Below are 51,631 nucleotides of genomic sequence, written 5' to 3'. Positions count from 1 at the left end.
GCTTTCCTGGTTCCCCATCTGCCCCACTTCCCCGAGGCGCCCCGTGCCGTATCCTGCTGAGCATCAGCGTCCCAGTCCGTAAAACACGTGTGAGCTCTGCCTCCTCCCCTGAGGTCTCCCACGAGCAGTCTCAGCAGGCAGCGCAGGCGCGATGGAGAGGTCTCCCTTCTGCGCAGGAAGGCGCTGGCCGGGCCCAGCACAGCTGGGAAAAGCCATTTCCTTAAGTAGCAACACTAAAGAGCGAGGGAGGCCATTCCGAGCTGGAAGCAGCACCCGAGGGCAAGACGCTGACCCCGACCCTCCCAGGCCTCGGCGTCCCAGTCGGTACCTAACTCCCCCAGCAGCCCCCCAGCGCCCCTGCACCAGGAAGGGGATTCCTAGCCAAGGCGGAGGCCACATCAAAACAGCACAAAAGAAAGACCAAAAACAACAACAACAAAAATCACACCTTTATGGTTTGATTAATGAATTGGATTGGAGGGACAAGAAGGGGGCACATGGAGAGACACCCAGCTCTGATTAATCAGTCAGAAACGACTGTTAACGCCGTACAAACATTGAGTGTTACAAAAATCACATAAAAAACAGGGCCAGCAAAATAGTGGTCCGGGGCGGGGGGTGGGGTGGGGGGTGGTGGGCACTCAAGGCACCTGGGAGCTGAGAAAGGGGAAAGGGGCCCGACCTGGCTTTGGAGCATGGCCAAGGAGCCGGAGGGCTGCACCCGGCCCACCTGCCCCAGAAGGTCACAAGTGCTTCCTTCTCCCCATTTACAAATTCCCCCAAAACTGTCCTCAGAGGGGCATAAATACCACCGGCCAAGGCACTGCCAGGAATTAGCCCTGAGCTGAACCCTGAGCCCCCCAACCCCACCCCAGGCCACCCAGGCCTGGAGAAGAGGTGCCTTTGTTCCCCAAGCCCTGCAGTGTGGGTGCCACTCTGGGCAGGAGCAGGATCCAGGAGGGGCCCCAAGAAGCCTTGAAGGGGAAGGGGCTCAGGCTTGGCCGGCAGTGGCCGTGGGACGCCAGCACGGGCAGCCCACCCACCGGCCAGACATGGCCTGGGCTTTGGTCAGTGCCGAGAGCGGGGCTTGGGGCTGCACTATTGGCCAGCCCCTGGCGTGGGCTGGGAGGTGCCGCCCTGGCCTGGTCCAGCCGGGGCCCTAACCAGGGTAGCACATGCAGCAGCCGGTGCCTGCGGCCTCCACGCTGGGCTTGGCACCAGGCCCCAGGAGCCCGTCGGTGACAGAGTGCTCCGTGATGATGTCCTCCACCCGGGTGATGTACAGCAGCGTTAGCAGCACCCCTAGGAACTGAGGAGACGCCGCAGGGCTGGTGAGGGCCTGGGGGGGTCTAGGCGGCCTCTGGACAGTGCCCGACCCTCAGAAACCCAAGCAGCGGGTCACGAGCCCTCATGGCACCAGCGGCCTGGAATCCCGCCCCCCCCCCACCCCCAGAATAGACATCTCCTGGTACCCCCAATGTCCCAGCAGTCCCAGCCTAGGCTCTCTGCTGCCCCTCCCAGGGAATCCCAGAGACCCTCCCTGTCCCCCATCAGCAGAGGCTTCTCCACTCAGGGATCCCTGACTCCCCCGGCTCTACCACTCACTACTGGGGACCTTGGGCGAGTCACTTAATCTTGTTGAGCCTCAGTTTCCTCCGCTGTAAAATGGGCATAACTATCTACTCACAAAGAGAACTGAAGGACACAGTGCCCATGAAGCACGTTGAGAGCTCAGGAGTGATGCCACTGCCAGCTGCCCTCTCCTTCCAGCCCCAGGCTTCCCAGCATGTGCTCTGACTGCCCCTACCAGGGCCTCCTCCACCTGCCCCTTTGCACGGCATCTTGTAACCACCAGGCCCACCTGGGGGAGCAGGATGCCCAGCAGGATGCCCGCCATGATGGTGTAGTTGTCCATGAACCAGATGAGCACGGCGTTGGTGCAGCCCCGCACGTAGATGATGTCCTGCACGCTGAGGCGCTGCGCGGAGGGAGAGGGGGAGCCTGGTCAGCCTGGCCGAGCCTCCTGCCTGCCCAGGACGGGGAGGTCCCTCAACCTCTTCGTGACGGGGTGGCTGCAGGGAATGCTCCCGACATGTGCAGGGGCACGTTTGATTCTCACGAACTTTGGGGCTCTGGGCTGAGGGGCTGCAAAACTCAAGGCGATCCCACCCCACTAACAGGGTCCTGCTTGCAGGCCTCTCCAATGCCCACCAGGCATGCCTGCGGGTGGAATCCTATTTATAGGTACATTTTTTAAAAAGTCAAAGTGCTTTCTGTATAATGCACACTGAATTTTCCAGAAATTCTGCTATGCAAATTAATTATTGTACTTCATTTTGTTCAGAACTTTATCAAGAGTTATTCACCATTTAAAAGAAAATTGTCAAAGGCAAAAATGATGCCCACGGAGGTAAGCTGCCAACACAGCCCCCGCGCATCAGCTGCCTCCGTGGCTGTCCCAGTCTCGGGGATTCTCCCTATCAGTGCAAACAGGCCGACTGCAAATAGGATGACTTGTTTGTGTCCTGCTGTATCTATCTAGTGCCTGAGCAGTGACGTATTGAAATACGTTGTCATGGAACTGTGAATTGTTTTATTTCTTTTATCTCAGGTGTGTAGGTAGCTTATATTGGTGAATTCTGTTTCAGGATAATAAATAGGGCATTACCAAGTATTTATTATAAAAATGGCCATTGGGTCTGATAGGTTGAAAACCATTGCTTGTGGTTCTCAAACTTCACCATGTCAGAACCACCTGCTGGGCCCCATCCCAAGAGGTTCTGATTCAGCAGGTCTTGGGTAAAGCAGAATTAGCATCTCTAACAAGTTCCCAAGTGACGCTGATGCTGCTGGCTCAGGGGCCCCCTTTGAGAACCACAGCCCCAGCTCACTTCGAAGGCATCGCTAGGTCATTATTTTCAGTCCCTTTCCAGCACCGCCCCAGCTTCTCTCCTAGTCCATGGGGATTGCCCAGGAAGCTGGCCCGGGGTTGGGGAGACAAGAGGCAAGAGGGCTCACTGTCCTCCAGGGGCCCCCAGGTCCTGGCTGAGGGACCCAGCTTGAGCGGTTTGCAGGCTGGGGGGTTTGAGGCTGGTGCTGAGCCCACTGGGCACACGGGCATCACTGGGCTCTGCGGTACCAGCAGGGGCCAGGTGTGCCTCACACGGGAAAGCCCACAGCAGGTGCTCAGCAAACCTGGGCAGGCGGCGGCTCCCAGCCTGCGGGAGCCCTTCTGTGTCTGGGTGAGGGTAGAAACCCCTGGCAGTCCCCGGCTGCTGCTCAGAGCTGGGAAGGCTGGGAAACCCCGACAGTCAAGAGCCCCACCTCTAGGGTCCATTCAACCATCCTGGGGGTGGGACAGAAAGAACAACCTTCGGGGAGAGGGGCAGATTTTAAAGACATTACCTCCTTGTCGATGGTTCGGTAGCCACACATGGTGTTGACGACCTCTGTCTGAAATAGAAATAGTACAATAGCTAACACTTACATGCTTACTTCACAAGACACCACTCTCTCCCCATTTTACAGATGGAAGTACTGAGGTGCAGAGAGGGGCTCTGTCCAAAGTCACAGAGTTGATTCCAACCCAGGCAGTCTGGCTGAGTCTGCATCTCATCCTCCCCCAAGGAACATCCAGTGAGGACAGGAGGGAAGGCTAGGTGGGAGGCCCAACCCCCACCAGCAGCCCCCCAGGGCCCCCCAGAGGAGGGTGCCACCCCAGCCTTTTCCACTACAGCCCCCCAGGGCTGCTTTCACAGAGGTCAGGGCTGGGTGGTCCGCTGGCTGGGAGGGTGAGAAGCCTGCCGTGACCCCTGGCTACACTTTCCCACCCTCGGAGATCATCACCCACCCAGAGGGCCAGCAGAGGGTGCAGCCACAGCTTCCTTCCTGGGAGGGGAGCTACTTTCAGGGACTCCCAGGAACAAGTCAACCTAAGCTCGGGGAGTTAGGTCCTAGGGAATCGAGACCCTAACCCAGTTAAACCCCTCCTGTGCTGGTTAGTTTTATGAGTCAACTTGGCTAGACCACAGTGCCAGGTTGACTGGTCAAATATTAGCATAGATGTTAACATCTATAATCAGTTGGCCCTAAATAAAGGAGATTCCCCTCATTTATTTAGAATGATGTGGTTGGTCCTCACCCAATCAATTGTAGGCCTTAAGAGCAAAACAGGTTTCCCAGAGAAGAAGAAATTCTGCCTCAAGACTGCAGTGTCAACACCTGCTGGGTTTCCAGCCCGCGGACCTTCCCCACAGACTCACCAGCCCCTACAATCACGTGAGCAAATTCCTTAAAATAAATCTCTTTATACACACATATGCACATGCACATATATTCACATGTATATACATATACACACCTATTGTGTGTGTGTTTATATCCTATTAGTTCTGTTTCTCTGAAGAACCCCGAGTGACACATCTCCCAGGCAGGCTCTAAGTCCCAGAGCTGGCAGAGCACTTCCTGTCACATTTCCTGGGTCCACACCCTGCTCTGCCACTTATTAGCTCTGAAAGGAAGGGACCAGCATGTGGGGGGCACTCAACAATCTTTGTTGAGTGAGTGAGTGAAGGAGTCCCTCGGGCTCCCCCATCAGCAGGTAGGATCAGTGAGCCCACCTCAAGCTGCTGTTTAGAACATAAAGTGAGACACACGTGTCAGTGCTTGTCCCAGCCAGCTCATAGCACAGCTCAGCAGTGCTGCCTAGCGAGCTCGGCCTTGGCAGAGCAAGGACAGCTGTGTGCTCCCCTCCAAGACAGTGGTTGGCCTCAGACGTCATCAGATCATTCTAAACGGCAGGCCTTGGTGTGTGGGGAAATGTATCTCCCTTGGTCCAGATGTCACCAGGGTGCCCCCAGCCCAGCCACGCCCAGCACCCACTGGGCCTGGGCAGTCAGCGTTTGTGCCCTGACCTCCAGGTCCCTCCAGGCTGCAAACATGAGTCCCATGGAGAGTCAGGCCTGGGGAGAGCGGGCTTGAGGGCATGACGGGAGTGGGCACTTTCCATGCCATTTATTCATCCATTCATTCATTTAAGAAATAGTAATTGAGCACCTATTATGTGCAAATCACAATTAGGTCACTTAGAATATAAAACAAAACAAAGCCTCTAAACTGTGTGCCTGTGTGTGTGTGTGGGGGGGGGGTAGATATATGGGAACCCTGTACTTTCAGCATGATTTTTCTGTAAACCTACAACTGCTCTAATAAAAAAGATTTTTAATTAAATAATTTTTTTAAAAGTCCCTGCCTTCATGGAACTTATATTATACCAAGGAAGACAGACAATGAACAATAACCATAATAAGTAAGTGAACTATAAGGCATATAAGAAGGTGATGAGAAGCAGTACAGTAACTCCCTGCACCAGACCTGGATACTGACGTGTGGCCTCTGCCCCACATCCCAGCAGACACGCAGCTGGCAGAGGTGCCTTCCCTTACACCTGCGTGTAGAGCCCAGAACGCTTCTCTGTCCCCAGGGCAGGTCTTGTCTCCCTGTCCCCACAGTCCCTCCCCCAGGGGTGCGTAAACGCACCCATGGTCTTTCCAAAGGCAAAGCCTGCCTGGGTTGGACCAGAGAATCCATATTCTACCGAAGGTTCTGCTGGAGATTCAGGGCTCCTGAGATCGGCTGTCCGGTGGCCTCCTCCATCTGGCACAGGCCACAAGACAGGCAGCAAAGGGGGCCTCTGAGCAGCCAAATAATCAATACACCAGCATTCACAAGGGTATTCATGTGTGCTTCCTCTTACCCGAAAATTCAGCTCAGGGTGGGTTATCAGGGCCTGAGCTGCCCATGGGAAAGGGGGAGTTCAGTTACAGTCCCCAAAGGGCAGCCAACAGCAAAGGAGCAGTGTATTAGTTTCCCACCTACTCAAATCCCACACAATGGATGGGCTTAACAACAGGAATTTACTGGCTCGCGGTTTCAGAGGCTAGAGGGCTTGCTTCCCCCCCGGGGTCAGTGTCTTCTGGCTGACCCTCAGTCTTTGGGGTTCCTTGGCTATTCCGAAACAATGGCAATGCATATGGCAGCATCTTCTCCTTTCTCTTCCAGGTTCTGTTGGTTTCCAGCTTCTGGCTGCTCCCCGTGGCTTCTTTTTTGTGTCCAATTTCCTTTGCTCATAAGGGCTTCAGCCATATTGGATTAAGGCCCATCCTTGTTCAGCTTGGGCACCCCTTAACATCCTTAAAGGTCCTGTTTACAAATGGGCTCACACCCACAGGACCAGGGGTTGGGACCTGAACATGCTTTCTACGGGGGACATGATTCAATCCCCAACAAGGGGATAGCTACAAAAACTGGACATGAGCACTCTCCAGGTACAGCAGTCCGGGCCATTGAATAGAGAAGCAGGCTGCCCTCAGCACCAACAGGTCTCTGGGGCATCCCTATCACATCTTAGAGTAACCAAATTGTACAAGCATAAATGGAGCTCTGTTGCTCCAAAGCCTCTATATAAAGCCACCTATGACACGTTTCTTTTAAAGCTGAGAGATAGGAAACAAAGTTACCTTCCCTGAAGAACTGGCAGGTTTTCTTCTGTTTAACAATGAGAATGATGTAACAGGCCATTTCTCCCTTTTTCCTTTGGCTGCCAGGAAGCTCTAAGCCACCGAACGCAAGTCTCATTTCCAATGATTCCAAAGGCCCTAAAGACCTACATTTCAGTGTTTTATTGTTTCTCTTCATCTATGCCTCCAATTTTAAAATACATTTTCCATGGTCCTAATTTTAAATAATTTTAGTTTCTGTTCTATGTATTTCCTGTGTCTTCATTCAAATCCTTTGTCAAATGAGATCATGTAAAATGGATAAAGAAAGAAAGAAATGGGTTTATACACAAATAAAATTGGTTCTACTGAGGAAAGAAACAACCTCTTTTGTATTTAGAGAAAATCAGGCAGGTGTGGGTTGACACAGAAGAGCTAATGGCAGTTTTGTAACATGGGACCAGGGACAACTTCAGCCCACTGAAGGTCGTTGCCCCTTCGACTCGGTGCTCTTGAGCTTCCATCTCTGTGTGTCTAGCATCTGTGTTTACGTCCCCAGCATGGACCTCTCCAGAAACTCCCAGCTCCGACATCCAAGTCCTCATGGCCATGCTGAGCTCCTGCTTCCCCAGCCTGCTCTCCGGCAGTCTCCTCTCTCAGGCAATGGTGCTCCCTCTTTCCTGGCGCTCAGGCCAAAACCTAGAACCCTCCTTGATTTCTCTCTGTCACCCATCCCCTACATCTGATCTGTCAGCAAACCCTTCCCGGCTTCCTTTCACAACAGCCAGAACCCTACCACTTTCACCACCTCCAGCGCCTCCTGGCTTGGAGCCTCTGTCTTCTGCCTGGTGTGATGGATGCCAGCAGGCACTGCCCACCACCCCTGTGGCTGCTGGCAGAAGCCTTTAGCTGTCAGCCTCCTACCCTCACTGCTTTGACTGGTGAACGTGGGGTGTAAAGGCTGAGGCCAGGAGCCCCAACACGGGACAGCACTGATGATCATTTTGGCTAATCCTCAGACTGAGGCCCCCGTGAGTCTGTGAGGGGGTCCAGCTTCTCCGTCTGTTGGACCCTGCCTCCGCCTCCTCCCTTCTGTGGGTGCTGATCCCCAGAGCCTCCCGTAGGAGCCTCCTGCACACCAGCCAGCATCTCAGTCTGCTTCCCGGAGAACTGGCCACACTGGATGGCTGCAAGAGCCTCCTGACCCAACTCCCAGCATCCTCTCCTGCCCCCTACAGTCCATTCTCAGCACAGCAGCCAGCATGATCCTGATAAAACCTCCACTCGAAGCCCTGCATGGCCCCCCATCATGCAAGTGACACCGAAGTCTGTACCGTGGCTGTCAGGGCACCCAGGAACTGCTCTGCCCCCTGCACTCACTCTGCTCCAGCCTCACCGGTATCGGTCTGTTTCTCAAATGCACCTGGGCTCTCCCACCTCAGGGCCTTTGCACCTGCTGGTCTCTCTGCCAGGAATATCCCTCCCCCAGGCACCTTCCAGGCTCACTGTCTCACTTCCCTCAGGTGTTTACTCTGAGACCACCTCAGTATCTAAAAGTGCAATCCTCCCTGTCCCTGCTCTATTTTTCTTCTTAGCATCACCTTCTAACATACTCTGTCTTTAACTCACTTATTTTGTTTGTCAGTTTTCCCCTCTAGAATGTCAGCTCCAAGCGGGCCGTGGTTTCCGGGCATCTGATGTATCCCTACAGCCTAGAATGGTGTCTGGCATGTGGTGGGTCCTCAATCAAGATTTATTGGCTGAGTGAATGAAGGAATGAATGAATGAATGAATACAAGTTCAGCTTCCACACCTTGACTTGGATTTTCGGGCATCACTGCCCTGCTGCTCAGGACCCCTCCCCCAGGGGTCTCTGAATACCCTGGATGACTCCTCCCCAGCTCTACCCCTGCCCAGAGAGCTCCCCTAACATGGCAGCTACAATTTCCCAACTCCACCCCCCCCACCCCACCCCAGTCCAGCCTTTTTTAGGATATGTGCACTTAGCGCTGGCTCTCACACTCACGGCGAGGCCTCCACCCCCACCAGCAGCTGCTCGGTTTACTGAATCCAGCAGTAGGCACAGAACGGTGGAAATGTCAGAAGAGAAATTTTCCATGACTATTCGGGGCATGAGTAATCGCAAAGCTCCCCCACCTCATTCCGATCCAGAAACGAGGCAACTTCTGGATACAGTGGTCAAGCACAGAGGATTGATGAAGCCTCTCGCTCTTAAGTGGTGACGGCTCGGTACAGGGCTGGGAAGATCATGCTGGGCAGGCACCCACGACAGCAGACCCCCTTCTCAGCTGCCTGTTGCTGACGGTCACCAGGACTTCATGCCCACGTCCCCCCGAGACCCCAGGGTGCAGGACCTGCTCTGACTCCCCGGCTGACGCTCAGAGCCGGCCAGCCCTGCCCAGCTCCCCGGCCTGGAGCCTGCTCCTGTTCCTTGATGCTTTTTCAAGAGTCTCAAGCACAGCTCTGGCGATAGCCACCTGCGTTTCATCCCAGCCCTATCAGCCTCGGGCACTGGTGCTTCCATTCCCTCATCTGTAAATCGGCTAAAATAATGGTACCTGCCCCACAGGGCCGTTGTGAAGACCGAGTGAGCTGGTCCCCCTAAGCACCTAGGACAGCGAGCATGCAGTGAGTGCTCCATAGCCGTGGCCCGATGACACAGACAGGGCCTCCACTCCACCCAGATCTGCCCCTCTCGGTAGCCCGAGGCTCAGGAAGCCTTGGCTCTGACCACACTCACCCCACCCCCTCTGTCTTCAACTTGTGCAGAAAGACGAGAGAGGTGTCCGAGCAGCTGGGGTGGTCCCCAACGTGCCCCCCGCCCCGCCCCGAGCGGCAGATACCGTGTTTCTGAAGCAGCAGGTGTAGGGCACCCCGCAGGCCAGGGGGCCGGGGGCGTTGCAGTCGTGGTACTGGTTTTTGCTCCAATCTCGGTAGTCTTCCCCGCCACAGCACTTAAACTGAGGAAGGAAACAAGCAGGAAAGAGGAGCTGCCATCATCGCCGAGGCCCCGTCAGACAGGGGGAAGGGGCCCTGCCAGGAGACAGATGTGATTTATTATGAAGTCCTCATGGGAGGGGGTGGCTACAAGGGAGCACATAGGACTACACTCTGTCAGGCCAGAGCTGTCTGAAAGCGACACAGGCTGCCCAGTAGGTAGTGAGCACCCCATCACCAAAGAGCAAGCAAGCCAAAGCTGGCAGCCCCCTGGAGGGTTATGGTAGTGGCCATAACACTGGAAGAAGTGCTCCCCTGACAACTGGACTCCACCCCCTTCATCTCTGTGTCCCCAGGGCCAGTGTGGACTGGAGAAGATGGCCGCTAAGGCCCAAAAGACTGGGCCCCAGGGGCCCCACAACTGGCCTTTTCCTCCCCCCACCCTGAGAGGCTGGGTCCACCCCAGGGGAGATCTGCCTGTCCTGCCCTCAGCAAAGGAGGCATGCACACCTCATTTCCCACCTTGGGCTCAGGACTGAAATAATGGGAGGGCGGGCATCATTTTTCCCCTTCGCTTAGCCCCTGCTTACATCTCCTCCACTGGCAAGTACTTGGCGACTCTGCAGAGTTGCTGGTGTGTGACAGGCATCATTCAGGGCACCGGAGATACAAAACCAACCCAGCCCCTGTGCTTGTGGAACACAGTCCAGTAGAGGGAGGGAGGCCGAGAGGAAACCACTAAATGAAAAGATCACTTAGGCAGTGCTGTGTCCACTGAGATGACAAAACAGGGGAAAGAAGGGAGACAGGGGCAACTTTAGGTTGGCAGGTCAGCAGAGCTACTCTGAGATGGTACTAACAGGAAACCTGACCAAGAAGAAGTTGGTCAGCATGAGCAAAGGTCCTGTGCAGACACAGGCTTGTATTTTGAGAGTAGATTTTGAGAGTAGAGGCCTTTGTGTCTGGAGCCAAGCAATTGAGAGGGGAGGGGATGAAGTTCAGAGGTCAGCACTGGCTGGACTGTGCAGAGACTTGTCCACCAGAATAAGTAGGTATTCTTATCCAGAATGGGATGGTATTCTAAGAGAGAGACAGGACGTCACTGGAGGGTTTAGCCAGGGGAGGGATGTGGTCAGAGGTCCTGGTGGACATACACACCAAACACCCTTCTGGGGTCCCCACAGTGCCCCTTAGTCCATCAGGTTTGGGGACCTGGAAGCACCTCTCTGATGCGGTTCAAAGGGCATGTGCTTTGCAATCAGATAGACCCAAGTTCAAATCCTCACACCACCACACCTAGCTGTGTGACCTCGAGCAAGTCAATCAGCCTCTCTGGGCTTCATATCCTTGTCTGTAAAGCAGGAGGAACATGCCAGCTTTGCATGACTGAGCTGAGGACCACAAGGAGAGGCCAAGTGTGCAGCACTCAGCCCAGGGCCTGGCACCAAGCAGGGGCACGATGAGCATTCATCACCCCTACCCTGGGAGAATGAAATCCCCAGGCCAGTCGATGGCTGGTTCCAATAAAAACATTATCCTCCACCCAGGGCAGGGCTTAGTGCCCTGGCCAGAGCTGACAGGTGCATCTCTGGCAGAGAAGCCCCTGCAGCTGCATCCTCAATGAGCCATCCACTGCCAGCCCTTGCAGCCCGACTTACCCAGCCACCCACTTTGGGAATGGAGAAGCCACCTGACACCCCAGTCCCACCCTCTTGAGCAGGGCCCCAAATGGGGTGCAAAGGGCACAGCAGGCACATCTCTGACCCCAGAGTGCCTGGCTCACCTGCTTCTGAACAAAGTCCATGATGTTTTTGAAGTCCAGATCGTCATAGTAGTTCTCAATGCCTCTTCGGATGTTGTCGTTCAGGAAGTCAATGGTCTATTTAGAAGGAGAAGTTACAAAGGAAAAGAAGCACACACACCAGGAGTCCAACCCGAGTTTTCCTAGAAGTCTGCATCGGCCCCCACAACCCCACCCATGCCTGCGCCAAGTACCCTCCATCCCAGCCTCCAACACCCTTAGCCTCACTGCCACTCACCTCCCCCTGGTGCTGCAGTCCCTCTGCCGCCTCCCTGCAGGAGTGAGTCACCCCATCTCCCTACAGAGCAGACCACCCAGGCCCTGGGGCGGGGGGCCTGCCTAGGGGCACACAGCTCTGAAGCAGCACTGCCGGCTGGGCTCAGCTCTCCTGATTCCCGGCCTCCTACTCTTCTACCACCCAGAGACACACCCAAGCTGGCATCTGCCCTGTGCCCCTCCAGATGCCCTCTCCACCATTCTGTACCACCAGCCTCCTGTCTACAGATGAGGAAATGGAGACCTGGTGTGCCAGTTTAGATATATTATGCCCCCCACAAAAGACATGTTCTTTTTAATCCAATCTTGTGGGATATTTGGATTAGGTTATCTCCATGGAGATGTGACTCACCCAACTGTGGGTGAAACCTTTTGATTAGATCCATGGAGGTGTGGGCCCCACCCACTCAGAGTGGGTCTTGATTAGTTCACTGGAGTACTTAAGAGAGCTCAAGAGCTGACACAGATGCTGACACTTGGAGATGCTTATAGATGCAGACAGAAGGATGTTTGGAGATGCTAAGCTAAGAGATGAAGCCCAGAGTTTGCCCCAGAGAAGCTGAGAGGACCCCAGATGCTTAGAGAGAAACACCCTGGGAGAAAGAAGCAAGGACATACAGAAGCTGAGAGAGGAGCGAAGACAGAAGTCCAGAGACATTTGGGGAAAGCCATTTTGAAACACAACCCAGGAGCCAAGGACCAGCAGACGCCAGCCACGTGCCTTCCCCGCTGACAGAGGTGTTCCGGACGCCATCACCATGCTTCAGTGAAGGCACCTCTTGTTGATGCCCTAGTTTGGACACTTAGAACTGTAAACTTGTAACTTAATAACCCCCCTTTAAAAAAGCCAATCTATTTCTGGTATTTTGCATAACAGCAGCTCTAGCAAACTGGAACAGCCAGAAAGGGGGGCGCAGAGCAGGCTGGTGAGGGGCCCAGCTGGGATGAGAATTCAAGAACTCAGACCTTCCGGCCTCTTGGCAGGCCTCTCTCACATCACTGCAGCACCCGCACCACCCACCCGGGGCTGGGTCAGCTCCCACTGGGAGGGACACTGGCACGCCGCCCGCTCCCAGTCACGCTGGGCCTTGGGGGGAAGAGCCTGGCTGTTGTGCTGAGGTCCGGGGCACAAAGGGCCCCACAGCAGGGAGGGCTGGGGCGGGAGTGTGGGTGTCGCAGCCCCGCACTCGCGGTGACAATCAGGGCTTTCAGAAGCGGAGGCCTGCATATCAGCAGAGGCAGCGCTGCACAAAGGGGGCATTCTCAGCTCCGGGGCTGGGGCCGCAGCCAGGAGGGCCAACCGAGCCAGGGAGGCGCCCACGGGGACCACGGGGCCCTGGGTTCCGGGACCGGTTCTGCTGCTGCAGGCCCCTTCCAGCTCACTTCCCCTCTCTGGACCTCAGTGTCCCCATTTGCAAACCAGAACTGTGGGCCTATCTTTAAGGGAACTTCCAGCTCCAAGGATCAAAGACTAATCCGGGAGGAGCCGTAAAGCCTCGGGGCAAGAGCACACAGTCCCTGCAGCTACCCTAGCCCAAGGCCCATCAATGAACTCATGAGGCTCCACTTCCCTCCCTGCAAAATGGGCACGAAAATACTCTCTGCCCCAGAGGGATGTTGTGAGATAGTACAACATAGCAGGGCACCGGGTGCACGGTTATCACAGAGATTATAGACTTCTCTTTCTCACACCCATCATGTCATCAGTGGAAAAGAGCTAACCCCTAGGGAAACCGAGGCCCCCAGCCCTTGTCTAGAAGACCTACTGCAATGGAGGCACCATCCAGGGCAAGAGTTCTAGAGCTGCCAGGACAAGGCAGCACGTGGCTTAGGATCACACACAAGTCCCCTGCAACTCTGAGGCAACGGGACTTGTCCATGGTCATTCAGCTGGTCAGTGGCAGAGAGATGCTGGGACCCAGGTGGCAAAACTCCCAGCCTGTTACACTTTGAAAAGCCAAGATAAGGACCCGAAGTTCAGTTTTAGGGTCATCTCCCCAAACCAGTGTCAGAAGAACAAAGGACACGATGGCCGGCTCCTTCCTGAGACATAGACTGCTTGGCGCCAAGGTAATGAACGGGACTAGAGAGGGAAGCCTGGTCTCTGTGGCCAGAAGGAAAACCCTCTGCTAGTGATAGATGGCAGCTCCAAAGGGGAGACCTCGTGGCTCAGTAGATCAGACAGAGGCCCTGGCAGGTGCTGGCACTGGATCTGGGAGAGGTGGGAGCTGCCTGGACTTGGGCCCCCTGCCCAGAGGCCCCATGAAGCCTTTTCACCCTGGGGTGCCTGCTCCTCTGGGCGATGAAGTAACAGGTCAGCTGGCTGGGGCGTAGGTGGGGGTGCTGGGAAACAGGACACCAGGGCAGGGCCAGTCTGCCACCCAGGGTGGGGCAGGGGAATGAGCTCACAGCGCTGAATGGCATGCTGCAGGGGCCCCTGGCTGAGATGAGGTGCAGAGGGTCGGGGTATGCGTGGCTCTTCCACTCTTGAGACACTGCAGACAGTCCTAGTCCATCGCGACCCTCCTCCTTCCCTCGGCCACTTCTCGGGTCCTCCCAGGCCCCCTGCACTCCCCCCACCCCACTAACCACCTCCTCCCCCATCTCCCACTGGGCAACTTCACTGTTTAGAATCCCCAGGAACTGGAGATCTGGAGATGGGGTGGGAAGAGGGCAGGAAGTCCGGGCAGGGAACAAAAGTAGAATGAGTGAGTGAGTGAGTGTGTGTGTGTGTGTGTGTGTGTGTGTGGTGTGCCCTCAGTGTGGGGGAAGGGGGACAGCAGGGAGAGGTCCTCCCGCCCTCCCTCTCTGATGAGCAGCCCTGGCCTCTCCCCTCAAATCATCACTCGGAGCACTTTCCAAAGACACGCTGGCTCCGAGAGGAGCCTCTTTGGAATGAAAATCAGGCCTTCCATCTGGCAAGCCGAGCAGGGCCCTGCAGAGAAGAGAGCCCGGTCGGGGGCCTCCCGGAATTGGCAGGAGGAACAGATGGCCCCAGGCAGCGGCACTGGGCTCCACGGGGCAGCAGCTGCCCCCGTTCCCACCGGGACGTCTTTGGGTCAGCGCTGGCTCTCGGGAGCGTGTGCTGCCTTTGGGTGCATGTGAGAGCGTGTACTGGAGAGACATGTCCTGTACATCTAGGAGGTTCCTGTGCTGTAATGGGGGAAAGTGGGGGTGGGTAAGGGATCCTGAACCATCATGGGAGAGAAGTGTGTGTGTGGGGGGGACGGTGGGAAACTCCAGTGAGACAAGCAAGCTGTGCGGTTTGCTAACTGTGACGTGCGGTGCCAGCACAGGCCAGTAAAGGTAAAATGCTCCAGAGGCCTCAGGGGAGCTGCTAAGAAGATGTGCCCTGTGGGAACACAGTGGCAGAAGAGGGAATTCTGGCTTCGTCTGCTGCTCCCAGGGGACCGGGCACACCTGAGTGCCACCCCCACCCTGCTCTGAACCAGGTCACTCCAGCGGGGCCAGTTCCCAGTGTGGATGGAAAACCACCTCTCATGAATCACTGACACGATCTCAGAGGCCACGTGGCACAGGCTAAATTAAGCAGAGAGTAAGCAAACCTTAAAGCCCGCAGGATGTTCAGGGAGCATATTGTTTAAGCCACCAGACTCAAAACGCTAAAGAATTGCCATTTCTAGTTCTTCCTTTTAAATCTCGAGTTAGGGATTTCCCAGGCTTCTGCATGACCCCTCCCTGCAGAGGTGCTCAGAGCATTTTTAAATGAATGAGTCACGGAAGTGGGTGCACATGTGGCGGTGGCATCCGCCAGCTGGGAGGCCAGAGGATAGGACAAGGAGGGGGCAGTGGAAAGGACTACAGATGAGTCTCCACCAGGCCCCCACAATCAGCCCAGGGACCCCACCTCCCTCTGGGGGTGTCCTGGGCTCCTGGATTGCCTGGAGCTTCAGTCCCAGGACCTAACTGGCTCCTGCAGGCTTCCCTTCGGGCTCCCACTGCTTCTCTATCAGCTGCTGAAACTCAGGGCTGGGGAGGCCCGGCTGCTGGCCCAGCTCCCATAACTTGCTGAGGGGGGACGGGACAGTGCTCAGCCCAGGGCTTCCTTCCTATCTTTGTCATGGACTCAGCCAACATCTCCAGCACCCCTAGAAGGCAGCAACATGTCCTCTTTGCCTCCAGACCGGAGCTGGGCCCAATCTGGCAACCAGGGGTAAAAGGAAACCTGGGAGAGTCAGAATGAAAGACGGTAGAACGCTGAAGGGCTCTTTTGGAATATTTGCCAGACCCTTCCTCAGATCTGGTCTGAAGTCACAGGCTTGATCCTGGAGTGTGTGTGTGTGTGTGTGTGTGTGTGTGTGTGTGTGTGTGTGTGGTTGAGAGAGAGAGAGAGAGAGAGAGAGAGAGAGGCGGGGGGGAGAGGGAGAGAGAGGAAGGGGTATGCCTCAGCTTCCAAGGTATTTAGGGCTCTAGCCCTCACTCCAAATGGCCTTCCACAGTGGGGTTCACCGGCTGTGGGAGTCTGGCCAGATCCATGCAGAGCTGTCTCTACTCTGAAGCCACCAGCAGCTCCGGTCTGCATGGGACAGACGTGCATTCAGGTGCTCTGCCAGCAGGCTACTGTGCCCAGAGCCAGCCAGCGCCAATGCTATGGCAAACAAACAGCTGGGTCCCCCCACCCATCCCTGGCCTGGCACTGGGTGTGATGATGCCACGCCCTCATCATGGCCTGGAAAGAGGGCACCCCCCACCTTAGTCACAGAGTTGGGGTGTGGGTACAGATGTACCAGCTACAGGTACTTTTGCTCAGCTCTGCCTCGCCCCACAACTTGGCATGCTGGGAATACAGGGCAGGGGCTGCCCACCTGTGATGCCCTCACAAAAGGCCCCAGAACAAGCCAGAGATGGCAGGTGGCAAGAGGGAGGTGAGAACCCAGACAGCTGCAGAGGTCACTGGGTCCTCCCCCCACATCGGGCTGAGGTCAGGGCCCACCTGTCTCTGAGCCTGGCTCCCCAGTGCATGGCCACTCGCCCTGCTCAGCTGGAGAAGCAGCTGTGGTCTGACCATCAGGAGAAACCTCTCCCAGCTCAGGGGCCAACTGATAGTTTCTCCCTTGTACCCACCCAGGAGTGTGTCTTCCGCTGCCTGGCTGTTATGGTGCACGTTGCCACAGTCCATGCACCTTCCTGAGAACCCGGGATGAAGTCGTCAGCCTGACAGATTTGTTTCCATTGTCACCCCAAGTGGATCCTTGGGGTTAACGAGGGGGTAGCCTGTGGAGCTGGAGACTGAACTGGTTATATTGCGGCTCAGAGAAATCTCCTCTTGGTGAGGAGAAAGTGGAATTGGGAACTCACCTCCTCCTAGAAGCCAACCTTGGTTCTTACATTCCTCCCCTTCCCACCACCACCATCGGCAGCCAGCCTGCCCCTTCCCAACACACCATTGGCCCATCTCCCTATTTTACAAAATCACATTGCAATGGCATTGGAAGAGACCTTATTTTTCTTTAAATGGTATTTTTTCCTCCTTGATTTAAAAAAGAAAAGAAAATTTGGAAGCTTGGGAAAAATATAAGGGAGAGAATAAAAATCACTTCAGTTCCACCTCCCAAAAGAAGTAAGAGTTAGTATTTCTATTTCCTTCCAGTCTTTTTCCAGACCTGTTTTTTTCACTGTTGGGCTCTTACTGTCTTTATAAGTTTATGTCCCATTTTTAAATTTCTTAAAATGTTTATCAAGGGCATATGATACCATGGCACACCCTGAGCTTCCAAACAGCTGAGAGCCCCAGATGGGGAGACCCTTGCTAGGCTGCCCATGGAGACACCTCCTCCCCACCAAAAAAGGGCTATAGCAGGGGCGGCAGTGCCCAGCCTTGCCCCATAAGGGAACACGGGGTAGGTGCAGCCCTTCACCATCTAAGGGGAAGGACACACTTCCAAGGCTGTGGAGCCCAAGGGGCTTGGGGATAACTGAAAACTCCTCGCCCTGACCCCAGGCCATAGCACCCTAAGATGTGAGGACTAAAGGGCCCCTGAAGGTTCCGAAGGCCAGTGCCTTTGTCTTAGCTTCCTCACCTGAAAAAGGGGGGGTTGTGATGGTGTCACAAGTTCATGTGTCAACTGAGCCAAGTTATGGTATCCAGTTGATTGGTCAAGCCAGCACTGGCCTGACTGTTACTGTGAGGACATTCTGTGGATTTAAGTCATGTTAGTTGATCCCATCTATGGCTGATTACATCTATAATCAACAAAGGAGCTTGCCTTCAGCAGTGAGAGAAGTCTCATCCAATCAGCTGAAGACCTTAAATGGAGAACTGATGATTTCGGCAGTCAGAAGAAAGAATTTCTGTCTCTACTTCAGCCAGCCAGCCTCTCCCAGGGAATTCATCCAAACCCTCATCGGAATTCTCAGCTTGCAGCCTGCCCCAAGGAATTCAGATTTGCCAGTCCCCACGATCACAAGAGCCAATTCTAATAATAAACCTCTTAATACTTACTTAATTCTTACTTATTTACATATATATATCTCCTGTCGGTTCTGTTTCCCCGGAGAACCCTGACCAAGGTGCCTCTTGCTGACCCATGGGGTATTGGAAAATGACAAATAAGATTGCTTTTGTGAAAAGACTGTGAAAACGGGAAGCGTTGCTCATTTGGGGGACTGTTTATTAAAACCACCGAGGCTGCTGCCGTGAAGGGGGCCTGGGCTCGAGCCAGGGAGCACTACCCTGTGACCACTGCAAAGCCACGGGCTGTGGGACCTGCCTGGCCGTGGGGAGCACATCTCCATGGGCCAAGTGAAGAAACGTCACCCTCCCTGGAGGCTGCTGCCAAGTGCCCCATGGTCCTGCCTGCTCAGAGCAGATGCTATGAGAAGTAGGAAAGAGGAAAAGGGAGGGGGCACAGCACTACTGGATGGGGAGGCATCCTTGCCGTGCCTCTGCCTTGCCGTGTGCTCTTGGGAGGGTTCTGTAACCTCTCTGTCTCGAGGACTCCATCAATATGACGGGAGTCCCCCCTCCTCCATCCCAGGGCTCATAAAACGGGGATTCCAGGACACCCACGGGGGGGGGGGCAGGCAGAACAGGTGTGGTCCCTGCTCCCACCGGGGCTGAATGCCAACTTGCCCAGGAAGAGCTTGGCAGGACCAGACGCTGGGTCTTCTGGGGGTTCCGGCAAAACCCAGGGTCTGGGATAGCAACTGCTGCCTTGGGCTCTACTTCTACAAGGAAGACAATTTGGCTGCAGCCCAACTGCACCCTCCTCTCAGCAACTGCCCAGGGACGCCAGGGACCCAGATGCTTGGGGTTGGGGAGAAGTGGAGGCAGGGGAATGGACAGAGAGAACCAAGAATGGAGCTTCTGCTCCCCAAGTCCCACCTACGCCAGCAAAGATGACGAAGGAAGGAGATGATGGAAGGAGGAGGGAGCTCTGGGATGGGAGTCAGCCCCGTCCTGCTGCTCGCTCCCCAGGGGCCTTGGGCAAGTCCCGGGTCTTCCCCAGGCCTTGGGGTGGAGGAGCTGAAATGCCACGAAGGCCCCCTGTGTGCCGGCACCATGCTGGGTTCTGCACACGCATTATTTCATCAGCTCCTCCCCGAAACCCCACAAGCGAGGACCGTGGTCCCCATTTTATAGCTAAGGAGACTGAGGGTCTGAGGGTCTGAGGGGCTAAGTGACTGCCCACAGCCACCCAGCGAGTGGGCAGCACACTCGGGCACCTCGCCTGCAATGAAGTCCCTGCCTGCCTTCATTCGCCTGCCCCGCACTCCTGCCACGCTTGCAGCGGCTTCGGGGCCTTTGCTTCTGCCGTTCCCCTGCCCCGGCCTTCGCTCCATCCAAGCTCCCCTGGTTGACTCCTTTTCACTATTAAGGCCTCAAATTAGATGCCATCTCCTCCTCAGTCGTGTTGCCACCCTCTCAGATGCTGTCTTCCCCACCTCTGCCCCGTTTTCTCATTATCTGCTAACTCGTTCACTGCCTGCCTCCCCCAGCTGAATGGGAGCTCCATGGGGGGGGGGTCAACCCTGCTCAGTACTGCACCCCAAGACCACAGCCCAGAGCACACATGGCCCAGCAAACGTGAGAGCAATGAACGAATCCACAGGCTCACCTGGTTCCGGAAGATCAGGGCCACCACGCCGCCAATGAGCTCGATGATGAGGCAGATCCCAAGGATGTACATAAACTGAAAAACAGAATTCCGAGACTCACCCACAGGAGGCAGAGGACATGTGCGGGGTGGAGGGGAAGCGTCACCTGCTCTGAGATCAGGGGCACATTAGCCACAGGGAACCACCTCCAGGTCAGCTCGCATCAGCGACTGGCCCTCTGCCCCCTTCCTCCTGCGAGAACACAGGACATGGACAAACATTCCCTGGGAAAGCCCGTCTTTGGAGTCAGTGGTCAGGAAGAGTGACTCAGATGTCTCAGCTGCATTGTTATCAACGTTTGTCCCATGTGTCCTCGGTGGGATCCAGGTGGAAACCACCCCCTACCCCACCCCTAACCAGGAGAGCCTGCCCTCTCTTCTCCTTGCCAGAGGTCAGGATCTGCCTGTTCCGTGATGGGGGTGCTGGGGCAGCCATTCCAGCCCCACCGTGCAGGGGCTTCCCAAACCCCCACAGTGGGTGAGGGGGGTGCCCGAGGCTTAAAAGAAGCACACCCCACCCCTGCCCTTCATCAAAGAGCAGGCATTGTCCAAACTGATTCCAGCAGCTTCCAGCCTCAGGCAGCAGCAAGTCCCTGCTCAGAGGGGCTTAGAGGGGCTGCCCTTTTGAGGGGAACAATGATGCCAAGACCCACCCCATGGGGGAGAGGGAACAGGCCCCCCTGCAGGCTCCCCTGGCTTTGGAGGGCCTCCCTCACCCCAGGGAAAGGAGCACAGGTAGAGCTGACTCCAACCCTTGGCCCAAGGCAGACACAGCCCAGGCCAGGCTGTCCACGTCCTGGGTCTTTGGCCGGAGCTACCAGGAAAGATTCCCTGCGACCAAGAACTTTGGGGACTCTGCTTGTGACCGGCTCAAAGACAGCCCGAGGATGATGCCAGGTGGGAGCAGGTTGCCGGCCTCCCGGGAGCAGGACACCAGGCGGGAGAAGCCCCAGCCGGGAGGTGGTGAGAGAGCCCAGCGGTGCTGCCTGAACCTCTGCACCCAGCCGTGCAAACTGAGGAGCTCACCATCACCCGCCTTTTTTTGTTTTCCCTTGCTCTCATTTGAATTTGGTCCTCCCACTTGCAACTGAGGGTCCAGATGAACACAGGGTTTTAAAAAAATGAGCAAAACAGCATTCAAAGACAGCAGCTTTTCCACCCAGGAGGGGAGGTGGCCTGGGCCCTCTTGGGCCAAGGTGGACAGATGGGCTCTTCCAGGAGACCCTCTGGAGGAGTTTCTTAGAGGCCTGAAGAAGCTGAGCTGCCCGCAGGCCCAGGGGCCATCTCCCTGCCCCCCGCCCCGGGACTGCAAGGGCTAGCCGAGGGGTGGGGCCGCCTCACCGCCTGCAGAAGGCACAGGTTGTCACGGAGGGAAGCCAGCACACCAACGAAGGAGACGATGAACATGATGACCCCCAGGAGGATGAGGATGATGGCCGGGGCCAGGAAGGCACTCTCGAGGGTCTTGTATTTCTGCCGCTCAACCTCGGCGTAGATCCCCACAGACAGGACCAGGCCCCCGATCAGCTGCAGCAGAAAGCAGGGGGTGAGAGAGAAGGGCTGGTGCCACTGGATTTGCCTACAAAATGTTCTTCTGGGGCTGTGGAGCCTGCCGTTGGGGTCCCCCGTGACAGCATGTGAGGGGACCTATTTGGAGATGCCCTCTGCCCCCAGGGTCCTGGGGGATCAGGGAAACGCCACTGGTTGGAAAGTCAGAGCCTGGGGGTTTGACTCACTGAGTTTTCTCAGCTGAAAAATGGGTACGAAGACACTCGTCTCTGCCCTGTTCACCAGACAGGATTTTGGCAAGGCTTTAGTGAGAAAATGATGGTGGAGACACGGCACACTTGAAAGCGCGGGGCTGCTGGAATGAGCATTAAACAGGCGGGACATTCAAGGACAGGGGGACAGGCCTTTCACCCAGCACCCTAAAAATCAAATTTGCTTTCAGGATAACCATCCAAAGGCTGGAGGTTGCAGTGGGAGGGATTTGAGGGAATTTTTAAGTAGAATTCCCTCATTAGCAGTTTTTCTGACCATGGAAAGATGATGGCTTTAATATTCCATCAGGAAAACCCAGATGACAAGGCCCCACCCACAGCACTCAGAGAAGGCTGGGGTTCCACTGCCACATCCCCTGGATCTGCAAGAGCTCTGAACCAGCCCCCTCAGCCTGTTTCCCACACGACAGCCACAGAAAAACCTAAGTCAGAGTATGGCAGTCCTCTGTGCACCCAGAATAAAAGCCAAAAGCCTAATAACAGCGAGATCTGCCCCCATGGTCAGTCTCCCCACCTCTCCCTTTGTCCCTCCCCTTGCTCTTCTTTTGCTGCTCCCCAAGCACCCCCAGAGTGCCCTCGCAGGGCCTTTGCACAGGCTGTTCCTGTGGCCTTGAGGGCCCGTCCTGACACCCCCGTGGCTCCCCCCTGCTCAAGGATTCTCACTTTCCAGCCCATGTGCTCCAGGGGCAGGGACAAGTCATTAGCGACAGGACTTCTCCACTGAGCCCAAGGAAGCATGTGAGAGCCGACGGACGCCGTGCTGCTGGCATCTAAGGGCTGAGTAAACCAAGGAAGGAGTAATGCAAGCCAGATGTTGGAAAGATGTGCCATCAGCACAGCCACCACCCTGGAGGCAACACCTGGAGCCGCCGCTCTAGTTACTGGTCGCCCTTGGCCTTTAACTGGCTCTAACGGGGCTCCTCGTGGATCATCGTGTCCCAAAGTAGATCTCCTTGCCCGCCTTCTAGAGAGTGCCCAGACGGTCGGGAAGAGGGCAGTGCCTGCTTCCCCGAAGCGTTGACAAGTGGCAGGGATGCCGCAGTCAACCAAGCAGACCGAGCTTACACAGAAACACTTCCGATCCAGAGGGTCACCAGGAAACGGTCTCTCTTGGGGCATTCCCCTTGGTCTGAAAAGAGCCCCTGGGATTACTGAGCTCTTTCTCACCTCCCATCCCAGTCTAACAGGAATGCCTTCCCACCACAGGGGCCGGCAGGTGCTAAAGGAATCGACAAACTCAGCCACTTATCAACAAGTGGGCCATGGTGGGGAAACCGTGAGTGAAATGACTTCATCAAAATTACCCCCTTGGCACCACAATTACATGGAATTTTGAATAGGAAGTGAGATATGGTAGGTTAATATAGATTAGAGCGAAATAGTGACACATCCCAAAGTAATTTGGGCAGAAAATAAAAGTATATTTGCAGGGCCCCCCTGAGGAGCTGGGGGAAAGTGCGGAAGTGTTAGACTTCCTCACCTGGACTGATGCTGATGTTGTCACAAACATTGGGACTGGTGGTTTGATGTGCTGAGCCCTCGATCATGGGACTTGCCCTCATGAAGCTCATTACTGCAAAGGAGAGGCTAAACTTGCATGTAATTGTGCCTAAGAGTCTCCCTCTGAGTACCTCTTTGTTGCTCAGATGTGGCCCTCTCTCTCTCTAACTGAGCCACCTCGGCAGGTGAACTCACTGCCCTCCCCTCTACGTGGGACCCAACTCCCAGGGGTGTAAATCTCCCTGGCATCGCAGGATATGACTCCCTGGGGTGAATCTGGGCCCAGCATCATGGGATTAAGAACATTTTCTTGACCAAAAGGGGGATGCAAAATGAGACAAAATACTTTCAGTGGCTGAGAGATTTCAAATGGAGTCAAGAGGTTACTCTGGTAGACATTCTTACGCACTATATAGATAACACCTCTTAATGTATTGGAATAGCTAGAAGTAAACACCTGAAACTACCAAACTCCAACCCCATAGTCTGGACACCTGAAGATGATTGTTTAACAACATAGATTACAAGGGGTGACAGTGTGACTGTGAAAGCCTGGTGGATCAAACTCCCTTTATCCAGTGTATGGATGGATGAGTAGAAAAATAGGGACAAAAACTAAATGAAAAATAGGGTGGGATAGGGGGAATGATTTGGGAATTTTTTACTTTTATTTTTGATTCTTATTTTGATTCTTTCTGGTGTAAGGAAGATGTTCAAAAATAGATTGGGGTGATGAATGCATAACTATATGATGGTACTGTGAACAGTTGATTGTACACCATGGATGATCGTATGGCATGTGAATATATTTCAATGAAACTGAATTTAATTTAAAAAAAAATTACCCCTTTGGGTAAATTTTTAAAAGTCTGAGGCAGGATACACACCCACACAGACACACACAATCCTCTGCAGGGAAATGGCAACCAAAGGAAATAAAATTTACCTTTGATAGGGAACGATTAACCAGTCAGCTCACACTCCAAATCCCAAAACACTGTGAAACAGTTTTCCAAGGCCGGCTAGACCCCAGGGGTCCTCTGAGAACAGGGTGAGAAGCCTTTCAAGGACCAAATCCCCACTTCCAAATTACTGCACCCATAAGAAGCCACCCACTAAGCTGTGACCCTAAGCCAGATACAGAAACCTCCACTCCAACGCTGAGGGTAATGGTTTAAATAAGAAACCCCCCTCGCCCCCCAAGAACAGGGTCTTCAGAGTCCAAGCACAGTGTGAATAAAGTACCGAGAGAAGGACGCAGTGTACTTGAGGGCAGTAGAGGAGGGTTTTTCTCTTCTGTCTTGATGAAAGTGTAATTCTTAGCTTGTCACTGAACCAACAGAACTGTCATTTTACCTATTTTCAGACTTGATTCCATATACTTTTGAGGGTTCTATGTTTTCTGTGATGTAAAAAAAGTCCTTCTTCCCTAGAAGCGTGGGGCATGGGCCCTGACCATCTCCACCCCACCCCAGCCTGTCCCATCCCTCCTTTCTACCTGAGCCTGGATCCTGGGTTAAGGTACCATGCTTGGGAAACCATCCCCCCAAACACCAGAGCTGTCATTGGCCCCAATTCCAAGCAGCACCAACCTGTCCATACAGGCAGTCTTGGTTGCTTCGGTTTTTACAAGCTCCCCAGAGGAGGCCACCAGAGTCCTGGGACCCTCTGCAGAGCAGCCTTGCCCGCAGGAAACAGAACTTCCTTTGGTCTGATCTCACTCCCTCCCACTGCAAAGCATCACCTTTTCCTTGCCAGTTATCCTTGAGATGTTTCCAGATCTCTAAAGCCATGGGAAAATCTCCCATGACAAGTTGAAACCCTGGCTCCTGAGTCCCCTAGCACTGTGCACCGAGCCATCATCCCAGGCCCCCTTTCTCCTGGTCCAGTGAAGGTGCTGCCACCGCAGCCCTCCGAGGGTCCCCACACACCCATGCCCATCTGGGTGCCTCATCCAAGAGTTCCCAGGGGCAGGAGGCATGGGGAGGAGCCGGCATAACCCTTCCTAGGAACTTCAAGATTTCCAAATGATGTTTACCTCTCCGATGACATCAGTTTATGTTTCCGAGTATAAAATGATCTGTCAATGCCACTGTGCAATCCCATCCACAAATCTTGGCTAATTATAGCACTTTGCCAGGCGGCCAGCCACTCCAGCTCCAGCTCAGGAAACAAATGGTCCATTTGTCACAGGACAGCTTCAGCTAAACAGGCTGGGGGCAGGGGGCATATAGCCATGCCCATTTGGAGCCCAGAAGGGAAAGTGCATGCTGCTAGCAGCCCACAGGCCAGGCCCAAAGCCCTAGGCTTGGCGCATGGTGTGGGGTTATCAGCTGAGACTGCTTAGGAGCCCAGTGGCCTAGACCCCAGCTTCCTCCTCTTCAGCTGGGAAGCAGGAGGCCTGTGAGCGGCACCTGGGTCCCCGCCTTCAGGAAGCATCTGGTGACCTCGAGCAGTGCCGGCCAGCTCAACATCTGCTGGGGCAATTCTGTGCTGAGAGGGGACCTGAAAAGGTTCATCTTCATCCCAAAGACATGTCCCAGGCACCCACTGTGTTCCAGGCCCTGTAGCAGGCTCTGTGGGGTCACAGAGGGAGGCTAGACAGAGACTGGGGAGGGGAGGTTAGGAGAGGCTGGAAATGACCTCTATGGCCCCAAAGAGAGAGTTCAGGGGGTCTCTGGACATTCATTTTCATTAGCCTCTAACTGAAACGTAGCATTTCCTTCCGGTTTGAATGTAGGCAACCAATCTAACGGCACTTGTGACTTCATCACCAATAGAAATGATGATAAAGTTACTGAGTATCTTAAAATACCATTTATACTTATTATTACTTCAAAATTACAGTAATTAGACCAACTGCTACATCTTGTGATTTAAGGTATAATAATGCATTAAATACCACGAATTTGGCATTGTAATATTTTAATAATTGTACCTGAAAATAATTGGTTTCTTTTGTAATCCTGTGTATTTCACTTTACGCATTTAAATATCCTATACTGAAGAGTGGTCCACAGGCTTCCCCAGAGAGCCAAAGGGGTCTTTGGCACAAAAATGGTGACAAACCTCTGGTCTATGGGAAGCAAATGCAATTCCTGCCACGGAGAGGTGCAGAGGGCTCTGGGAATTCCAACCAAGGGGAGGGGAGGGGGATGTGAGAAAATCAGGATGGGCTTCCTGGAGGAGCTGGCCCTTCCTGGAAGGTACTAAGAAACTTCATCCTGGAACTATCTTGTGGGGCACCCCAGGCCCCAGGGCTCTGTGTTGGGCCAAAACAGAGCACTTTTCTGAAACTCTGCTTTGGAAGGAGGTAGGGAGTAGCTAAACTCCATGGCCTGAGAGAGATTTTACATTAGACAGGGCTAGTAGGGCCCTGCATCCAGCCCAGAGAAACCCTGGGCTTTGACTCCTGGACTTCTGCCTGGAGGCCAATACTGCCTGGCCCTGGGCTGAGCCCACCCTGCAGATGGCCAGACTGCTCAGCAGGCTTTTGCACCAGCTTCTCTCCTGTCCAGATCAGGGTGACGGAAGGAGCAGCAGAGGCGAGACAAGAGACAGGAGCTTGCTTTGTGGGCCTGCCATTTATTAGCTTGGCACCCTTGACCTCAGCACTTCCCATCTCTGGGCCCTATTTTCACCTGTAAAACAGTAAAGCCTGCTTCCATTATGTGTGCCAGCATCTTGCAAAGTCCCTTCATCTTCACGCCCCCCTAACATACCCAAAGGAACAACCATTTCCATTTCTCCAGTGAGGCTCAAAGAGGTTAAGTGACACAGAGCACATGTGAGAGGGTCAGGACTCGCCACCCGAGCTCTGGTCCTCCCAGAGCTAAACATGGGTGGCTGGTCGGCCATGGAGGCTACCGAATGGGCGTCTCACGAAGACCTGGAGAACCGGTGCAAAACGGCTTTGCAAAATATGAAGGTACTGAGAGCAGGGCAGCTCCGCCAACAGAACTTTCTATGATGATGGCAACATCCAATATGGTAACCGCAAGCTACATGTGACTAACAAGCCCTGAAATGTGGCCTGTGTGGCTGAGGAACTGAATTTTTGGGTTTTATTTTGTTTTAATTAATTTATTTTTAGCTTCATGTGGCTAATGGCCATTGTATTAGACAACACAGCAATAGAGCATCCTCTCCTTGGAGGGTGTCCCTCACCACTCTCCAAGTCCTCCTTTCTGGAGGTAGAGACCTCCCTTTGTAAAAAGCCATGTGCCATAAGTTTTACCCTTGGGAAGACGGTTGCTGCAAAGGAGAGGCTAGGCCTCCCTATGGTTGAGCCTAAGAGCCTCCTCCCGAACGCCTCTTTGTTGCTCAGATGTGGCCCTCTCTCTCTGGCTAAGCCAATTTGAAAGGTGAAATCACTGCCCTCCCCACTACGTGGGATCAGACACCCAGGGGAGTGAATCTCCCTGGCAACGTGGAATATGACTCCCGGGGAGGAATGTAGACCCGGCATCGTGGGACGGAGAACATCTTCTTGACCAAAAGGGGGATGTGAAAGCAAATGAAATAAGCTTCAGTGGCAGAGAGATTCCAAAAGGAGCCGAGAGGTCACTCTGGTGGGCACTCTTATGCACACTTTAGACAACCCTTTTCAGGTTCTAAAGAATTGGGGTAGCTGGTGGTGGATACCTGAAACTATCAAACTACAACCCAGAACCCATGAATCTCGAAGACAGTTGTATAAAAATGTAGCTTATTAGGGGTGACAATGGGATTGGGAAAGCCATAAGGACCACACTCCACTTTGTCTAGTTTATGGATGGATGAGTAGAAAAACAGGGGAAGGAAACAAGCAGACAAAGGTACCCAGTGTTCTTTTTTACTTCAATTGTTCTTTTTCACTAATGAAATGTGTGCTAATGAAGGTGTCAGGGATTGATTTAGGTGATGAATGTACAACTATGTAATGGTACTGTAAACAATCGAAAGTACGATTTGTTTTGTATGACTGCATGGTATGTGAATATATCTCAATAAAATGAAGATTAAAAAAAAAAAAAAAAAAGCCATGTGCCATTAGTTAGAGAATGCTCAATAAATATCCATCGACGTCATCCAGGAGAAAACACCCTCCTCTTCGCCCATTTCCCTCAAGATAGCTTGGTTCCTGTGGGCCCACTGCCCTCACCCGTCAGGAAAGCAGGACAGACAAATCCAGGGGGCCCAGCAGTGCCCCCAACTTAACGGATGTAGGGCTCAGAGAGCCCCAGACCCACCTCCAGGCGTTCCAAGGCCAGGGGGCCCAGACCCCAGCCCAGCCCAGGGGCCTCCCCAGGACCCACCAGCCCGGACAGCCAGTGCTTGGGGAATGGGGCTCCCCACAAAGCCAGACCAAACCAGGTCTTGGGAAAGCAGCAGAGGCTGGTCCCTGGTCTGTGTGCCTGGTACTTCACTGTCAAACTCTGTTTTGAGCCAGGAGAGAAGACAATATTTTTTATTTTTATTTTTATTATTTTTTTGCTTTTTTAAAACCTAGACATCAAGTACACAGAATTTAGTTAACTGTAACCCTTGGTCCAAGACACATTCACTGTCACAGCCTGCTTTTGAGTATTTTTAATAATGTAACAAGCACCTAGAAACCAACCACCCCAAACCGACACTCTCCACACCTAACTTCATTGTTCCCACCCACCCAGGGTAAGCATCACCCTGAATCTTGTGTTCGTTCCTTGAGTTTCCTTTTTCTATAGTTTTAATACATTTATATAGTCCAAATATATATTGTATTTAGTTGTTTTTATTTTACAAAAAGGGATCATGAGGGATATATGTACATATGCACTTATAATTTCTTTTCTCACTTAATAGCATATGGCTGATGTCCACATTAAACTGCTCCTGCCACCCCCACTGACCTGCAGGACCAGCTCTGTCATGCAGGTGTCTGTTTGGGGACCCTCTATTACTTCTTCTGGTTGGTATGTCTACCCCTGCACCATCCGTAGTGTCACTGTAGTTCATTTCTTTTGACTGCTGTGTAATATTCTATATAACTATATTTTGTAAACATAGCCCAGTGTAGTCACCCACTCTCCCATTTGGGGCAGTGCAGTCGCTTCAAGGCTTTGACTGTACACGGCGTTGCCATGGATAAGTCCTGCATGCGTCTCCTGGTGTGTGTGTGCAAACATCTCTCTCAAGTCTACCCCTGGGAGTGGATTTGCTGAGTCACAGGATATCGGAATCCTTGAATTTGGGAGATAATGCCAAAGTGTTTTCCAAAGGGACTATATCAACGCGTCCGTCCCCCAGCGAGGAACGGGGGGACCTGGGGATCCACCTCTGCACGCTTGGTGTGGGGGGTTAAAGGGCGGTGCCCGAAACAGATGTGTCCAGTCCTACCCCTGGCATCTGTGACGGGAACCCTACTTGGGAAAAGGGTCTTTGCAGATGTAATTAAGGATCCCAAGGAGATCTAGGGTGGGCCCTAAATCCAATGACATGTGTCCTTCAAAGAGACAGATTGAGACCCAGAGAAGAAGGTGGTGGGAAGATGGGGCCCAGGCTGCAACGTCATCTACCAGCCAAGGAAAGCCGAGGAGACACGCAGGGACTCTACTCTCTCAGGACCTCCGAAAGGAGCCGATCCTGCCACATCTGGGTTTCAGACTTCCAGCCTCTGGAACCGCGAGAGAACACAGTTCTGTTTTAAGCCACCGAGTTTATGGTAATTTGTTACAGCAGCCAAAGGAAACTAATACACCCAGCATAATTGTTGTTATTATTATTATTTTGCCAACCAAATGGGTGTATCATCTTTACTGAATTCAAGTTTCTTCTGTGCAATGCTTTTTGAATGCCTCTCATCCATTTTTCTATTGGGTTGACTTCATGATACGTAGGAGCCTTTGTATATTCCTGAGAGTAATTCCTTTGTGTATATTACAAAGATCTTCTCCTAGTACGTAACCTGCCTTTTCACTTTCTTTAAGGTATCTTTTGATAAACAAAAATGTTTATTTTTAATGTAGTCAAATGTATCAATCTTTTACAGTTGTTTTTTAGTGTCTTAATAACTCTCTTCCTGCCTCAAAGGTCTAAAATATATTCATCTACATTTCCTACTAAGAGTTTTAAAGTATGTTTTTGACGTCCAAGTCCTTAATCCATCTGAATCCCATTTCCCCTTTTCCATATGATAACCATGTTCTCCCTGCTGTCCCCGCTGATTGGATACAACCCTGCTGTCATGTGCTAAGGCTCCACACATGGCTGGGTCTGCTTCTGACCTCTCTATTCTTTTCCACTGGTCAATCTGTCCATTGATGATCCCATTCTAGAATCGGGCCTTCCAAGGCTTAAGGATAAGAGTCATTCGTGGTTATTCTGAAAACCATAGAATACAGCCAAGGGAAGAAAATCCTCACCATCATGGTGACCACAGTTTTATTTTATTTTTTTTTAATTCATTTTGTTGAGATATATTCACATACCATGCAGTCATACAAAACAAATCGTACATTCGATTGTTCACAGTACCATTACATAGCTGTGCACTCATCACCAAAATCAATCCCTGACACCTTCATTACCACACACACAAAAACAACAAGAAGAATAATCAAAGTGAAAAAGAGCAACTAAAGTAAAAAAGAACACTGGGTGCCTTTGTTTGTTTGTCTTCCTGTCTTCTTCAGAAGTGTCCTGGATATTCATGGACCTTGACTCTCCCTCTACATTTTAGAATCCCCGAGTGCCATGAGAAAACCTGCTGAGGTATGACTGAAACTGCACTGAATCTATAAATAATTCTCTTTGGGGAGGACTGACATCTTTTTATCAGGCCTTCCTATCCATGAGCAAAGTTTATTCCTTCTTTATTTACGTCTTCTGTATTGTGACTTCTGTCATAACAGTGCTCCACCTTCCTCAAGCTTTTCCACAGCTGTCTGAGCAGAAATGGGGAAAGACTCCCAGAAATATTCCCCAAGCCTGCCTGGGAAGGCCCTCCAGCTGGGCCCAGGAGTGAAAACCCAGCCTTTGGAAAACAAACCTTCTCCAGGAAGCAAAGTGGCCACACCAGTCTGGTTTGCTACCCTCCTGTCAGCAACAGCTACAAAAACTCGCCTTAAAAGACTCCCACATGCTCTCAGCACATTCCAGGTTGTGAAGGAGCTAAGCTGGGAGGTTCACAGATCCCGGCTATTCAACCCAGCCAGGACGGAGTGTGGCGCTTCTGATCAGGAATAAATATGTATGAAGCACTGGGAGTAAAAGCTGAACAACTCCAGGAAGAGCTGGGGAGCAGGCAGGCAAGCAGGAGGGTGGCATTAAAAATAGGTGGTGATCATGATATTCCGGAGGCAAAATGCAGAGCAATTACTTCCTCCTGGGAAAACCAGAGAAGGACCATTTGAGCTGAGCCATGAAAGATGCACGGGAGTTTGACTTCACCCAACTGGACCTCCAAGAGGGCAGGGACTGGAATGAATCTGGGAAATGATTTGGCTACAAGAGTCTATAAGCCCAAAGAAGAAACTCTGGGTTGAGCCCATTCTGAAATGGAATCTTCCAAGGCTTAAGGATGAGAGTGGCTTGTGGTTAATCTGAAAACCATGGAAACAGCCAAGGGAAGAAGGCTAATCAAGAGCAATTTTGGCCCCACCCAACAAACTCCTCTTCCTGGTTTTCTTTTCCCCTCCCTCTCCAGGCCTCTGTCTTTCTCTCTCCCCAGCTTCCATATGTCAGAACCAAGAGAGTCAGAACCTGCCTCCCAGGACTGTGTTCTCAAAGTACACGGGTAGTGGTGTCTGGGTGGCATCCTTCCTGGATACCAGCCTGCCTGGATCTCAGCCCTGGGTGGACCCTAGGCCAGCCCCCAGGGCCAGGATGACTCATTAGCCAGAAGCTAAGCAGAGCAGAAGATGCTGCTCCCTGAATGCACCCCTGAATGCACCCTGGACATGTGGTCCTGGCCGTGGGGACAGGAAGGTCCCTCACAGGCAGCACCCTAGGCCCACAGATATAGAGAGATGCAGTGACAGCTGTGGGGGGCCTTAGTTCATTGTTGCTCCCTTTGCACAGAATCCCACATCTGAACTAAGCTCTTTGCACCTGAGCTCAGTTCAGATGTGGGATTCTGTGCAAAGTTCACAGGTAATTTAGTGGCTTGGCCCCCAGAGCACACTCTCCCCCACAGAAGCCTTTTGGAAAGTGGCTCAAGCCAGTTCAAAATAGCCTAATGAACCATGAGGCCCTGAAGTGAGATACCATCTGAAAATTTCTGGCACCCAACTGGTGCTCAATAAATGTTACTTCCCCTCCCCCAATCAAAATGCAGTACTGTCGTTAACTCTGACATTTCAAGACCCAAGTCAGATGCCAGAAACCATTTTCCCTTCAGAGGCACTCTTTCCTAAGTTAATTCAGGGGAGAGAAGGAGTCCCTATTCTGAAGTGACATCAACGTGCATTTATTAAGCACCTATTATGAGGCAGGCACTGAGAATAAAGAGAGAAAATCCAGTTCCCGCCCCCAACGATTTCAGTCTGGTGAGAGAGACAGCAGCACAACAAATGCAGCAGAGTTGGATAAACACGAAGGGAGAGGTGATTGCAAGTGCAGAGAGGCCAGAGAGGAGGAGACTAAACCAGATGGGTGAGACCCAGGAAGACTTCTGGAGGAGAGGGGATGTTTGAACTGAGTTCATTTAATGGACAAGCAGGAATTCCTGAGGTGGAGAAGAAGGGTAAAGGGTTTCAGAGACACATGAAGGTGCCCCAGGGACAGCAGGACAGCATAGCTGGAGTCAAGAACAGGAGGACGACAGGGAAGGGGAGGCAGCCAGGGAGCTTGCAGAAGCAGGATCACCAAGACCTGGTCCCATGGGTTAAGCCAAAAAGTTCATTCGTTTGTTCAATATCCATTTACTGAGCAGCTATTATGCATCAGGCATTGTTTTAGGCCAGTGGTTCTCAAAGGTTTTGATTTCAGGATTCCTTTTCAGTCTTAAAATTCTTTGAGGACACTAGAGCTTTTGTTTTTATGGATTATATCTATCAATATTTACCATGTAAGGAATTTAAACCGACATATTTTAAATATTTATTAATTTGTTTGGAAATACAATAAATCCATTACATATTGGTATAAATAACATATTTTTATTTAAAAACTTCCAAAAAACACCAAGAAGAGTTGTATAAGTTTTACATTTTTGCAAAGACAGATGATTCTCATATCTATCTCTGAATCGGTTCCCATATCACACACCCCGTGACTCTGGAATATTCCATCATACATTCCTGAGAGGATGAGAGTGGAAAAGGCAAATGCCATCTTAGCATTACTGAGCAAATGGTTTTGATTTCACAGACCTCCAAAAGTGCCTTGCAGCCCCCCAGGGGTACCTGGGCCACACTCTGAGAGCCACTGTTTGAGGTCCTGGGGATACAGCCAGAACAGCAAACCAAAAAGACAAAAATCCCAACCTTGGTGGAGCTTACATTTAGTTGGGGAGAGACAAGCAAATAAATAAGAGAGGATATATAGTACATCATGATTATAAGTACTATGGAGTAAAATAAAGCAGGACAAGGAGGCTGAGAAGGGTTGTCATTTTAAATAGCACAGCTGGGGAAGGCAACATTCAAGTAAAGGCTTGAAATAGGGACTGTGCTACGTAGACATCTGGACAAGCATCCTAGCAGGTACCAAGGCCTTAAGGTGGGCACGTGCCCAGTGTGGTCACAAATAGCCAGGGTGGGGGTAAAGGGGCTGCAGCAGAGTGATAGAGAGAGAGGGGTAGGAGATGGGGGTAGGAGATCGGAGAGGAGTTTTAAGCCCAAGAGGTCTCTAACTAGCTCTGAGTGGGTGGGAGGCATGGAAAGCTTGCAGAAGTGATGTGATCCAAGTCTGGTTTTTAAATGAGTTACTCTGACCCTGTGCTGAGAACAGATTGGGGAGGGGGACAGTGCAGCCAGGAAACTACCACAGCAACCAGGTGCAAAGTGACGGTGGCCTGGATGGGTGGGCATGAGAAGGGGGTAAGAATGCAAAGTCGATATGTTTTGAGGCAGGAATTTGGAAATCACTGAAAGAGTGAAGTGACAAACCCAGATTTGCTTTCAAAATTTTTCACCCAACAGAAGATCCACACAACCCTAAGTGTCACCCCATTAGGTATCCACTGTAATAAGAAATGTGCCTTTACCACGGGGAGAGCTAGCCGTCAAGCCTGGCAGGGCCCTCAGGGGACAGCCTGCCTTCATGTGCCACCAGTGTGGGGTCTTGGGCCTCCCGTGACCCCCTGCCCCCTGTCCCAGGGAAGCCCTCTGACAGGGCACGTGTGACCTCAACCAAACTATGAGGAGACAGTGAGGCAAATCCAGAACCTAGAACATTCTGCAAATAACTAACTGGCCTGGAATCTTCAGAGGAGTCAAAAGAAGGGGAGAGACTCTAGATTGGGGGGAGATTAAAGAGACATATAATAGCCCAAAAATGGGTGACCCATAAGCGCATCCCAGGTTGGGTAAAACGTCAGCCACAAAGGACATTTTGGGGAATTTGATTATGGCTGTATATTGGATGATGTTATTTAACGGCCATTTTTTTTTATATGGACAATGGGGGTGTTGTGTGGGAGAGCTGAATGCTGGAGTACTTAGGGTGAGGTGTCACAATGACTACTGGTTCAGCTGGTTTGGCAAAAGTAAAGTGGTTATTTAGAGAGAGAAATGGTTAAGAGAGAATTGGTTAAAACAAGATGTTAGGAATTGGTAACTCAAAAGCAGGAAGGTATTCTTTGAATTCTTCTTTCAACTTTTCTGGGAATTTGAAATTACAAAAAAAGTTCATTTCCCCCATTACAGCTGGATTTAGGAACTACTGATTTGGGGCTTCTCCAGCAACTTGTTCGTGCTCTGTATCTGGGGTGAGAGAAGGGGCCTCTCCCAGCTGCTCCCACCTCCCACCCCCACCGCAAGCATTCAGAACCAAGGAGCAAATTGTGGCCACCCCACACAGTGGGCTGCCTGCCTTCCAGAAGGCTTCCTGTACGTGCTGTGGTCCAGCAAATGGGGCATCCATGACCAGGCAACATGCACGATGGGCCACCCCAAGCAGACTGGGAGCAGCTGTCCCGTGTCTTGTGACTCTTTAGAACATCTGCCCACAGCGCCAGGCACAGGCCCAGGTGAGCACCTGGTGACTGGGGTGGGGTGGAGGGGCTGGGGACTTGGGGAGTCTCTATAGGGTTCCCAGGCATTGAGCAGCTCATCTCGGAGCTTTCCAGCCCAGCTCATCTTTCCCTACCTGCTTTCCAAATTTCTCCTGAGCAACGAGAGGTCTTGGCAGAGCAGGCACAACATTGGCAAGGAACACAGATGGTCCCCAGGACGCCAGAACTCCATGGCATGCAGGGCCTCAGAGGCTGGTGAGGGCAGGCCCTTCATTCTCAGACGCACTGGCCCTTTTTCCCCAAAAAGAGAGCTAAGCAACATGTAAATGAACAATGCACTGGATCCTGGGTTTTGTTTTTGTTTTTGTTGTAAATGCTTTAAGAGACATTTTGGGGACAGCTACAGATGTTTTAATATGGGCATGGTATTAGAGACAAAGGAATTATCATTAATTTTCTTAGGCATGATGACAGCATTGTAATTATCTCCGAGAATGTTTGTTTTGTTTGTTTGTTTGTTTGTTTTAGGACAAGCATCCTGGGACATTTGGGGTGAACCTTGATGTCCACAACTTCCTCTGATGTGGCCAAATGTTAAAATTGGTGAATCCAGGCAGCAGGCATATGGGTGTTCACTGAATCATTCTTTCACCTTCTCTGTACATTTGAAATTTTTTACAAAAAACGTTGAGAAAGTGAGACCCAAATTTCCATATTTTCCAAGAGGTGTTTGTACTGATGCTCCAGACCAGACTCGCCTCCAGCAGGGAAGCCTTGGGGGCTACAGCTGGGAGAGGGGAGCAGCTCACTGGAGGCGGGGGCAGTGGCCTCCCCCAGCCTGGAATTAATGCCCAAACCACATGTTTCAATAACTGTTGGTGGGGCCTAAATATAGACTGTAACAGGAACTACCTATTATGCTCCAGATGAGCCTTCTAGAAAACAGGACACAGTGGGCTTTAGAACCTGTTCCTCGCTGCCCGCCTGGCCCAGGCAGCCCCTGGCACGGGGAGGGACCCGGAGGAAGGGAGAGAGACAGCTACTGATCACCTGAAATTCCCCTCCTCCTCTGCTTTCAGAAAATTAGGAATAGAGAAGACGCACACAACAAATCCACTTGAAAGTGAAACCCGGGTGCTGACACCTGCTGGGAGAGGAGGCGAAGGTGGCTGCAGAAGGGCTGCCACGGGCCTGGAACCATGCTCCACTTAGGAGCTGTGCAACCTTGGGGCAAATCACCTCCCCTTGGAGGGCCCAGCGCCTCTGCTGTGGAGCCCCAGGGATAAAACACCTGCCCAGCTGCCACTCAGAGAATCTGAGAGACCGCAAAACTGCCTTGTAAACTAGAAGGTGCTGGAATGTGTAATGAGAATCCTGTCCTTTCTTTAAAAGTCAGCAAATACACCTGACCAGGAAGTGCCAAAACACCAAAGTTCCCAGAACTCGGGGACCAGGAGGAGCCATCAAGAACTTGCCTTGTTTCCCAAGCTCCAGCCATTCTCCTTCCACGTCACGACATGGGCTGTAAGGGTGAACTACTGGTCCGACAAGTGACTTGATTTTTTTTTTTTAACCAACTTACTTTTCTTACTGAAATAAATATGGTGCTGACCTAACCTAATCAACATCTATGAAATCCCACATTGGAGGCACTGATTATTTTCTTTAATACACATACCCTGAATATACATTAAAAATGTTTCATGTTCTGCTGTGAACCACTGAAAATCATCTTGGACCACCCGGAATCAGCACGTGGACGCTGTTCTGGCCCAACCCCTTTATTCTGCAGATGAGAATCGGAGGCCAGAGACAGGCTGCCACTCCCTCGATTAGCCGGTCAGCAGCTGTGACCCGATCCCTCAACTCCCAGGCCAGAACTGTCTCCACTCCAAGCTGCCCTCCCTCACCAGGAACAAGAGGGAAATTCTCACGCCCTGGTTTATCCTCTCCAAAAAAAGAAAAATGAGAAACCTATTTCTGAAGGACAGTGACGCTGGCTCAATTTCTGCCTTTCCGCAGCTCCAGAGAGCCGGACGGGGCTTGGGCTCAGGCACCTTGACCCACTTCCTGTCTGCTGCCTTCCTTCCCCCACACAGCGGCTGTCAGCCCACCTCCCTGGGGGAGCCCACAGTCCCTGCCGCAGGGAGCTGGTCCCCACTCCAGGGAAATTGCTCCTGTGGGGAAAGCCTCATGGAGAAGCCAAGGCCACATGTGCCTTTGAAATGTTTGACGAGTGACTGAGTGACCAAACCAACCAACAGACACCCTGTCCCAAAGAGTCCATCTCTCTAAGAAGAAAAAAGTTCTTTAAAAGAATGCCTAGTTTGCTAACGTGCTCACAGACATAGGGAACTGGTGGTTTGATGGGATGAGCCCTCTACCACAGGATTTACCCTTGGGAAGACGGTTGCTGCAAAGGAGAGGCTAGGCCTCCCTATAATTGTGCCTGAGAGCCTCCTCCTGAATGCCTCTTTGTTGCTCAGATGTGGCCCTCTCTCTCTAGCTAAGCCAACTTGAAAGGTGAAATCACTGCCCTCCCCCACTACGTGGGATCAGACACCCAGAGGAGTGAATCTCCCTGGCAACGTGGAATATGACTCCCGGGAGGAATGTAGACCCAGCATCGTGGGATGGAGAACATCTTCTTGACCAAAAGGGGGAAATGAAAGAAAATGAAATAAGCTTCAGTGGCAGAGAGATTCCAAAACGAGCCGAGAGGTCACTCTGGTGGGCACTCTTATGCACACTTTAGACAACCCTTTTTAGGTTCTAAAGAATTGGGGTAGCTGGTGGTGGATACCTGAAACTATCAAACTACAACCCAGAACCCATGAATCTTGAAGACAGTTGTATAAAAATGTAGCTTATGAGGGGTGACAATGGGATTGGGAAAGCCATAAGGACCACACTCCACTTTGTCTAGTTTATGGATGGATGAGTAGAAAAATAGGGGAAGGAAACAAACAGACAAAGGTACCCAGTGTTCTTTTTTACTTCAATAGCTCTTTTTCACTCTAATTATTATTCTTGTTATTTTTGTGTGTGTGCTAATGAAGGTGTCAGGGATTGATTTTGGTGATGAATGTACAACTTTGTAATGGTACTGGGAACAATCGAATATACGATTTGTTTTGTATGACTGCGTGGTATGTGAATATATCTCAATAAAATGAAGATAAAAAAAAGAACCTAGTGGAAGTGGTGAAAATGGGAAATGGTGTGTTGTATATATGTTACCCACAATATCTTTTTTTTAATGGGCAAAGTCAACAAAGTGAAAAGACACTAAAGAATGAGAAAAAAATAGTTGCAAACCACATATCTGATAAGGATTTAATATCTATAATAAAAAAGAACTGCCACAACTCAAAAACAAAAAGACAAATCTAATTTTAAAATTGGGCATGGGACTTGAATAGACATTTCTCCAAAGAAGTTATACAAATGGTTACTTTGCACATGAAAAGATGCTCAACATCATTAGCCATAAGGGAAACGCAAATCAAAACCACAATGAGATATAACCCCACAGCCACCAGGAAGGCTATTAAAACAAAAACAAAAACAAAACACACATTCACAAAGAAGACAACGAGGAAGGAAACCAGCAAGTCTGCTAAAAGGGGGAGAGCAAGGCTTTGCAATTACTAGCAAGTTACCTGACCTCTCTGAGCCTCTCTTTAGTATAAATGAGGTAATTATAGTACCTAACTCTTGGGGTTGTGGAGGTGTCTAGAAAACCTCACAGCCCTGCACCTGGCATATGGGAAGCACTCAATATTAGCTTAACAAAGACCAACTAGGAGGATGCAGAAGGCATAACCAGATGAGATGGGTGGCAGCTGTTTGGGGGATTTCCTGACTGCTAAGGGGAAGGTTTCATAACCAGGCCAGCACCAGGGGAGACCACAGTGGAGAAGGACGATAGAAACAGACCAAAATCAGGCCCATTGCTGTCTCCGCATCTAGGGGTTCATGAACAACTCCTGCCCTCCATTTGTTTCTGCTCTGAGCAGGAGTCTGACCCCCTTGGGGAGGGGGAGAAGCAGGGTAGATGGAGTCAGGTGGCCATGGCCACCCCTACAGGACCCGGGCTCCAGCGGTGCTAGGGGCTGAGATCCAGCTCTTGGCTGAATGTCCCCGCTGGCCAGGCCAGCCCAGCCGCCTCCACCCAGATCACAGAACATCTGCAGCTGCCTGAGCAGGCTGCTGGGACTCAGTGAGTGCCAGCGTCTCAAAGGACAGGGACAGGGCTGCTCATTAGTCCCCACAGCCCGGCACAGGGCCAGGCAAACAGCAGTCCCCGGGTCAGAGGCTGAAGGTGAGCAGGAACGAAGCCAGAGGCATGAACTGGGGTTCCCACTGCCTGAGTTCAGGGCCTGCAGGGAACATCCTTCCCCTTCAGAGAGGGCCGGTCCATGACAAATCACATCAGGCAGCAGCAGCCTGGGTCACAGTGTGGATGCCCAGGCCCCAGCTGGAGGGTGCAACTGGGGTGAAATCAATGAGGAGTGTCCCTGCCTCCTTTGAGCACTGGAGGCCGTCCCAGGAGCCCACAGGGTTTTACAACCAGAGGGACTTGCAGAGTGACTGGGGTCTCAGTGTCCTCCTCTCTGACCAGAAACGTTGCACCAGATGCCCTCCATATGAAATCCAGGCCACATCCAAAGCACCCCAAGTGACAGGTGAGGCACCTGTTCTGCAAGGTTGTAAGGGAATCCCAGATACTTGACAGCCCCCCTTGGCAAGCTGTTCCAATTTAACTACATTCAGAACCAGGAAGTCCTTCCTGAGAGCTAACTTGCATTCCATTCCCTTGCTTGAACTATAATTTTAACCTCTTTCCATGCAGGCTTTTCTTGCAGAGGGAAAAATCCTAAGACACCCGTTGTAGAGCTCTGATCTGCAGGCGCCATGGGCTCTGGGAGGATGCGGCTGTGGTCCGTAAGGCCTCACCCCCTGCCAGCCTTGATCTGCCCCTGGTTCCTGCCCCTCTCAGCACACTCACTGCTCCTCAGTCTTCAGCAGAGCCCACAATAGGAAATAGGATTTTCAGGACCCTGCTCAACTGGGCCCTTCCCTAGTGAGGCACCCTGATGAAGCAGAAAGAGCTCAACAGTTGGTCTGAGTCAGAAGTTCAAGTCCCCATCCTTCCACTAACCGCCCACTAGCCCATGGCCCCCAAGCAAGTTCACCTCCCCCGTCTGGCCCTCTGTTTCTGTTGACCACCACCCGCTACAGCCCCCCTACCAGGACTAAACTGCAGCTCTCATCCAGCTTCCCAGCGGTATGCCCACACATCTGTAGTTCCCAAAGTTGAGAAACTTTTCCACACCATCCCCCAGGTTTGTGAATCCCTGACCCAAGACAGTCAACTCTGATTCCCGAGAAACCTCTTCGAGTGTCAAAGTTAACTGCAGAGAGGTGTTGCCTTTAGAGCAGATAAAAGAATGTTTTAACAAAACCCAAACAGAAAGCATAAAATTCTAGAACTCATGGGATACATCCATGAATCCCCTGTAAGAGAAGCCCTGCCTCCCATGCAGCCCCCAACATCCCGGGCTGATGAGCACCACACATCTCCGCCAGCCCCTCCTAACCCTGCCTGAGCCCACCTCTCCCCTTTTCCAGGTCCACTTGCAGCAAGCCTCTCCCACACGTGTACGCTGACTTCTCCTAGCCCAGGGAGACTGTCCAGATTGTCAGGGAGGTCAGGAAAAAATCTGGCAAACTCTAGAATTCAGGTCCAGAGAAAGTCAGCTTAGAAGCAAGGCCATTCCTGCCCCAGTGCCCTCCCAGGTCAGCCATGAGCTGCGGTGTCAACTCCCACTGCACATTAGAATTACCTGGGGCAGGGGGGTGGGGGGGTGGTTCAGAAATCATGGGTGCCTGTGCTCCACCCAGACCAACAGAGTCAGAAACTCTGACATGGACATGGGTGCTTTTGAAAACCTCCCGGGGTGGGAGGCCTCACCCTGTGGTCGAGGCCCAGAGGCCTAGAAGGCCCTGTCTTTTGATCCCAGGAAGTGATCCAGTCTCCCAGAATCCAGAACAGCCTCGGAAGCCAGCACCCCGCTCCACCCAGAGGACTCTGCCCCAGTCTGCGATGGAGTGGCCCACCGCCAACTACTCCCCGCCGCCCGACCGAGGCACCCACACGGCACCCATCCCGCCCTGCGGCCCAGCGGAGAGGCCAGTGCGGTCAATCACAGGGACGGGAACCGTCACGGAAGGCCGTGTGACTCGTCCAAGGCCACGTGCAGCATCCTGGGAAGGGCTTCCAGCTCTCACTGCAGGAAGGAGAAGGGCTCTGAGCAGGGAAAAACAAGCTGTAACAGGGCCAAGGCTGTTTTCCTTCCAACTTCCGGGCAAATATTTACTTCCCCTCAGGCCAAGATGCAAATGCCTCCCTTGGTGAGAAAGTCTGCTTGGAAAAAATTAAATAAAACAAAACAGGCATTGTCTCAGCGCTCATCTGTGAAACAGCTCATCAGAGATGGGTGCAATTCTCTGCCCTCTGTTCTCAGGGCCTCAGTTTCCTCATCTGTAAATGGGACCACGTCCTGCCCAGCGCCCAGGGTTGTTCTGAGGTTACAGGGAGGTGAAGCACAAAACGGTAAGGCAAGCATGGGAGGGCAACACCCATCGAGCCCCTGGGCCCCTGCCCATGACCCTGCCCCTCCTTGCACCACCTCAGCCTGGCTGCTGCTCCTGATTTGGGCTTCCATCTCCCCCATGGGCTAACCCTCCTGGCAGGTGAAGATGGCACCTTAAACTTCTCTGTCTCTCCCGCCCCCCGGCCCATGACTTAGCTTGGAGCTGAACAAATGCACCTGTATTGACTGACACCCGCCTGGCATTCCCTGGCACGGGCAGATCTGCCTGGACCCACATGCCTGACCAAGGTGTGGGAAGGGCCCAGCCCCAAGAAGAGGCCACATCCACTCCCTCTCGGCCCAAGGGAATGGCAACAGCCACCTGCCCTAGGCAGGCAGAGCCTCCCCAGAGAAATGCTGCCTCCTTTGACAAGACGAACTCCAGAGGTTGTAAGGCCAGTTTACAGGTCAGAGCCCATCCTAGCCCCTGGCCAGCTCCCCTTGGCTCTGTGAGTCCCCCCAGGTAACAGCGTCCACCCTCCCGGGGGCTTGGTGCCTTTGCTGGGGCCTCCCCCAGGCCCCTGCAGTATCCACAGATGAGGAGGCTGGGGGGCTCAGAACTGGCCATCTACCTGGGGTCACACAGCAGAGCCGGCACTTGGCTGAGGTCTCAGATGGCACTGCCACCGGGTCCTGACAAGTAAGCCTCCCCTCTCTGTCACTCAGATCCAAGAGCCTCGCGTGGCTAGGCCTCTGCTACCCTCTCCACTCTCAGCTTCCCGCCCTGCTCCAGCCATGCCTGCCCACCTCAGGGCCTGTGCACTCACTGACCCCTCGGTCTAGGACGCTCGCTCCGGACCTTGTTCTATGGCTGCCTCCTCCTCTCCCTTAGAGCCTCAGCTGAAGCAGCGGCTCCTCAGAAAGGCTTCCTGCCCACCCCATCTAACGCAGGGACTCTCCACCCCTCTCCACTTACTCCTGACACACTTATTTCCTACACAGCTATGCTTGTTTACTGGTCTCGTTTCCCCAAGGCTCGGACTAAGTCTGCCATGTTCACAGTTATTTCCTGGTACTTTATCACGGTGCCCAGCAAACAGTGTGCATCAAATAACTATGAACAAACGACCTCTGCCATGGAGAGAGAATGGCAGGTTGAGACTGGATGCCCCTGCCTTCCCTGAAGACTTCAATTCAAACACATTCAGGTCCATAAGTTCTCTCTGGGAAAAGTTTTCTTTCCAACTCCCTGTGCTCAGGGTTTACCCAGGAGACATCTTTCCCCTGAGTCTGGAGCCAGCCAGTACAAAAATTTCAATATCAGGCCCTTATCTGGTTTACTCTGAGCCCCACCCCAGGTTCGCACTGTGAGTCAGGCAGAGAGGTAGAAGAGGTGTGGGCGGGGAAGGTGGCAGGAGGGTACGTCTCTATTCCTGCTTCTCCAAAACAAAACCACCAAAGGCAGAGAGGTCCCGATCCAATCCTGCAACTTGAACAAGCCCTCCCTTACAGGAAGGGAAGGGATAATGCAAGAGGCCTAGACTCGGTGGGAAGAAACACAGGGCCTTTGTGAAATGAGGGTGTTGGAAGGCTCCAAACCCCTTCCAGGGCAGCTGCCTGATTCTCCGGCTTTTAAAGGCCCTTGGCTGGGCTGGAGGAGGGGAGGACCCCTCCATGCCAAGGTCCAGCCCAGGGTTTGCTGGCAAGACCATCCCCAAGAGCCCATGAGGTGCACCTGACTAGGCCTCCCAGATAAAGGCCACCCCACTTTCCACTTAAGTTCTACCATTTCCTTCTTGAAATGCTTGCCTATAATAAGAGGAAAATGGGCCTGCCCAAGCAATCGAGCACTATAAAAGAATTAAGGAAATAAAAAGACATGTACATATATGCACAAAGAGATACCTGGCTGGTTGTTCACCAACACAAAACAGTGGTTCTCTTCCCGGAGTAAAGTCAAAAGTAATTTTTATTGTCCTCACTGTAATTTCCTGAATTGCTTGAATGTTTTTTAAACTATGTGAACATATTATTTTCACAAAAACAATAAAGTTCTTTTCAAAAGTAAAAAGAAAAGTCCTTCTGGAAGCCAAATCCACTTTCTTTTCTGTCTGGCTTCCCCCAGTCCTGAGTGGGAGGTCAAGTACCTGGCTGCTTTCAGAAAAGGCTGCCCTCCGCCCAGCCCCGACACCAGGGAAGAACCATGGGGACAGGGGGAGGGCAGGGCTGGTAAGGTCACTGGGACCCAGCAACAAAACTGGAGTCCGGCAATGCGGGTCCTGGCCTTGGGCTGTCACTAATTTGATGTGGGATCCCAGGGAAGTCACAACCTCTCTCCAGGCCTCTGTTTTCTCCTTGGTAAAATGAAAAGGTTGTGCCAAGGTGTCCTTAAGGACCCTTCTAATTCTGAGTCTATAGCTCTTAAGTGACTTAAAGAATAGAGAGGAAGTGGAAAAAGAACGGCAAACCCTTAGATAGTGGATGCAATGCTTACCACGTGCCAAGGCCTTGTCCTAAATTCTTTCTAAACTGTATATCCATTTTATCTTCTCAGCAACTCTGAGGTAGGTACAAATATCCCCCATTTTACAGATAAGGCAACTGAGGTAAATGGAAGTTGTGATGGTTAAGTTCATGTGTCCGTTTGGCCAGGTTATGGTGTCCAGTTGTTTGGTCAAGCCAGCACTGGCCTGATTTTCACCATGAGGTTATTTTGTGAATTTAAGTCATCAGTCAGTTGCATCTACAGCTGACTTCATCTACAATCAACAAAGGAGATTGCCTTCAGCAGTGAGAGAAGTCTCATCCAATCATTTGAAGGACTAAAAGGGAGAACTGATGATTTCAACTGCCAGAAGGAAGAATTTCTGTCTCTACTTCAGCCAGGCAGCTTCTCCTGGGGAATTCATCCAAATCTTTATTGGAGTTCCCAGCCTGGGGCCTGTCCCCTGGAATTCAGACTTGCCAGACTTGCCAATCCCCATGGTGATATGAGCCAATTCCTATAGCCAATCTGTTAATACATATATATACATACATAGACAGATATATACCACACATTTATATAGCCTGTTGGGTCTGGTTCTCTGCAGAACCCCAATACACAATCCCAAAGTGCCAGAGTTAGGATTTGAACCCAGGCAGCCTGATTGAGAGCCCATACTCTTAAATACTACACTACAGGAAAATGAAAAGAACCACAGGTCAAAATATGATAACCAGGTCCATTTTTGGAAAAAAAAAGACAAGGAAGAGCTAATATTGCCTCTGGCATTTACCCAGGTACTTTTCCTCCTGACACCCTTACCCACACTGGAAACTCCACCCATTGCTGGTGCTTTCTAGAGAGCCAGTAGCAGCTCAACGATCAGCACAGCCCACTCTGCAAATTCAGAGGCCTGGGCAGACCTGACCACTGCTGGCCACACACCCAGCTTGGTTCTGGCCAGTGCCTCCGCCTCGGGGCTCCACGGCAAGGGGCAGGTTGGAAGCCAACCACTACCTGGCAGCAGGCCTTCCCTGAGCACCTGCTGGCTGCCAGACCCCAAGCCCAGCACTTGGGGGAGAATATGAACAAGCTATCCCCCTGACCTCTGGGAACCCACAGTCCAGCAAGGGAACACAGTCATGAAAACAGATCTCTAGGATGTCCTGTGGTCAGTGCTAAAATTAGAGTTGTGTCCCCATGGGCTGAGGGCACATGTGTCAGAGTGATTCACCTTAAGGGATGGGAAGAGGAGGCTCTAAGTGCCTCTGGTGAGCTCATCTATAACAGAGCCATCACCATGACGCATTGGAGAGAGCACTGGACCGGGAACCACGGAAGGACCCCGAAACACATCCTCTCTGGAAACAGGAAGGTCCCCAAGTATGGGACGAGAGATCATTTTCATTGATTTAAGGTTATATTGACCCACGGGCTGAGAAAAGTATTGCTTTTTAAATTCCCTTCTGGTCCTTCAGATTGCATTGAGTGAATCTGTTTTGGTGTCGGTTTCTAACACCTTGCAAACACTTGCCAACCTGCCTTTTTAACAAAGTGGGGCAGGCCTCAGATTTACAGCCTTCAGCAGGCATAATATCCATGTTTAGTTTTCCCCGTAGTCTATTTTCTATGTTACCTGCTCTTTTTATGATGAGGGATATTGGTTGCCCATTGGCAGTAGTGATATAAAGCCACCTTTTAAAAATAAATTTAAGCTTGAAAAGTGAGTCAACTTAAATATACCAAGTAAATAATATTACACCTACTTTCACCACTACGTAAGACAATTTAGCAACATCTATCAATTTTCAATGCACAGAGAAAACCCGGCAAAGTTTACCCCTGGGGGAAGGGGTGGTGACTTGAAGAGGGCACAAGGAGGCTTCTGCTGACTGTTCTGTTGGTTAATCTGGAGACTGTTTCTACAGGTGTGTTCACGTCATGAAAAGTCATCGAGCTGCATACACCTATGAGATGTGCATTTCTGTATGTGTTTTATACATTCACATCCCTCTAACCCAGAAAATGCACTTCTAGAAATTACCCTACAGACACACACATACATGTGCAAAATGACAGGTTCAGAGATATTCACTGCAGCAAAGTTTGCAATAACAAAAAATAGGAAATAACCTAAGAGATCAATTAAATAAATTCCAGCATACCCTACAATGAAGTCTATCCAGGCATTAAACAGATGAGGAAGCCACTGGCAAATCTACAAACTTTTTAGTGAAAAATCAAAGGGCAGAACTATCTATAGTGTGCTACCTTTGGACACACACACACACACGCGCACACACACAATTTGTGCCGAAGTCATCCAATGCCTGTGATATCTCAGGAAAGTCAGACAGGAGGAGAGGTGTGGGAAGGGAGCTTGTCACTGATGATCACCATTTTGTACTTTTCAAATTTTTTATCATGTCCATGCATTTCCTAATCTGTAATAATTTTTAAACAAAAACAGTTATAGAAGGTACATGGCTAAGGTACAACTTATGGTCCTTTTCAGGCCTAACACTGAGATCAAAATGTTAGCACTTTGCTTAAAAAGCAAATAACTTTGAGATCCACTCCTCCTCCCAAGAGACGGCACCAGAGATAATGAGCTTTCCTGTAAACGGTTTCCAATTAACAGCAAACCCGGCTCAGGACAAACTACTTACTCAGGCTGGGCTTCTGCCCCACAGTCAAACTCTGCACCTGGAGCGTCCCTGGCAGGGTTAGCAGGTGGTTGAGTTCTTGGCATGAGTGTGGAGATTTTTAAGCAGAAATCCTCCCAGGGATGGAAGTCAAGGATTTGGTAAGGCAAGCCCAGTTGGCTGGAGAGGAAGGATTCCAAATTCTGGGTCTCACCTCACCCCAAGCAAAGTAAGGGCCACAGAGTGGGCTTCGCTGGGGACTGCAGAGGACGGTGACAGAAAGAGGCCTTAAGAACTCCAGTTCAGTTTTATTTAACCGCATCGGTTTCTTTTGTATGACACTTTGCTTCCTCACATGACACTATCTTTCCATGTTACTAAATGTAAAAAGAATCCAGTGAAGTAGGTGAGACAAGGTATAAGTTATCCATTTTACAGATGAGAAAACAGAGGTTTGGGGAGGTTGAGACTGGATAGTGATTACACAGCAAGGGAGGGGATGAAGCCAGAAAAGTAACCCCCACCTTTGGACCCTTGATCTCCCATCTTTTTACCTCCCTACTCACTAACCTTAGTCTTTCCTTTTTCAACTCTGACCTCCACAGAGAAGGGTGCCTGAGGCTGGGCATCCAAAGAATCCCAGAATCATAATCAAAGGACCCATAAGACCATCTCGCCCAGTGCTTCTCAACCCTGACTGCCCACTAGAATCAACTGGGGAGCTTAAGTGATTACCGATGCCAGGGCGCCTCCTAGATCCGCTGAAACCAAATTCTCCGGAGGCGGGCCCAGGCATCTGCAGTCGATTCTGATGCACCTCTGAGGTGAGAACCACTGAATTAAAGCTCAAATCACCCCTGGGCCAATCCCTCAAACACCCTTCTGCCTCCCTGGACCTTTCACCAGGGTCCTTCCACCATCCTCTGAGTCCCCAAACATAATGCTTGTCTCTTTCCACATTACTAGTAGTCAGAGAACTGGGCTGGGAGCTAGGTTCCGTCTCTTTCTAGACAGGTGTCCCTGGGCAAGTCAGTTAACGACTCTGAAGCTCACAACAGGGAAATGACTTGATCTCTCAGCGAATCAGTAGTGGAGCAGAACTAGAGCCAAGAGTTCCTGATCACCAGGTGAGGCCACACCCACAGAGGGCTCACAAGGGAAAGCTAGTCCTGATTGCAGATGTAACAGCTCCTGCTAGCAGAACAGGCAGAAAGAGTGGGCTGAGACCAGGAGCGTGTGTGTGTGTGTGTGTGTATGTGTGGGTGTGTGTTGGGGAGAGGAGAGTGTCAGCGACCTTTGCAGCCTGGGGTCACTGGGCAAGTCTGCCCTTGTGGCATACTGGAAGCAGGGGACAATTCCAGAGTGGTCATGCTGCAGCTGGCCTGTGGAAAGATGTCCCCATTTTTAAGTGGGCACTTGAGCCAAGTCTGACCTCCTGGTAAAGAAACCCAGTCTCTTGGGGCAGCTTACACCACGAGCTTCCGGATTTCCAGATTCGCTGCTCACAATAATGACTCGCACTTCTTGAATTCTTTGCTGATCCCTGTTCTAGGCACTGTACGTGGTCATTTAACCTCACAACTATCCTAAGAGTTAGGTGTAATCACTGTCCCCACTTTGCAAAAGAAGAAACTATAGCATAGAGAGACAAAGTAACTTCCCCAAGATCACTCAGCTAGAAAACGGCAGGGGCAGGATTTGAATCCTGTTCTGTTATCCAACCACTACCCTCCCGATTCTCAGCCAAAGAGAAAGAGGCAGCAAAGCCGAGTGGCCGTGGAAACTGGTACTGAGCACCTCGGAGCGCAGCCGGAGACCTCTGCAAACATGGCCTAGTGGAATCCTCCCTACAACGCGGCGGTAAGGACACGCACAACCTCCTTCCACGGATGAGGAAACCAAGGCGCTGGGAGGGGGAGCGTCTTTCCCAAGACCTACCAACAAGTAAATAACGGGGATAGGACCGTTATTGGATAGGCTGTCCGCTTCCTCTCCACAGACAGAAGGGAGTTGGCAAACTCAGTGATGTCCGGCAGGCGTGGTGGGCGCGGTCAGCGTGGTAATTGCGGCCTGCGGGGCCAGCCGAGTGCGCTGCGCGCGCCACCGACTAACCGCGCGCCAGGTGCACAAAGGTAAGCCAAGTGTGCTCTGTCGCCAACGGGCTCTCACGCTCCGGACCGGGAGGCTGAAATTCAGGCTGAATCGGCAACCTGAACTTCCAGGTTCTCAGGGAAAGTGGTTCGAGGAACTGGACGCGCGCTTCTCGCGCCTGCCCCAATGGAGTTATATCCGGACCCGACCCAGAGCCAGGGCCGGGCGTGGGGGCGGTCGCAGGAGTGGGAACCTTCCCCCAATCCCTGGGCCCTCCTAGGGTCACTCACCCAGAACACTGTGGAGTAGATGATGAGCGAGAACTTGAGCCAGAGGTAGGAGAAGCGGGCGCAGTAGCGCACCTGCTCTGAGTCCCCGCGGGGCATCCTGGGCGCTCCCCGCGGGGGCCTCCAGGGCTGCCGGGCTTGGTCCCTCGGCCGCGCTCGCGGCCCCACCTGCGGCTGCCCGGCCGCCGGCCCCGCCACGGGCGCTCTCTCCGGGACTGGCACCCGGGCGCCGCAATCACGGCCCCAGTTGGAGAGCTAACCAGCCCCGCCGGCCAATGGCAGCGAGGCGGTGGCCCAGCCCCTGGGAGGGGGCTGGCCGGGGGCGGGGCTTTGGCCCTGCGCTCCAGAGGAGGCGAGGAGCCGGGGGGAGTGGCGAGCGCTTTGCAGACGAGCTCCAGTTCGCCGCTGGAAATGCCTGAGCCGCAGGCGCGGAGGGGGGCGTTGGGGAGAGGGTAGGAATCGAGTGCTAGGGAGAGCTCGAGCGTGCCTAATCCGAGGTACGTAGAAGGCGCTGCTTAAATGAGGGCTTTGGACTTTTTTTTCCAGAGGGAAGACTACCGGAAAAGGGCAGGAAATAACCACTAAGGTGTTGAAAGTGTGCACGCGAGTGTGCAAGACTTGAATGAAATAAGTGGAGTTGCTCAGCCCGAGGAGGGCGGAATGCCAGCACAATGTGAGCCTCCAGGAAGGTGCAGCAGACCAGGGTGGGGCTCAGGAACCCTGTACCCACAACCCCCCATCCCCAATCCCCGATGGAGCTGGGGCCCTGGAGCTGGAAGCTTTGCCCAAATAGTGTCTGGGAATCCTCTTCTTCGGGACCTGGTGATATTTCAGCCCTGCTTCTGGAGGCGTCCTCCTCTGGGAAGCCCTCCCCCATGGCCATTCCTAGGCCCGTTCAGAGGCTCCCTCCCGTGCACACCCTCAGCCCAGGTCTGGCCAGGCCTCTTCCCGGCCTGTCCTTTTCCCTGACTGGTGGCAGAGGTGGCTGACAGGTTGTCTCCCACGCTAGGCGGTTCCGGCCTTACTCACTGCTGTTTTCCCACCTCCTGGGTCTAACTCAGCCTGGGGCATAGATGACAGGCAATCTGTGTTTGTGACATTTCGTAATTGAATGTGTGGCCGAAGAGGTCATGAGCTCAAGCCTAGTGCTGGGTGGGGTCCCTGGTGGTGACTCTGGGAATGGCACCCTTGTCCAACTTTCCTACCCTCCTCTCACATTCACCAAGGGTGACAGAGCCCAGGCAGGCCCTGCCCGGCCCACAGGGGTCCGCACCAGTAAGACAGGGTGGAGGATAGGGGGTGGGGGATGGCACAGTGCTCTGACTGGAAGGGTGAAAGGGAAGCCAGTTTCCTGGCACAAAAGGAGTGCACACTGCAAAGGTGTTTGTGGGGGGAGAGAAATGAAACCAGGGAGTACTACAAGTTACTTTCAAATATATAACTGAGGACTAACGTCTTACCACAGTGTTACGAGTTGTCCTTTCTGTCCTTTGAGGAGGACCAATTTTTTCCCTTCCTTTGGGATTCCCTCCCTTTGGGATAGCTCTTAGCTATCCTTGCACCCTTCGATCCCCGCCTCCCCCTGAAAAAGAGAGATGAGGGACAGACACCCTGTAGAGGTTGCCTGGGATCCTTTGGGGCTAGCACAGGCTACAGACTCTCCTGGTCTTCTGAGCATCTTCACTGTCCTCCCCCAGCATTCAGTCCCCAGCCACATTTGCAAATGCTGAGACCTCAGAAGTGGCAACCTGTTTTCAACTTTTCCCTCCTTTTTCCAGGAGTTCTGGGCTGGGGGTCAGCAGGCCTGGTTTTTGGTTTTTTTTTTAAGCCTGGTTTTGCCATTACTTTTGTGGGACTGTTAGCATGTCTGGCATAGAGCGTGTGACCCTGGATGCAGATTAAAATCACCTGGTAACCTGTGAGGCTAGTTGCTGCAAGGGAGAGGCTAAGCCCACTTATGATTGTGCCTTGGAGTCCCCCCAGAGAGCCTCTTTGTTGCTCAGATGTGGCCTCTCTCTCCCTAAGTCCACTCAGCTAGTGAACTCACTACCTTCCCTCTAGGTGCGAAGTGACACCCAGGGGTGTGAATCCCCACCCCCACCCCCTGCAATGTAGGAAATGATTTCCTGGAGATGAGCCTGGACCCAGCACTGTGGGATTGAGAGGATCTTCTTGACCAAAAGCAAAGTAGAGTCCCAGTGGCTGAGAATTTCAAATGGAGTCGAGAGGTCACTCTGGCCGGTATTCCTATGCACTACATAGATATTACCTTTTAGTCTTCAGTGTGTTGGAATGGCTAGAGGGAAATTCCTGAAGCTGTGAAACTGCAACCCAGTGACCTTGATTCTTGAAGATGATTGTATAACTATGTAGCTTGCATAGTGTGATTGTGTGGCTGTGAAAACTTGTGGCTCGCACTCCCTTTATCCGCTATATGGACAGATGAGTGGAAAAA

At 52.2% G+C, this 51,631-nt stretch overlaps 1 protein-coding gene across 1 annotated transcript; it reads right to left on the bottom strand.

Annotated features, from left to right (window-relative positions):
- Nucleotides 1-429: 429 nt before the first annotated feature.
- On the bottom strand, nucleotides 430-49,407 carry TSPAN15 (tetraspanin 15). The gene is made up of 8 exons (XM_037804972.1): nucleotides 49,180-49,407; nucleotides 20,991-21,176; nucleotides 19,611-19,685; nucleotides 11,239-11,334; nucleotides 9,362-9,478; nucleotides 3,406-3,453; nucleotides 1,862-1,978; nucleotides 430-1,309 (listed from the first exon to the last, which is right to left on the bottom strand). Exons 1-8 carry the CDS (start codon nucleotides 49,273-49,275, stop codon nucleotides 1,160-1,162), a joined length of 885 nt encoding a protein of 294 aa, XP_037660900.1. The 5' UTR covers nucleotides 49,276-49,407; the 3' UTR covers nucleotides 430-1,159.
- Between the last annotated feature and the right edge of the window lie 2,224 nt (nucleotides 49,408-51,631).

This window comes from Choloepus didactylus, chromosome 15 (assembly GCF_015220235.1).
Source record: "Choloepus didactylus isolate mChoDid1 chromosome 15, mChoDid1.pri, whole genome shotgun sequence".
In the NCBI taxonomy this organism is placed as follows: domain Eukaryota; kingdom Metazoa; phylum Chordata; class Mammalia; order Pilosa; family Megalonychidae; genus Choloepus; species Choloepus didactylus.
This window is presented reverse-complemented; position numbering and strand designations above follow the sequence as displayed.

Excerpts from the sequence above, each read along its gene's own strand:
- TSPAN15 (XM_037804972.1), bottom strand. The coding sequence starts at position 49,275 with ATGCCCCGCGGGGACTCAGAGCAGGTGCGCTACTGCGCCCGCTTCTCC. Across the intron at positions 11,335-19,610 it reads CCCTGATCTTCCGGAACCAG|ACCATTGACTTCCTGAACGA; the intron begins GTGAGCCTGTGG and ends CCTTCTAAATAG. Across the intron at positions 1,310-1,861 it reads TGGGCATCCTGCTCCCCCAG|TTCCTAGGGGTGCTGCTAAC; the intron begins GTGGGCCTGGTG and ends GCGTCTCCTCAG.